Raw genomic sequence first — 71,159 nt, 5'->3', positions numbered from 1 at the left:
GCACTAAAGTTTTTGAATGTCGATATGGACACCAATGGTTTGGAACACGGTCCAAAGTTGGACAATTTTCATGCCTGGAAAATGGCTTAAAATCATGCAAGATGTTTGTTCTATAGCAATTTCCATTAATTGTTTTTGTTCATTCATGGGGAATCTGACAAAGATGTCTGACTACATTTGGTTCAGAATAAGGTTCTGCCTTACTTCCTGATGAATAGAAACTGTATAATCAACTGCATCAGATTAGTATTATCAACTACATCAGATCCAGAAATCAGATGCAGATACCAGTGTATAATGTGTTCTATGTGAAACTTGGTCATGTGTTAGTCTGTATATACAGTTTACTTACATGGGGCAGCAGTGGCCTAAAGGTTAGGCCACTAGAATAAGTCTGGGTTGGGAGGTGAAAGAGGATCATTTGCCCCTACCTCATTGCTACTGCTAAGGTGCCCTTGAGCAAGGCCCTTAAACCCTAACAGCATAAAACAAAACCACAGACTGACATTTTAGTCAAGGATTATCTAACATGCAAGAGAGCATGATCACAGAAAGGCAGAAGGACAAAAATAGAGCGAGGAGAGGAGGGTAATAGGGGACTATATCTATGAGAGGACCTTCATCAGAGACCCTGGCGGTGCTGTCATTCCTGCAGCGTTGAGTCATGTGGGATGTTTCTGGGTAGTCTCTGGGCCCAGCAGCCCTTTTTTGGGAATGTCATGTTTTAACAACTCCAATGCCTTTTAATTCCCGCTTCTGAATGTCTGTCTGGAAGTATTGGAATGTGTGTGAGGCAGCAGGCCAGACGCTAGTGTTTGGAAATAAACTGTCTATCCAATCTGATTGGCCTCATTCTCAGGGACGTGGGAGCAGCAAGTTTTTGAATACACAACACACTCACACATGCATGCACAAACATGGACGGGCACCATTTCAAACACACGTTACAAAACATGCTGTTTATTTTCACTGCATGCCCAGTTGCTTTTACACTCCACAACATGCACATGCATGCACACATTCTGTACAAAAAACAAACCCACACATGGCTCCAGGCGACACACAACACATGTACAGTACAGATGCAAGCAAACACTCTGCATGTCCCACATCAAGCAGAGATCTGGTGTGTGTGTGTGTGAGAGAGAGAGAGAGAGAGAGAGAGGGGAGAAAAAGGCCAATAGAAACAATAGAAAGGCTAATTCTTTATTGTTGATATTATTCCCACAGCAGTGCTGATGAGACTAATGGAATGGCTGCGATTCAACTGCAGAGCCTCCCGGGAAACTGGTGGAATTAATGGACCATGTGTGTTCATATTATCATCTATTTGCAAGTGTGGAAGTACGGTGGTTAGCACTGTTGCCTCAAAGCAAGAAGATTCCAGGTTCGAATCCACTGGCAGGCTTGTGGTTTATGGTTTCAGCCTTGAACCTTTCTATGTGGAGTTTGCATGTTCTTCCTGTGTTGCGTGGGTTTTCTCCTGGTACTCTGGCTCCTTCCCACAGTCCAAAGACATGCAGCTTAATCGGTGGCTCTAAATTGACCATATGTGTGAATGTGAGCGTGAGTGGTTGTCTGTCTGTATGTGTAAGCCCTGTGATTGAGGGTGTACTCCACCTCTTGCTCAATGTCAGCTGGGATTGGCTCCAGCCCCCCCCCCCCCCGGACACTTAAGGATAAGCAGTACAGACAATGGGTGGGTGTATGTGTGTGTATATGTGGGTGTGTATATTTCAGTCGAAAAAGGAGGAATCAGTGGAGGAGTATGATGAAATAAGCTACAAGAACATAAAAGGAACTTAATTGTTCCCTAAAGGCACAGTGGTAGGAAAGTGACAAGAATAATTCAAACCTGCCTCATCCAAGAAAAATACTGACAACAACTTGGCTTGAGATTAAAGATGATTTTTTTTTAGTAGGTTTTCAATAAAACAACACAAAATGCAGAAAACTGGGATGGTGAAAAACATTTTTTGGGAGACGTACATGTATGTACTTTAAACTAGAATCATCTATGAGCTTGAAAATCATGGTTTATGAATTGTAATATTTGAATTTAAAATTAAAAAATAAAACCACAACTTGCACCTGTTATTTCAGAATCCAACAAGAAGTGAGAGATATTTCTGACACATTGTATGTCAAGAATACAATAATCACAGTAAATATTCCCAAATATCCTTTGGGATCCTTTTCATTTGAACACCTCGAATAAGCAACAATTTGCCAGAAACCTGTGTTTTATTCTACTCTGATTTATTAGCTTTGATATCCTAGTGTAATGCAACATCTTCCCAAATTGTCCGTTACCATTTGCAGGTTACAGCGCCACCTGTGTGGCCCCTATAGGGTTAATAGAAAAATTGCATAGTACCTCTGGGAATTATTATTAGTAGCATGTGAGGACTGGTTTATAAATCACTTAATGGAATTCAATGGACAATGGACTGCTAACATGGGAATAGACCCCCAACACTTTGCATGCCATTTGACTTCAGGAGTGCTCCTTCCACGTTCTATCAACATCCCGATGCAAGGCCGGTGTTTTCCTTCCACAACAGCTTGGGTGCTTCCATATTGGGTACCCACCAGTTGGGTATCCTGAAGTTTAGCAATTCATAAGAATAACTTTACCAAATAACTGTCTGGAGTTGTACGAGTTACCACTACTTTCATCAGCTCGACTACCAGCCATCACCTTCTGACTCCATGTCCCCAACTTCTGTTCATGTATAAGCCCAAAGTTAAGAGGTGAAGTCTTGCAGCTGTTTCCAGCAAAGCCCCAACACATGTTCTGGGTGCGCTAAGCCTGTCGTACAGCCTCCCCTTTAATCTCACCACCAGATGGAGATAAGCTGACACCCAAGCCCCTGGTCTTCAGTTGTGTGCCCATAAGAAAGGGCCCCAGGTCTTTGTGTGTCTTTGTGTCTCACTGTATTTGAATTTGAAGTTTTGATGGACAGGCTAGAGTAGGTTATCTCATACCCATTCAAATATCCAGATATTATTACAGATGTCAGCAAGATGTTTCTGAATGGGAGACCATAACTCAAGCTATGGTTCTCTTTGTTTATTTTTTATCTAAAGGTTCAATTTTCAAACATGTGTGTCTGAAATTTATGTGATCAAAATTATTATATACCTATTATGATTTTTAAAAGAGTTTGATATGTATATATCTGTCTAATCCTATTTTAAAGTGCCAATTGTTTTTGCTGCCAAGCCTTTGTAAGGCCCATCAAAGCTTATATATACACATCAAGCACATAACAATACCCTGGCACTGAAAACACAGAGAAACAGCTGTGTAAGTGTGTATGTCCCTGAGTTAATGTGTGCTGAATTCCTAATTTACTCACATGTGGGCACCATACCTATTCAGGCCTTTTGGCAAATACTATGTTGGCGTGAAAGCTGTGAAAGCAGGACCTGTACGATTACTGAGACCAGAGAGAAGAATGAGCTTTTCACCAACATACTAGTTCACAAGATAAACAGAATGATGAGAGAGGAGGATTAGAGGATGGAAAATAAGGGGGAAAATAAGTATGAACTCTAGAACAACCTGCCTGAGGAGGTTGGACTTGCACAATCAGTACCATTTCTTCAATCACTGCTCAAAATGAAGCTTCATGATCTTGCTTTTGATTTGTTTTACTCAATAATTGATTTGGCCAAAACAGCGGCAGCCAGAGCTGCCCAAGGGGTCGGTGTGTCCCTGATGTTAAACAAGTCTGGTAATAGTATACATGCTGGACAGACAGTTAAGGTCCCTCTGAACCACACTGCAATTAAGTTCAACCAAGGATAGTGACGTCCAAACTGCTCAGTATCCAAGGAAGGTATCCATCTGCATGGAAGAAATGCTGTGTATACTCAAGTGACAGTAAATCTAAAGTGAGAAGCTAATCAAACTTATTATGCATCATGCACTCGTGGTTTCTTGGCCCAATTCACTATTCTGTCTTGCTTTTATGTGAAGCTAGTTCAACGTAAGTGCTCATCTTTAGGAGTTGTCTTTACAAATGTGTACATTTGTTGTTTTTGTACTTTGTGTGGTATTTGACAAGCTGAAAAGTAGAAGTTTCAAGATATAAGCCTATAAAGTGGTTAGCCGGATGATTTGTTTGACAGTAATTGAATAGAGTATATCTAATCCTGAGTCAGGTTTGGAATCTCCCCTTGCCTTGCCTTGATGTCGGTATTCAACATACTGACTGATGTTTTACTGTTAATACCACTCTTTTCCTAACGGTGCTACCACCATGAAAACAAAAGTCTCATACCATGGACTTGTGTGCTTTGAATTTTGCACTGTGTACTGTATGTACCCGTTTGTCCTGATTTAGGAAAGAGACAGAGATGGAGAGAGAAAGAGGGGGGAATGACGTGCAACGAAGGTCACTGGCCGGAACCGAACTGGTGACAGTTGCGACCATATGGCCATGTGGCATGCACTGCAACCACTTGACAACTCTGTGCTGTAAACCCTCTGCCTTTATCTTGTTCTATCATGTTTTATATTGTTAGATGTTAAGTTCTTTAATATAAGTTCACATCAAATCAAATCAACTTCATGCTAGCCAGCTACTTGAGATTGTTTAAAAATCGTGGCAGCCAAAGTGATCCACTTGTGGAAAAATATGTAACAGAGGATCCATTCTCCTCCAGAGCTCATTTGCATTTTCCTTGGTGTTAGCGACTCTGCTTGACAAACTCTTTCCCTCACTTACACACACAGAGACACACACATAGTGAGAGGTGTGCGTAGGCAGATAGAAAGGAGAGGAATCCCTGATAAGCCAGTGGCCTGGCGGAGGGCATAGAGAGAGGAATGGCAGCTATGCCGGGCATTCACAACACTGTGTGGTGTCACCAAACAAAGCCTTCCCTTCTCCCGCCTGTCAAAGACACCATTGTGGCGTGGGGAGAGAGCCTTTATATCACACACACATTCCACGCATGCTCCCCCCAACCACACGCACACAAACACATGCACAACCACATGCACACACACACACACACGGACACTCATAAACACACTCATAAATAAAAACCTACCATGTAAACCTACATACATACAGATCAAGCTGAAAACAGCAAAACATTAAATCTACTTTTTACTTATACATACTTACATATACAGTATGCAAATGCACAAATACAACATTCCAATCAATAGTTACAGGCAAAAACTATATTTGTGAGTACAAACACACAAAGATGCACGAGTACACCACAAACAGGCATAAACATTATTTTACCATGTGTAACAGACATACAAACATACATATAAAGAAATTCTCTCTCTTTTTCACTTTCTCTGGCCTTCTGTGTTGACAAGATGGAGACATCCAGCAGAGGGGTTGGGCATTCTCAGTATGGGGCCCCCAGTGAGAGTCACCTGTGAGGGGGTGGGAGCAAAGGGAAGCTCCCCTGCTCACTGGAAGTCTGGGAAGTTAATGACAGCTGACACACTCACTGGGGGGTTGACAGCAAGAGTGTATGAGGGTTGTTCCTGTAAGAGAGAGGGAAGCTGTCTGTGTGTGTGTGAGTGTGAGAGAGAGTGAGTGTGTTAGCCTCTTCCTGTTGCTCTGACAAGCTCCTGACTGCTCCTGCCACCTCCACCTCAGCCACAAAGGACTCATGGGAAGGCGGACATGACAGGAGGGCGGGACTCACATATGTCTCGTGTCTGACTTTGCAGAGTGACTCTGCAAACACCTGTCAATCACTGTCAGGGCTGGACGAGAGCTACAGTACAGCTGGAATGTATGTGTATGCATGTTCGAGATTCAAGAGAAGAAAAAAGGATGAGAGCAAGCTTTGAATGTCGGAGATTTGGGGTGTGAGTGCATCAAAGAGTGTAATGTGGCAGTGGGGAAGAAAAGCCTGTGTATGTTTTAACGTTGAAAAGAAAAGGCCATTTGGTTTTTGGTACTTAACAGATGCTCATCGCTTTATCTTCAGATTTTGTCTGAAGTTTGTGCCAACATTTATTAGTTTTTCAGTATGCTATTGACAAATTCACTTAATCTTTCCACTGAAAGCCACACTGACATTATTTTAGTTGCTCTTTAGTCAAGGCAAGGCATGGAGGAAGGATCAGAGGTGGACAACACTAGCAGTCTCCTTAAAATAGTTTGGGAAAGTATTCTGCCAGGATGTAATTGTGATATCCACATTGCGAAGTTTGGGAGATGCGTGTGTCGAAAGGGGTGGATGGGCAGCAGATGCTGACAGGTTGAGATTATTGGAGGCCGGCTCTCCTGTCAGCCTCGAAGAGAGCCTCCCAGCATGGGGGGCACCAACACAGAGGAAGCTCCCAACTTCACTTCCCCAGGTTACAGTGACAGGGCCTACCAGGACTCTGGGCCTGTACAAGACGTCCTGCTGAGGGGCTTACTGGCTGCAGGGTGCCTGGTTAGATTGGTGGATAAAGACCCGGACTGTAGGGGCCGAGTACAAGGACAATGGAGAGACAGTAGAGGGACAGTAGGGGAGAGGGAATTACCTGCCAATTAGGCAAAGTTAATGTGAAGAATGATGGATGTCAACCTGTCAGAACCCGGGGAGGTGGGGGGATCAGCTGGATAAGCACCATGTTATCCCTCAGATTACACTCTCCACTGGGATGATCACACACACTCGCACACACACAAACAGGCACACTTTCAGTTTGTACACTGATGAATTGCAATGCTATAGCTAATCTTAATTACATTAGTAATTTCAGCAATTTAATCTTGTATTTTAAACTATTTAAGTGGAACAATCTTATTTGATTAACTTAGAATTGGCAAATATGAAAATAGTTGAGTGAACATTATTTGTCACAGTCACCTCTTTTAAAGTTGACATTTTTCAGTCATGAATAATTGCACAAATACATCGAATGTCATTGGGTTTCTCTTTGCGGGTATGTTTAATATAGAATGATCATCAAAGAAGAGGAAGCCCTCAATGAACTGCCTCGAATCCAAGTTGACTTTGTCACCACTCCCCTTGCGCTGATGTATGCACTGAGTTTTACAGTACCCAAAAGAGTTCAACTCACATTTGTCCAGAAGTCCAGATACAGTGTGGCACAAACAGTCTGGCTTCAAAGGTGGTGAATCTGAATTGTACATACAGGCAGTGAAGTAAAAATATTGGCTTGATTGGTTAATTTTCTCATTTTCTTACTGGTTGGCAAATTCAATGGTGAAATAAATTGGAAGTGTATCACTGAGGGACATTGTGGACCTCCTAATGACAGCATCTGTATTTTCAGCAAATTCTAGATTTTTTTTTTCTATTATGCATTTATTGGCATGTTCAGTTGTAACACAAGTTACCCTGCAGTTTTAGTAGGATTTTCTCAGCATAAATCAAACTGTTTATCCAATTTACCCAGTGAATGCTGTTACGACAACACGGTAACTTCAGTAAGTAAGTCAAATTTGCATTTGCACACTGATGTCAAAACTAAAATTTTGAAAATAAGAGTGATGAAATAACATTTCCTAAAGAGTTTTAATAAATTATCATTAAATTAAATTAAATTAAATTAAATTATTTCATCTGTATATTTTCGACATAATGAATAAATATATAAATTCTCTGATATTAAACACACGGCAATTTAAACAGCAGTATTGTAGAAGTAGTATCACACTTTTTCAACAAGAATGGTAGTGAATAATATTTAAATTCAACAGGGGGCCGATGAAGAACAGATTGTTTACATCTATGCATATACAGTACAGATCATTACAGACAGGGAAAATATTGGTGAGTGTTTCGATTATTTGATGTCAGAATAACACTGGTGTGACTTTAAAAAAAAAAAAAAGGTTCCACCTAAAATGACTTGCTAATCAGAGTCAGTATTTGGGATCTTTAAGCACAAGTATAACTGTTTTATTTTTGTGTGTATAGACAGATAATGAGCTGTTGATTTCAAAAGGGATTTAAGAGTTATTGATACAAAATAGTAATAGAGATTAGCCATCATTTGTGGAATATTACTGCCCTCAGGAAACCATCCTTTAGTTGTTTAAACCCTCAGTGGAAACCTGTTCTCAGTGACAGCTTTAAAGTAAAACAACGATCTGGGTCAGTGGTCCAGGAATGCCCCTCTGTGGCTCTGGTATGTCTGGTATGGTCCTTATGAGCAGCATGGGACAGTAGCAGCAGGTAGGGTCACATAACACAGTCCGGGATGATTGACAAGCAGGTGGCAGAGCAAGGGAATCCCCACTGCTGAGTAACTGTGTGTTTTCAGCTCCTTTTCAACTGATTTGGCACTAAACTAATAGTGAGTTGTATTCTATTAATTGGATATTATTATTGAGTAGTCTTCTAAATTAACAATAAAAGTCCCTCAGTTCTTCTTCCTCAATTTCATAGATGTTTTCCATTAATATAGGCAGTAATTGTTGAGTGTTTTTTCTTAATATACTTGACGTGTTTTATTTTCACATCATTCTAAGAACGTCACAGTAAAGTTAGTTCAGCACCCTCTTCATAGCGTCCCTTAAAACAGATAGTTACACATTTTTCTCTGGCAGCTGAATTAAAGGAGATGATAATTATGGCCACAAATGGGAGCGAGTTCCAAATTGCAACAGGACATTACAGCACAGTGATCGTTTTCTCTATGAACACTCAGCTCTGATTCAGCCCAGTTACTCGAGACAGCAAGAGAGTTGGTTAAGGGTAACCCATAAGTTTGCTGATGAAAATGAGTGACAGGATGAGTAGTTGAAGTTACACTAGTCGTCATGTTGGTTAGTCTCTGCCGTGCTTCAGTGTCCTTGAGAAATCCCATCATCTCAAGGTGCACTGCTCCATAGCTAACCCTGACCTCTGACCTCTGACCTCCCCGACTTCATATGACAGTCAGCAAAATACTGTTGTGCCAGACCAGGTCAATATCATAATATACATATATACTTATATATATATGTGTGTGTGTGTGTGTGTAAATTGCAATGTGTCAATACTTCATTGTTAATTAATTAGACCAGCCAACCAATGAGAAGTTTTATTGAACATTTTCCTGCTGTTGAGTTGCTACTGATCTACCACCAACTAAGACTTACTTTTTCCCTCTTAATTATACCTTTAAACCCCATGCAAAGAAATGTAAGGCTATAATACACTGAACTGTCCCTTTAAAGAGCCACTAATCCTCATACAGCTTCAATGGGAAAGTTTTAACATCCCATTCCATTCAAATGGTGTTTTTTTTTTGTTGTTGTCGCAACTTGGAGTGACTAACTGTATCTGTTAATAAAAATAGTCTATTAGCTTCATTCCAGAAATAGCACTATTGGCGAATATAAAAAACCGTTAGAGTTGAATCATTGCTCCTCAAGATGCAGCCAGAGCTTTGGTGGAGCTGCCTATAGTGGAGAGCGAGCAGAGGAAACAGGTGTTGGTTGCTAAATGTGCTTTCAGTGAACAGAGGAATGACAGCTATGTACTGGCCTCTGTGGTTACTGGCACATTACCCAGAGTGGAGCTGAAAGAAACAACCTACTGCTGCTGCTGCTGCTGCTGCTGCTGCTGCTTCTCCGGCCTTTATGAATGGAGTGCCTTTCCTTATGATGGAAGGAGGATTTTGGTTTAGTAAATGGACTTGGCAACAAAAAAGAGCAAAGAGAAAGTATGAAGTCATTAAATGTTGTGTATTGATCTTTATTTCCTCTCCCCAACTGAGCTCCATGATCTTTTGTTGTTGAAGTTGTAATTTTACAAGTGAAGTGCCCAGTGCTCACTATCTCACTATGTGGTGCTCTGTTTGTGGTGACGTTTGGCATCAGACGTTCTCCTGACTCCATTCTTCCAAAGCGTTAACTTCTTCCAGTGGGTTTGTGCTCTACTTCTCATTTGAAAGAATAGTTAATTAAGTGAAGATTTAAAAAAAAGAAAAAAGGATCCTCTGAAATCTTGCGAGCAGAGACATCTTCAAGTATCCTGGCCGCTCTGTGTGTGGGCAGGCGGAGGAATGTGGCTAGCCTGTGTTTTGGGTGGATGTTCTTGCTGTACATTGTAAACAGGCGTAAATGTTGATCTTTTCCTGTGGTGTAAGTGTGTATTGAATTTTGATTTAACAGTCTGGCCTCGGCTGCTGGAGCTCCAACAGACCTCATGCTTGCCACGCTCAGGATCACGGACCTGTGCAAATATTCCCTCCCTTGTGCCATATGGAACTACACATATAAACACCAGCCCCGTTGAAACTGTTACAAATGCCCATTTTGTAGCCTCCAGTTCTAATTAAACATCCTGAAGCGATAAAAGCGAAGCCATACTCAAGGAATTGTTTCAGTGCATTCCTTTTCTTGTGAGAGATCACAGAAAGCAGCGCTGATGTCTCTCTTTTTCGCTGTCTAATCCAAACCAGTACCATCTAATACTTATTAAGTTCAGTACGTATTCAAGTAAACTGCTAACACCTAAAGGGAACCAACAAGTAACAAGCAAGTAAGAAATAAAGGCAAGAAAGATGCGATTAAACAGAACAAATAGACAGTGATATGAAAACAAATCTGTCAAAGCTGCTCCAATCGATATTCTTATATTCACAGTTGATACTATAATGATACCCCTTTGGTAGCTCATAGCTACAAACACACAGAAATTGATTTCTTGACTCTTCAGTTCCCCTCAGCTCTACAAAGCACTTTACCACCTTTCAGCAAGTTGTTTTGATTTTCGGGCCGGTAGCTTTACTGTTGTGGTTCAGTCTCATCCGCCGTGATTCCAGCAGCAGCAGGCAGCAAAACTCTACACGACCTGAAGTATAAACCATGATTAAACATTTAGTGTTTCCATCATTTTGTTTACTACAGGGCTCACTTTCTTCTTCCGATTGTACTGATGGCAGAGTTTCTGATGGCCAGTGGATGGAAAGACGCACTAGTTTATCACCGTCTGTCCAGAATAACTCCAAATGAATGCCAATGTTGCTCTGTGTCATTTATAATACGGCTTTAACCAAACAATTTAGTAGCCTAAATTAGTGACTACTTCTTAGCGGTAAGTTAATGTTAATAAAAAATAAAAAATAAAAATTCTTGTCTCATCTGGACATTTACCTCCATCTACCATTTCTGATTGTATGAACACCTTCACCACAGCTGGTCCAAATATTGCTGTATTAAAGGCAGTTTTTTTGCCTCCTCTCTTGTGCTCTGACCCCTCATTCTCTATTTTTTTTTTAAATTATCATTGCTTCATCCAGACTAAATTAAATTAGATGAAACTACAATCATTTAATCTAATCTAAATTTGATTAGAAAGCTTACAGAGATTTAATGTCAGTCCCATTTGAACCCCCATTACATCATGTGTTCATTGGACCTGCGGTATATAATTGGTAGTTAAGATAGAAAAACTATTTTTTTTTTGCTGCAATAAAGCAAAATGCTTTTGTCCTGATGCTAATGATAGCTCTAATAATACTTGCTTGGAGAAGCTGAACAAGAGGAAAATCTGCTGTTCCTCTGGTTTCTCTTCTCCTTGGGTGTTCCTGGTTGTTTGGTAATGAGCAGTCAGGTATCATTTAAAACAAAGAGGACCCGGCGAATCAAGCGTAATCAGCAGGACAAGTGTTCTGTGACACTCCCAGCATGCCTCATTAGGCCGTCCTGTTGACACAAACAGAGTGGTGAAAGCCGAGCCTTTCACTAATACCCTTAATACCCCTAATTCTCGCACGAGGAGGGGAAATTAGCTCTAATTACCCCAGTGATTTGTAGGCGTGGAGCTGGTTCATGGGAGTGAGAAAAAGATGTTTGAAGGGAAAAAGGAGTGAGGAGGGATTATGACTGCCATATGCCTCTTTGACACGCAGTTATTGTTTTTTTGTATCTCCTCTGCACTGCTCTCCTCTGCTCCGCTCGCCGTCCTGGTCTCTGTATTTATATAGTCTTGTATTCAGACAGCTGGTGTTGTGTTGCTGATTGTGAGACTAATCATCCGCTCAATTGCTCTGGAATGTGTAGCTGGGCTGTGTTATGACTGATCAGCTTTCCCTCTCTCTCTCTCTCTCTCTCTCTCTCTCTCTCGCTCTTTCTTTTCATCTCTTTTTGTGCACTCTGACTCTCCCCAGTCTGCTACACTCTGTCAGCATCTGTTGCCTGTGTCCCATTCTCTTGCTGTGTCTTCACCACTCAGTTCAGTTCAGTTCAATTCAGTTCAGTTCAGTTCAATTCAATTCAATTGCATGTTCAGTAAATGAAATCCTGGAAAACACGCGACTTTCCTCCCATCCAGCCTCTGCACGACTTCTGAATAAAGAAAATGCACATTTTGAAATAACAGTAAATGAAATGGATAAGAACCTGACAGGCCTCAGACTAAATCTATTAAGGATTCTCTGAAAATATCCACCAGCTTCTCTTCATTATTTTTGCCACTTATTAGTTTCCTATATAATATCTAGTGGTGGCAACTTCTTCCATCCTCTTTCCTCTTTCCTCTTTTAGGAAAAATAAAATCCTCTTTTAACTCGTAGGGACCTCTGCTGACAAACCTTACCTGACAGGGCTGGCCGATCAGAGTCAGTAAGTGCTGCCTTATTGAACTCACTCGTTGCAGGCTGTAGTCTAACACACTTTTGGTATTAAGTACCAATAAGTATGTGACTGCCAATAATAATCACTCAGCTCAATTTCACAATAAACCAACCAACTTCACTTAACTCACCTGCTACAGTCAGTGATGGAGAAGCAAATGATGAAGGGTCTATTATTTGACTCGCCCTACCTAGTAGCACTTGCCGTGTTGTGCAGTGTTGTGCTGTGGCTCTGCCAAGTATTTCCGAAGCACTTCTGGAAAATTATGTAATAGATAGATGTTAGCCAAAATAAGCATAAAATGCACGCATATAGACTAGATTTGTGTAAAACCCATCTGCATTTTATCAATTTAATCACTGGTCTACACCAGTCCAACAAACAAAGCTTGAATGTCTGTCAGTTCCAAATAAAATGAATACACACACACATAAATTGTACTTCTGTGTTATGTTTCTTCTTCTTCTTCTTCTGCACTACATGACTTGGATCATGCCCATTCCCAACACTACAATCTCTCTTCCCCCGTTGGATGCTGCTGCAGCTGCTGAGGATATTTCAAAGTCTTGCACACTAAAATTATATTTCTATTTAAATATGTTGCAAACATATGGCCCATATCTGGATTTTTTTTCTTGGCACCACGTACACCCCTACACACGGAGGCTCCCTAAGCGACCTCTTAGACGGTCAATGCTCAGAGCCGACACTGGAACCAGGTTGCTCATGAAAGGATCATGAAAGGTTCAAACAGGGCTGACCAGGTCACAAGAAACTGCAATTTCCAACAAATAATGGAGGAAATACAGCAATTTCCTCTCATTTCTAAAATTGATGCAATGCTCTGTTACAGAGAGGAAAATGAAATTGTGGTTACAAAAGAAGCAATCATGGCAATGAGGAGATGAAAATCCAAGCTCCTAACTAGCTATGAGTACATCCTTTTCTCATTTGATATCTTTTGTGCATATTATAAAAGAATAAATTGTATCCACATGAAAAGATATACACAACCAGACAACACATATAAATCATCACGAAATGAACATTGCCTGAATCACTGTCTCATGATGTCTATTAGTAATAGCTAAGAATAGCTAAATATGCATCTATACTGTGCGGCATTGTCATCAGATATTGCTTTGAAGAACTTAAATATCAGTGCAAAGAATTGGCTATTTAAACTTTAATTAAAAGCGGATACTACACATGCAACATTTCCTAAATCTGCCCCATTTTAAGAAATAATCGACATAATAATTACTACTATAATTACTCTATATAGCCTCCTGCTCCGTAGTACTGTATCTTAGGGTTCTTCCTGCAGTGGAAGTGCCTGTGGTGATTCTCCAAGGCTGCCAGTGGGATGCCTGTTAGCATATAAGTACACTACATGCTGATGCAGAAGCTACATGCTAATGCTAATTAGGAGCTTTGGAGGAGAGGAGAGGAGAGGATGCACTTTGGTGGAAAACCTTAAATCTCTCCATCTTTTTACTTCTCGCCTGGTTTGTCTTCCTTCATGATGTATTAAATACCCTGATAGATTGAACAGAGAATTTCATACAGCAAATTATTCGCGACTAACAACTACTAAAATGTGTCTTAGCTGATACATTTCATGAATTGATAAATTACATTTACATGTAAATTGCAGCTTGTTATTTTGCTGCAGAAATGAACCCTAACATGGCTGTATTGTCACACATGCAGTGCTTGGTAGCATTGTTGTGTTCTGTCTGGCCTCAGCCTAAGACAGTTCCATGTAACAGAAAAATTAAAAGAATAAACAAAACTCATGTCAACTAGTTTGTTTTTTTTACTCTGATTTTTCTTCGATAAAGATGATCACATTAGCTACATTTCTTTTCTTGTCACATTTCAGTAAAAGCTTAAATTCAAATGCAACGCGGCGCTCAGTAGATGCACAACTGATAATGAACAAATATCATCAACTTTCAGTGTTTAATTCGCTTTTTCCTCTCAGTTTTTCACTTCATCATGGCTTGTAGATTCTTTGGAGGGAAATGCAGCTGCTGATGTCCAGATTTGAAGTCCTGCTGTTTAGTGGAGACGGACAACGAGAAACGTGGGAGAGGAGGCTGGAATGTTAGTGGGCTGCTACTGCTGATCATACCACCTGGTCAGACCACTCACTACACACACACACACACACACACACACACACACTACACACACACACACACACAGCCAGGCTTGCACAGATTCAGCCAGCTGTTGATGATGTCAGGATGGGTACAAATAATGCTGGTCCTGGCATTAGACCAAGCCTGAAATATATATTTAAAGCAGCAACTTTTCTTCAGAATTCATACCAACTCACATTGTGAACGCCTCTTGAATTTTTCAGAGTGTAGATCAGTCCAGATCTACATTCAAACACAATTCTTCTGAAACTTTCTGCATGAGATAAATTGAATTTTATCACAGTCACAAAACAACGTTCACTTTAGTACCCGAAATGTGTCTTTTAGCATGTGTCTGAGCAGTCTGCCTCTCTCTGACAAACTTCCTGTCCAGACAGGAAATGCATTCTTTGGTGTGTGTTTGTCCATCTGGGAGTGTGTGTGCGTGTGTGTGTGTGTGTGTGTATGTGTGTGTGTGTGTGTGTTCCTGTGGAGACAGACAACAGACATGTCATGGTATCTTACAATAACTGTCTCTGGAATGCAACCCACTTCCCCTGGTACTACAACTCACCTCCAGTCCAGTCTATTATGTACATAATATTGAGCAGTGTTTCTATCTGAAACATTAAAGCTAATTATTCCTGCTGCAACCATTCATGCCTGTATTCTAATTTAGAGAAAAAGTCCAGGTCAGGTGATTTAGTGTTTGTGAAGATATAATAATGAAAAAAAAGAACACCAGCTATACTATATATTGTAAAGGATTGGAACTTCTGGTGATGGTGATAGCCTCGATTTTTGACTGTCTGAAATATTCCATCGTTTTGATTTTAGGTGATCAATGATAAAAGTTCTTGGAGCCTGATTTCACAAGAGAGAAGAAGCCCGTCATTTATTAGGACACAATAGGAAAGTTATGCTCAGTGCCTCTTGGGAGAGAGAACATGTGTGCTATCAGTAGGAAACAGATTTTCACTAAGATTTTGAGCGATGTACTCAATTCCCTCTAAAATATAGAAGAAGTAGTTGGGAGTGAATACTTTACTTGATTTTTGCACATTTTGGGGGGAGATTGGTAGATTTATATCTAAAAAATAACATTCAGTACTTTTGCAAATATAGTTCATAAATTTATTACTTAAACATACAGTACCAATATTTACACTACACAATCCTCAAAGGTAAAATAGTAAAGTAGCATTCAGGCAAACATTTTAGCAGAAGTCGTCCAGCAAACAACAACTTAGCATGATAAAACTGTACACGAAAAAGAAAAAAAATTAAAGTCATTAACAAACATTTACTGTACAAAACAAAATGTGGATCAAAGTCAAGCTCTTGAAACAGAACCGACTGGTCTCACATTGCGTGAATCAGAGAAATGGTGTTTTGTGCCGACAGAGAAGAAGTGGCCTCCCATTCTTAAAGCTAGTAGTCTGTATTCATCGTTCTTCAAGGGCTTTGACCTGCAGCCAAAGCAGTAGATCACTATCATTGAAGTCCAAAGCCTGAGTTTATATCCATAATAAGTTGTGTGGACAGTGCAGAACTCATAGTCTGAGCTACAGTGAGCTTTCGATCTACATTGAACATTACAGTGCTGGTGTTGCAGCCATATATTGATAGAGCCACATAGTAGGTCCTTTTTGGTGTGAATTGATATTCCCTCTTAGTCTCAGTGCATCAGTTAGAACCAAACTGACGTCTTTGCTTTGGTCTGATCAAGAGCTGCAGGAGAGAGAGAAACAAGGCCAAATTACTATTGTGCTCATTATTACTTACTGCACAGGTTCAAATACATGAGAAGAGATGCTTGCAAGTCAGTGCATATTGTTCTCTAGTATCTACCTGTGTCATACACCTCCAAAGATCCATGAAGGGCTGAAGGGGTCCAGGTGACAGAGGTAGCCGTGACGGGGCTGCTGCTGCTGGGGTCCATCTCTGTCTTCACCCCCTCGCTGTGCGGGGAGCTCCCTGTGCTGGCGGCCGGCTGGCTCTGGTTCCTAACACCAGGCAGCAGGAGAGGATTAAACCTGGGATCCAGTGCTGGGCTGTGGGCTGGGTATGAATGGAGCATGGGGTGGTGGTGGCGGGTGTGGATGTGGGGGTGGGAGTGAGGATGGTAGACGTTGTGAACGCTGGGGTAGCCACTTGCACCCTGGGGGTTCAGGCTGTAGGTCCAGCTATCGGGAAGGGTGGTCGGTGGCGGGAGGCCGGCCTGGGAGAGCACGTGGTCGGCCCACAGAGCTCCATCCGGGTGGTTGAAGGGAACGGGGCTGGAGGAAAAGTCTGGCTGGACTGAGACAGAGACTGATGGGAGGCAGGAACTGGCCTGGGGTGGGAAGGTGCTGTTCCACACTGAGCTGCTCTGACCCTCCGAGAGAGACCCAGCATCTGAAACAAAGACATCAAGACTTCATCCCTCAACACACTCCACAAAAACAGTGTTCAGCCAGTGTTTTTAAGGACTTTATTAATTAGCTAAGGATACAAATAATCTCGTATTAACTTCAACTAAGCAGACAGATTCACCAACGCAAATCAATGAGTTGAATCTATCATTCAACCAGAATTTTGCTCTCTTTTGCGCTCCTCACCTTTCCATAATCCAGCATTGGCTGAGGCAGACGGCTGAGTCACTCTGATGGGCTTGCTCTCGCTGTTGAAGGTGCCGGACTGACTGAGAGCCCGGGAGAAGTGCTCATCTACCACGTCACCAATGTCACCTTGGAAGTAGGTGAACAAAACACACCGGGAGCTCAAATACTCTGCCTCTGCTGGCTGAGCACCATCCTTCAGCTCCGAATCGGACGTGGATCTACGGCTTGATTCGGTTCCTGGTGGCGCAGGACCCTGCCGGAGGCCCTGATCCCTGGAAAGCATCCCTCTTCCTCCTCCTTGCTGCTGCTGCTGCTGCTGTTCCATACACTCCTGCATCTTACTGTAAACACTCAGCCTTCTCTGGAACAAGAGACAGAGAGGGATTAACTGACAGATCCAACCAAGGAAAAAATAGAAGTAGAATAGTGCGAATTTACATTCTAGTAGGGCCTAATTGCTGTTTTAGAGGAATTGGTGTTGTTTTCCACATAATGAAATAATAAATATAGAATTTCTGAGAAATATTTGCACTCTCATGAGTCATTTTCCGGGGAGCAGCTTGGGAGTTGTGTGAAAATGAGTTTCTTTTCTCCCATCCTGCATTCCAGCTATTTGTAAAGCCCAATGTGTTTCATCCACATTCCTGAGTGACTGACTGGCTGTCATTACATCACCATTTGACCACAGGATTAATAGTTCTGTGTCATTACGCCTGACCTGAGGTGAATGCTGAGCCTCGGACTGGAATTTAATCATTCAAAACTGAAATTGAAGTTAAGAGGTGTGTGTGTGTGTGTGTGTGTGTGTGTGTGTGTGTGTGTGTGTGTGTGTGTGTGTGTGAGGAGTAAAGAGAGTTTTAGGTGGTGTCCTGAACACGAGTCACGCAATGTAAAAAAAAAAAAGAAAAAAAAACCCCAGAAAATAATCTACAAGTAGTTAAAAAGTCTGTAAATAGCCAAACTTACTTTGATTTGGGGTATTTGAAGATGTCATGTTATACTTTATCCCCATAGTGGCACTTTCTCTTTAACATAAACTACATTTTTATAACAAACTCACTAATAACGATTATTCTTTAAATATATATATATATATTAGTGGAAGCAAAATGTCTCTGTTCAGCTTTGTTGTTCTTGTATGTATGTAAGTATGTAAGTAACACAAAGCTGGGTCTAATTTATGCTGTTCCAAGTTTAGGACACAAGAACTCATGTTTCCTCCAAGTTGACATGAACTCTTGAGGAAACCTCCTCTACTCAAATGGCTAAAAAAAAAACAAACGCTCACGCTACAAAAAGTTGGATGATGAATATCTCACCTGTTGTTGCTGGTGATGGGGGTTGTAGTAGGTCGCCTTGTACGCCGCTGCAGGGAGATAGTGCGCTCCATAGCTTTGGTGGTACATCACATCCAGGCAACTCATCGCGGCGGACCAGGGCGTTTAAAGAGAGGAGAAAGGCGGAGGAGGGAAGCGCGCACTACACAGCCAAGGACGACTCTCCACTCCTGAGACCTCAGACGGGCTGTATCCTCGGAGCCATCGGTGCCTCCATATATGCCCAAACGCATACAATGGCCATGTCGTCCAGTTTGCATACGGACAATGCGCCTCCTGCTGAGCACTCCACCAGCACCACCCGGGGCCACAAAATGGATCAAAACGGTATGTGACAAACACACTGTATCCTAAAAAAAAAAAAAAAACTCCTCTCTGACAAGTTTTCGGATCGCTTCTGATTGGGTCAGTTTTCCCTTCCCTCCTTCTCTCTCTTTCTGTTTTGGAGGGGAGTTATATTTAGAGAAGGCTGGGGCCATTTACTCACGCCCACCGGGGATGGGCCTGCATGGAGCAGTGGAGTTAAGCATGGCACTGACACAGCAATGAGTCCAAGGGTGCAATTCTGTTTGTGCTCATATGTTTCTGTGGGTGATATAAAGATCTCATAACTTAGAGACCCCTGACCTCTGGACAGCCTGTCAGAGCTTATAGAGCAGCGGTCAGGGTTTTGGAAATCCTTTGGTCCCACCACAGTAGGCTACACGGTAAACTTTAACCAGACTCCTAAAAGTGTATTCTAAAAGTACGTTAGTTTATTAATTAAACATTGTATTTATTCTGAAGGTCTAGATACTAATTCAAAGCTTTCTCCAGACTGTCAGGAGCAATATGAATCACTCAACTGAAATACTGAGTCATAAATGTGAAGTGAATCCAGTCTATGAATCTGTTAGATTACAAACTGTTAGGAACCTGAGTTACCATAACCATAGCCTCTGCTTAAAGTCCATCATAGAGCATGTGATCTTCCAGCTTTTGATAAAGCCCTCTGTCCCCCACTGCTTACAGCAGGAGTAGACTTGCTGTGAGGGGCAGTGAATCTGGAAAGGTTTGGGAAAAGGTGGTGGTTTGGCTTAGAATAAGTATGTCAGTTACAGGAGTGAAGTTACATGAAAAACGTTGCATATGTGTCATAAATTACATCACGTACATCGACTTTCTCGCTAATTGTTATTACATGTTGGACCATCATACGAATGGTGTATCTACTATGCTCTTTAGTGTGAGACTGCTGCATTCCAAATTGATAGAATATGGAAATGACCAATGTTTAACTGTCCTCCATGTTGCCTGCCTCAGTGTCTGCTGGCTGTAAATTGAATTGCTGACCTGCCAATAAAATGTTTACGGACACTGAGAGTGGGGAGCCTCAGGGAGCTCTTGGTGCTATTGAAAATTAAAAACAAAATATCCCTTAATTAATATACACTGTTGGTTCTGCCTCCAGGAAATAGCTAATTAAGTAAATGTCCTTAGAGTTCAGAGATTTTTAGCAATGCCACTGGTGCTGATGGCAATACCAGTCTGTTTGTGGAACTGTCCAGCAGTTTGGTCCAAATTGATATTTCTCAAAATTCATTGAATTGCCAGGATATTTTGCACAGACATTGGTCCCCAGATGGTGAATCCTATGAATAAACATTTGCCTCTGTACAGTGGACCAGGATGACCAGACCTGGATGTAAAGGTCATTCATTATAAGCCCCTAGATCAGAAACACCGTCATAATGGACTGTAGTCACATGAGTGGAAAAAATACTGGAATCAGACTTTATGCACTGAATGTGTAATTTTAGAATGCAACCTTGAGTTGCCATCAGGGTTGGTATAGTTACACATAACCATAACCATCCCAGATCACACTGAAAACATTGCGAGAAAATTATAGGACAACTTCCGTAAAATATGGCAATTTTTAAATTCTGAAACTTTTTTTTCATGATAACCAATTAACTCGTGAAAAGCACATCTGACCTACAGGGTTTCTTGGACAAGTGCTCCACTTTGTGGTCGTGGAAAAGAGGAAAGGTGGTGAGTCAAGATGGAGGGTTCAAGCAGCAGCTGTCCCTCCAAAGCAGCCTCCCATTCCAGGCAATATCACTAACACAAACTCAGTGACACTTACTCGGACAAAAGAAACAGCACCCCACATGTTGCAGAATATACACAGTACAACATTTTCATTGAAAAATCTGAAAAAACATATTTGTGGAACTGAAATTTTCATGGCCTAATGCATTTTTTTACTCTAATGAGCAATATTTTCATTGTTTGATTTTTAAACAATCCCAAAGCATTCAGATTAGATGACGTTTTTTCGTAATCCATTGCAATACAACATCATTAATTACAAAAAAGTTAAATCTTTTTCAGTAACTGACAGCACCTCAAAGTAAACCTATAAACCCTGGTTGCCCCATTGATAAGATCGGCTGCTTTGAAATGACCAATGGAGACAAAGCAGACTTTAATGAACAGAAAAATCAATTGATGCAGAATATCTTTTGCATCAAAAAACGTATGTGTTGTTTGTATGTGTATAACATTGTTGGCCTATGGATTCTGTGTCTGTGTCATTTTTTAACATGTTCACATCAAAATGAATGCTTGTATGACATACAGTATGGAGGAAACCGCACACGGGAGAAGTTTGTCTTCAGGGCTCTTTGCTGGAATGCGGTAGGGTAACCCCAAACCCCTCCTCCTAGGTCTAAAACTGGAGGTAAAGAAAACCTTTAAGGCAAACTTTTGTTTGTGTGTGAGGAAAACAGGAAAAAGAGGGAGAGGTATGACATGGAACAAAGGTCCTCAGTTGAAACCAAATTAGGGATATTGCAGTGGTATGACTCTTAACCATTCAGCTACCAGGACACTGCATCTGCTGCCATCTAGGCTTGATACTGGGACTGTTAGTTGGCAGTTGTGTCCCCTGATTGACTGAGTTGAGCTGCTTGCTGCCACCTGTTGGTAAGGCCAATGACATGACATTAACCATTAAGGAGACCCTCTATACACACACACACACACACACACACACACACACACACACACACACACTACTATGTGTGAGATGTTAATGTTAATTAAGTGAATAGATAACATGACGTGTTTGTTTGAAGTGTATAAAGAATAATGAATTACCATTTGAGGCTAATTTCTCAATTGCACAAAATTAATAAAGATCATCGGCATGCAAGTACATTTATTTTAACAAATACTTGGTCTAGATTAACTTTGTTCACCATTGTTAAACCTATAGGATGGGCGTTCGATTGCACAAATCCCAGAGGTGTTGCTGTTAGTGGATTTGGATTTACACGTAAACAATCTAATTTATGAATTCTTCATTATTTCAGAAGATATTTTCCATCAGACCATTCACTACTGATTTTAAGTTTCTTCCAGTCCATTTGAGTCATAAATGTGAAGTGAATTCAATCTGTAAATCTATTAGATTATGAAGTATCTTGATTTGAGTCACTGTAACCTTAGTTGTGCCTCTACATAAAGTAAAGTCAATAAAATAGCTTTTTGTCATATTTGCTGAAGCAGTAGTGCATGAGGTAATCTGTGAGAAAATCAGGTTAGTGCTCCTAGCTATGCTCCTAGTGCTCCACCTAGTGCTCCTAACAGCACTTGGAAGAATCCCCCACGCCTGAACGAAAAGTTGCCACCAGGACTTGGTGGTCCGCCACGGATATAAAGCTAACGTTATTGTACGTGTGTGTGTGTGGGCCGCGATTTTGAAGCCTAGAGTTTCGCTTTAGGGGCCTCGCCATCTTGGTTTCATGGTTGTTGCCATCTTGGTTTTAAGGAGCCAGACCACCTCTGATTGGTTAATCACAACGTAGTCCTGCTTCAAAGCATACTGTGCTTTATTGTTTATTTTTAGCTAAATGGGACCAAAATTTATCGAAAGAACATCATGCTGTGTTGAAGAATTTTTTTAAACTACTGACTGAGACCATAAACTCATTAGGAAGTGGGGTCATTTACTCATAGTGTTCAATCTGACGTCTTTTTGCCGCCAGCAGAGTCGCCCCCTGCTGGACACTAGAAAGAATCTAGGTTCTTCTGCATTGACTTCACTTTTCAGACTTGGAAGCTATGTCCACTTCTTTTATACAGTCATTTCACGCTATGCGGAGTATAGTTTCTGTTCAATTTGTACCATTGTGCATGCTATTTGTGTGCTATTTTGTAGCCTGCAGAGTCTCCTCTGTCAAAATTTGACTGGCAAAAATGTGTTCAGTTCCTGCATCGGACACACTTTTCTCTCACTTTGCCATCCATTTTTGTCTTTTCATTCTTACCTTTCATCAGCATGCATTTTCCCCACTGGGGGATCTGGTGAAAGGTAAATATTTATGGCAGACAACAGGAAGATTCATTATTTATTTCCTGGACCAGTCCTGAATGCTGGTTGCCAGGTTTGATACTTGAATTGCCAGGTCTGATGAAGCCCCAGAGACTATTACGAGTGAGTAACAGTCTCACAGTTTTTCTTCATGTTCCGCTTTGATTTCACAAAGGGAGCTTGAATTATTCATTTGCAAGCTGATGAAGCAATTATGGAAGTGGGGCATTTTGAAAGAAAATAACTTATGCAGGAATTAAGAAAAAAAAACTAAAATTGGAATTTTGAGTATTTCAGAGGTGCTCATTTGTGCCCATCAAGGTCAATGATAAAAAAAAACTTTTCAATTAATATTGCTAAGATCTCATCACATAACATGGGTGGAAAGATGAACTAGCAGGGAGAGTATTTCTAATTGCAAAATATGTGCTTTCCTGAATGAATGAAATGGTATTTAAAGTACAGTAATAGTAACAGTTGGTGTGATCAGTGATTACTGTTCAGTGCTACGATAATAGGTTATCAAAATAAAATTCATATCTATTACAGCAAAGTTGGAAAATAGGTGCAGATTTTAATAAACGGACCCCATCATTGGTCATTCTACTGCTGCCTGTGTGTCTTAACCTGACAGATCACTCAACACACACAACAGACAAAGAGACAGATTATCAAATCATGCGGCATCTCCTTCTACACTGTAAAACATCACAGCCCTTTTTAGTCATGTCAATTTACATTTTCTCTTCAACTCAAAGTGCTCTGATAAGTTTTAGATTTTGAACTCAGCTATTCTAGTTTTTGTAGGTTTATTCATTGTCTTGACTAATTGAACATTTTGTCAAATTGACTGAACTTGCTATATCAAGTTATCAGATAAAAAAACAAAGGGGAGGATTCTGTTAATGATCCTGAGGCATCACCTTCATATTGTGGCATCGGCAGGGCAGCGCCGCAAGGACTTATGGGTAGGGTTAATGTGTTTTGGGGAGAACCATAAATTAGGTGGGTATTGGGTTCAATAACATGCTGTGATTTGTTCTGTTATGTGTGTTCATTAATAAATGATTTTCTGAAGCAATACTTGTTGTGATTACCTAAGAGGTCAGCAACTTCTGCCATCTGTGACCCTGATGGTTGCTGCAACATGATTCTGGTGCTGAACTTCCTCTTGGAAATGGAGAGGTGATTAAAAACCAGCTGGCATCTTTATTTCTCTGCATGCAAACCATTTTACATGTTTCTAACTCAGCAATACAGGAATGAGTTACTTGACATTGGAGAACTTGCTGGTCAAAATATTAAGGAAATTATACAGAAAGTCTTGGAGGAAAGCAACTGTTAATTGTGATTAATAAATCAAGCAAACTTGCACTATCCTCTTAACTTGAAATGGCAAGTTATACAAATACTGAACTTGAAAGTGTGAGTTATAACAATATCAAAATGTGAGTTTGTTTGACTCTGTAAATGAGGTTTTCTTGCACTGATAATATAAGGTTAGTTGTTGTTTTAACTCTGAGTCCAAAGTTAAATCAATTTAGACAACTTAAAAAACATTGTTGAGACGACTAGAACATTGTAGTCATATCAACTAGATGGACTTTAATTCACGAGTTGAAACAAAGGTTGTCTTCAAGTTGTCTTCAAAGGTTGTGTTTTCAAGGCAGCAGGTGAACTTTCATTTGCAAGTTGAAATAACATGAAATGTCTTACAGTGTAGTGTTCTCGTGGAGGAAGTCTTGTCTCTCACTGCTGTTGCTGTCTTTGGAAGTGGGGCAGTGGAACACTCAGAGTGATGCCCAGAGACAGTACAGGAAGTATCAAACGCACAGATTTATAGCGGTGTCTCACACACACACACACACACACACACACACACACACACACACACACACACACACACACACACACACACACACACACACACACACACACACACACACACACACACACACACACAAGCAATAATGCACACTTGATAGTGCATATTACAACAGACAGATACACACACAGGTTCTCTGACACAGACGCTAGACCTCAGGGACTTTCCACCAAACATCTGGAGCAGCCTGTGCCTCTACTCCTCTGCTCCTTAATGAGGCACAGAGATGATTATTAGTGGAGGCTTTAGAGGGGAAAACAGAGGGAGGAGAAGGGAAGGGACAGAAATTAAAGTGCAGTTGAAGAAATTGTTTGCTTTTCCTGCTGCGAAGCCCTCAAAGAATGAGAGGAACCTCCAGTGTTTCAGATCTAAAGAAATTCCACATGCCTAATAAACTTCCACTGCTTTAGATCACAAGCACATTTCAGAGGAACCGTGTTCTCTGGGAGGAAGGAGGTTTGGGGGATACATCCCAAGAAACCAAAAAAAAAAACAGGTCACAAGTGTGTCCCAGATCTGAGTCTCAGTGGTAAAAGGAAAAAAAAAATCACAGAAAGTTCGACCCCTGCAAGTTTTGAGACACTGACAATTAAAAAATTCAGTACCTTGCCTAATTAAAAGATCTATCTTTTTCAGCCTTACATTGCTCTCCTGATGAGGCAGGTGTGAGATAACGCTGAGTGCTGTTGATGATGGCTCACATTAAGCAGAGTGCAGAATCATGAGTTTTGCAGCGCGGTTGCTGTTGCCCCTTTGCCCCAGAGAGGACTTATAGAAACACACACCTGCCTGAACTGCCTCTCTAGACGACCTGAAGACGGTGGTGATGATGATGACAATGATGATGATGATGATGATGCACAAGGCCCCTGTACATAGGCAGGCAAACAAATGAACACAACAACATGCAGGTTTTCTCAAGTACATTTGGATATTTGAAGGCCACTAGCAACATATATGTCACTGAGCTGCAAGAATGTAAGCAACTTTTTATTCTTGGCAAATTGTAGAAAATCCAACAAGAAAACATCTCAGTCTACAGTGTTTTAGAATTTTATTACAGTTCATTTTGTATGTCAATGTCATAAACCTCATTCCCCTTTATCATTTCACACATACACACATGCTGTCTGTCTGTCTGTGTGTCTGTGTGTCTGCCTGTACATTCAGTGGTAAATGTCATGCAGTTGCTACATTAATATAGTCTGTGTGTGTGTGTGTGTGTGTGTGTGTGTGTGTGTGTGTGTGTGTGTGAGAGAGAGAGGGGGGTGGGTGGGTGGGGGAGGAGTACAAGCATTAAAAGCCTAATTAAATGATCATTAGTGCATCTTCAACTACATAGAGTGATGCAATATGAATGGATTTCTATTCACTGATTCACAATTTCAGAAAAAAAAACTCTACTTACCATATATACAACAAGATTTGCCTCTAATCTAAAACTAGAGCATGAGCGTTGATGTATAATTCAGCTTAACTGAGACACAACACTACGTGGTGGGAACATTAGCGCTGTAGCACCACTGCGTTTTCTAATGAACAAAACACAGCCATTTGTAAGCTAATGGATAAAGAATTTCCATGTTAATTTAAAAGTTTTGGAAAAAAAAACTCTTGCAAGGGTTTTTTTGCAGACAAAAGCGCCGCGCTTTCGCTTTTTTATTATCTCAGTGATCTCACATACTCATTTTTAATTGTCTTAGCAATGTCAATGTTTTTATAAATGGAAATGAGAGTTTTAATTGCAACGGCTAGACAAAGAAAAGTACTTCCTTCACAGTGTGTGTGCCTGCTTGTCTGGTGGCCTGCACCCACACTGTCTGTCTTTTAAAACAGTGACCACTGGATATTGGATTCCCTCAGAGTCACCATGCTGACCTTTCTTAAAAAGCAGATAATTACTTAGTCCACCCTCCAGTTTTCACTCAAATTCTGCATGTAGAAAGATAAAGGAAACTGCTCAGGCTGCCCGGCAGAAGTTAATGAGATGACGGAGACTCAAAGGCTGGCTCGTGTTGATGGAGGGGAGTCCACTTAACAGATGTGTGTCCCTCTTGGAGGGTCAATCTGGGAGGAAGTTTCTTTTAGAACAAAAGCTGGACATGGATTTGGACATGGATGGAAGCAAATTGGAAAAATATACTGTTAATGCACATTTGGGTGAATACTTGGATGTGTGTGAAATTAAGTATGCAGGTTCCTTACCATATCATTTTGCTTCATTACGTTTGGGTGCTGAATTTTCGTGTTTAAACAATGACACGGGACTGAATACGTACAATGCTCTCCAGTAGAGGTAAAAAATGTTTTTAAGCAACAACTATTGTGTCTTTTTATTAATTAGAAGAGATAAAATAAAATATAATAAAAGATACAGTATAACGCCTTCTGTTTCAGTCTCTCTCGCTCAGCCTTATCTACTGTGTTGTGTTGAGAAAGTTGTGAAAAATGAATTCCAAGTAATATGTGTCCTACAGAATGAGAAAACTCTTCATTTTTCAGCATCAAAACCAAAATTGAAATCGTAAAACTTCCAGCTCAAGGTGATTCTCTGCTCCTCCATCTAATGATTCTTCCTGCTGCCCTACATCTATTACTCAGACTTCAAATGCAATGCCAAGAGTATAGCATACTCATTTCAACTCATTCTGGCTTTTCATAATATGGATACAGGCTCAGGACCATCCAGAACACCTACTGCATGTTCAAATATGTATTTTATTGTAGAAATCTATCCGTGTGCTACAATTTGGACACATTTTTGTCAGCAATTAAGCTTCCCTTTTTGTCTGTTTCCTCCCTCACACAACTTCCCAAACCTCCTCCCTCCCCTGCAGAGCGAAGGACTCGTCCTCCCTCGCCCTTCCAGTTGTAATGACTCTAATTCCCTCATGCTAATGGTGTGCCCGAGCCTCGGCCCCTGCTGGGACCACCAGCCTACTTCTTGTGGTTGCAGCGAGGCTCGAGGGCGAGGAAGACGATGGACTGGAGAGACAGAGGAGGGAGAAAAAAAGGGAGAGAAAGGGTAAAAGAGGGTCCTGGTTTGATGTATGTAGAATCTACCCTCAGACAGATTGGCCTCCTCAGGCAAAAAGGACCTGTGGATAAAAGAGGGTGTCATTGAACCGTGTGCGTGTGCGCCTCACTGAGTGCGACATCCAAAATTGGCGCCAGCAGCAGATTTAAACAATATTACCTCGCTGTTTGACCTTACTCACAAAACCTACAGCACTAATGTGTGTATCACTGTCTGCCTGTGTGTGTCCGTACATGTTCATATATATATAAAACAGCGCACCTGCATCTAAATGGTAAATCTGCTGGCTCGTGCGAGGGGGGTGTGCGTGCTTCATGCGAGGCTGGGGAGGTTGTGAGTGGCAATGATGATGAGCAAACACTACAGGGGAGAATAATCTCTCATTACCCACAATTCCCTGATGTTGCACTGCACCGCTGAGCCCGACTAGATTCGTCCCACGGGCAGAAATGAGTGGAGTCACTCACTCGATTTATTAGACCATCCCAAACTCCCTGCCCCCTGCCTCCCCTGCTGCTATCGCCGTGTCTTCCTGCTCCCTAGCACCCCTGCGTCTCTTCCTGCTCCCTCAGCCACCTGCTGTCTTCCATATGTCCTAAATTCTCTCCACCACTTTGTTTGGAGGCTGATCAAAATGTCAACTACGAAATAACTCCTCTTAAAAGTTTCCCATAGATACAACTGGTCCTCTCTACTGTACTATAACTAAAACAAACAAAAAAAAGTGTTAAAAGTGGAGGAATCTCTTAAGCTTGTATTTTATTTTTAAAGGAATAGTTTGACATTTTAGGTTTTAGATTTGTACTGTTCATGAGTCTATCCCACAAAATGTAATAAAGGGACAATGCACAGCATGTATCTGTATGGGCCTACAGAGTCTAAGGGGTGTGTTTAAATCATTTTTGAAGGATTCCAGGCCCTTTGACCACCCTACCAAATTGAAACCTCTCCCCCTGTCCCTGCTCTGCTCTATCTTTGATTCTTCCATCAGTTCATCCCTCTCCTCCTCTCTGTGACTTTGCCCTCTGTTCCCCTCCTTTTATTCCCATAGTGCTCCCCGATTCCTCCCTGCCTCCTTCTAACTATCTATCTATCTATCTATCTCCATCTGGGCAGCAGTGAAGTCTCCATCCATCAGGGAGAAGAAGTACTGCTGAAATCCCGTGCCTCCCATCACAGCCCCTTATCTCTCTGTGTTTGCATACAAACATATTTCAGCCTGCTTACATGTCAGGGGCACGAGGAAGAACGCAGCATATAGTCATGTCTTATCCTGATATGATTCAGGATTTATGCTTGATAAATATGGGGGTGAGATATACATCCCAATGAGGCCTGAGGGAGCTTTGCTGAAATTTTACTGCAAATGAGAAGAAAGAAAAAAATGATAGACTCGTGGTTCAGCTGATACGGGGCAGATATTGGCTGTTTATTACTGCTCGAATGAGACATGATTGAAAGAGGATTGTCTGTGATGGATATTAAGTTGTCGAATCTGATTTCTAATGAGGCATTCCGCAATTTTGCATGCCAGTCTTTTTTTCCCAGGGTTACAAGTTTTTTTTTATGTAACTGTTTGTGTCTAGATTATATTGCTTTATATTTGCAAGAATAAAAGAGTGGCTGTAAATTCAATATTTGCATTTATTGAGCATGTTGTTCATTGTTATTCTTTACAAAATATTAGTTATTCTCCTTTTAAGTCAAAAAGGAGCTCTCTGTGCCAGACCAAACACTTGGTTTCATCATCGGATGTCCATGAACGGGCTCATCTGTGAAGAGGAGAACAAACATAGTTGTTACAAGAATAACTCCACAGTCACCAGATGAAAGGATCTGTGCGATTTGTTCGATGATACCTTAAAGCTGAAAAGCTTGATGTGCTTTATGGCTGCAACTCCCACTGATTGTGCAGAGATCTCATTTCACACATGAACGTCTCTCTCTGCTCTGTGTGTGTGTGTGCGTCCACACACTCTGTAGTTAGTGCCTTAACATTACATGTCTGCTTGCCCCGGGCTAGATCACAGAGAGGAGGAGGAGGAGGAGGAGGAGGAGGGTCGGAATGGGGGAGATAGATAGTTGAAGAAAGTGGAGGAAAAAGGAGACAGTGATGCTGAAAGACGGTGAAAATGAAAAAGAGAAGTATTTCTTCACGTTTTATCTATTTGGTGTTTAATTCAATTTAAATTCAAGCATTTTTCTTGAATGCACTTTCTAACACAACATATGTTCAACCAATATGTTTCGCCATATATACTACGAATGAATACCACTAAAAATGAGTATTTGGTGTTTCCTTAAGCTTTATGTGGGGTTGGAGAAGCCTCTGAAACATTAACACTGAACAACCTTCACCTTAAAAGAGTATTTTAACATTGACAATACAGTTATTTAGAGAGCACTTTTCAGGAAACTCAAAGACACCTCTAAAAAACATAGAACATTCTGAAAAAGTGAGTTTTGATTAGAGAAGTTTAAAAGCAATAATAGAAATAAGGCATATTTATGTGGAATACAATCAAAGTAAATCCAGGTTAAAGCCTTCCCACGGTGTAATGTTAATCAGTTCTACTGTACACTGTATATTTAATCAAACTTTATATCCATCACAGTAGAAAAGGGCTGAAATTTGATCCTAAATATTTACATGATCCTACTTCGTAGAAGCAAAGTCAGACATGGATACAGGCTTAGTACCTGCAGGTCCTCTGGGTGCTTGGGGCTAGATTTATCACCAGTGGGGCCCTGTGATGATGAGGCCGTTTAGTGGGGGTCCCTGCAGTCCTCCACTGATTAGCGCCAAACATCTTCCCTAATAACCTTAACAAGAACAACGCCTCAGGACGACATGCTGATGCACACAGGCAAGTGTGCGCGCACACACCCATCCTTGGAGATAGAGAAAAGTGCTAAGGGCTACCCATCCTCCTCTCCTTCTCCTCAAAGTCACCCCTCTCTCCTCTGCTCCAGAGGAGGACAGAGGATCTAACTTGGCATCTCTCACTATTTCTAGGCTGATACCCCCCCACCTTACATCTTCTGTGCTACCTCCCACCACAGCCACCTCCGACACAGACACACCAAATTGAGTTGGTTATGGTTCAAGAGTTCCGCCACCGCACATAAAGTTGCTCTCAGCATCTATATGAAATGAGACAATACGAATATATGAATACACACTGGCGTGTATGGAAACCCTCTCCTCTTGGGATAAGGAGCCGGGAAAGGAAATTGATAATAACAAAATTTATGATGCTGTGAGAAGCTGTGGGAGTCATTTCAAAGACAGTAACTCTCTCTGTGGATTGTTTCCGTACAACAGTTTACATGTTGTATGGGTGTTTAATAAGATGCCCAGATGCATACACTGCTTGCACTACTACTTGAAAGACTGAAAAGGAGGAAGAGCCAATTAAAACATCAGTTGGATTAAATATGCTGTAAATGTAGAAAGCAAAATCCATGAAAACTGTAATGATAGGCTACCCACACAAGTCAGTTTGACTTCATTTGCTTGCTTTGCCTGAGCATTAAGCAGTAATAAGATATTTCTTTGTTGCCAAACATCAATTTATTATCAGGTCCTCTGCTAATGCTGCCTTCAGGTACTGCATGGAATATTGCAAGATCACATATATTGGGCATGAATACACCAAAAGAGTGCTAAAAAATACCTGATGTCTTTGCTTGACATTTTAAGCATATTGAATAGGATTTCTTTCCCATACAGTGGCCACTTTTCAAGGTGCTACTACGATGACAACAGGGGTGCCATTATTTTACGTATTCCCGTTCAGACCCTGTACATGTACACACGCATGTCTGGGTCCAAACATACACGTTAGTACTCAGGTGACGTACCTCCGTAGTCAAGACATGTACACGACTAATAGTTTAACATAAAATAGACGGGTGACACCATCCTGATGTGGTTTCTGTAATGATGGGACATTTTACGAGGTACACGCGAAGGCAGCGTGAGAGTTCCGCCGTGACGTCACGTGCAGCCGTTGAGTCAGTCAGCTGAGGAGGAAGTCCGAGAGCAGAAACTCAAGCAGGAAGCCGGAGCCGCTAAACTGACCCACCGCCCCGCTGTGACGAACACACGGCGGTACTAACACTAGGACCCGCCTGGCATATCACTACAGGAGCTACATCAGGTATTAAAGTTAAAACAAAGCAGCGACATGGCTCACCTCTTCAAAAAGAAGACTGTCGATGGTAAGTTTGCTCCGTGTGAAAAGCTAGCTAACTTGTTTTTAGCCCGGTGTAACTCACCGCTGTGTTGTTCCCTTCTTAAATTAGCTATCCCCATTAAACGCCAACTTGTTAAGCCGGTTTCTGGGTGTCGTCGAGTCAACAGTCACGTTGCTGACTGAAGTCTAAAACCAGCGCTGCCAAACTCAATGTAGCTTAGGTGTGCATGCTATTTGTAAAGCTAGCTGCACTCCAGTGTCTAAACAACAATAAGCGCTGTCGTTAGAAACCTGAACCTCTCATCGGTAGCTACATGAGAAGAAGGTGCTTTTGTATCGCTACACCAGAGCTAAGGTTAAGTAATTGTTTCCAATGGCAGAAACCGGAAAAATGAGCTCCAATCATCATGAAAAATGTCAAAACTTTAGAGATGTCATGTCAAATGGACATATATTTGTCTTAAGGTTTGTGTTCTGTGATTTGTTTTTTATTTATTTATCTTAATCTAAGGGCTCATTTCCATCCAAAACTCACATTTTCTGTCTTGTAAACGCATCAATTGAGCTTATTGTACATTTATGTTTGACACCTGCTGTGATAAAATACCTTCACTTTACCTGTGTGATACAGTTTTGTAATGCTGAGGGCTGAAGGCTGCTAAAATATGAAATCATGTCATGCTGTCCTTTGGTAATTAGTGGGTCATTTTGAACTGTAATATACAGTAGTGCCAAAATTGTGGAAAGCCTTTCAATCTAAATGTTTAAGTATTTTTCCCCAGGCTAGGTAATCAGCCTCACAAGGTCAGAAAAGGAAACGCTTTCCTTTGGATCCATTCTTCTATTTCTAACACTGATTAGATTGACTCACAGGGCTGGATTTCAGATTAAGCTTCACCCCTTCAGCACCCCAAATTTATTTGTGTGAAGGAATTCACAGAAATATTTAGATATATTATCTACAGATTTAAAAATTGGCTCCCTTGGTTTAGGCAAATCTTTTCACAGCACTGCCTACCTACATTACTCCTCCCATCGTTGTCATTCCAGTTTCACCCATCCCGATCATCTGCACACTCTACTTACTGGGCTGTGTTGCCTCCACGCCACGGGTCCTCTCATCAGTGACATTTCGCAGTCTCCATCCCATGTTCTTAATTTCTCTCATCTCTCACACGCTGGGCGCAGTATTTTTCGTTGTTGCCCTGGGTAGGGTGGCTGAAGTGGTTTCTGGTTATTTGGCGAATGGAGGAGTGGAGGGGGGGTTAGATCACACGTATTTGTAGGACGACATCCCTCCCACTTCGAGACGTTGGCGCCACGTCACCTTACACGTATACATGCGTCGTACCCACAAGTGGTCCAACGCACTGACGTGTCTTGACTGAGGTCATGACTGCTGAACTTTTTAGAAATAATAAGCATTTTTGGCAGTGGTTTGCTTTTTCTTATAATATTATAGCATAAGAGTTGGAAATGTATTGTTCAGTTCTTCATGATTTTTCTCCAATATTATTTCTAAACTTGACAAATCTTCTCAGAGAACCTTTTATTCGGTGTCTGGTTGTGTACTCGTCTATTGTGCCCATCTATCCTGGAAGAGGATCCCTCCTCTGTTGCTTTTGCTGAGGTTCATTTTTCTTTTTTTAAATGCCCCTTATTAAATGGTTTTTGAGGTGTTAATCTTCAAATTTGAATTTTTTATTTTGGGCTATATGATAAGATTGATTTCATATTTACTCACTAATTTATCAACTTATTCATCATGAATCTATATTGTATATTTATTATTGCAGCATCCAAAAGCACCTCTGAATTTAGACTGAATCTGAATTGCGCTATACAGCAGCTGATTCCAGAGAATTTCTTTTTTTTTTTTCTTTCTTTGTAGTTGGTGCCCAGTCTATAATGTAAAGAGTCTTTACTGAAAGTGCCACAAGTGCAACTGTATTTCTTTTCTCTTCGGAGGTCCTAAATGTGTGTGTGAGAGTGTGTGTGACACTGATTGCTTTGGTTATTCCTCACTCAGAAGTCATGGATGAATGTGTGACTTCAGGGTCATACATTATCTCACATGATGCCACTTTGTGTTTGTGGGTGTGGGTGTGTAGAGCTGACTCAAAATTGGTGTGAGCTCTCCAACCACTTCCCCAGTTGGCAGTGTCAGTAAGCATTCCCAATTCCCTGCTTATTATCTGTGGTATTTCGCGTGCATGTGGCCGCTCGCCATTAAGCCACTGAATAGATGTTTTAGATTTCTTCCAAAGCCGTGCAGCTGACATAGACCCTGCCCTTTCTGACTGCTTTGAACAATACATGCAATGATGTCTCAATTGAGAACATAATCATCTGTACAGAATTTCCAGGCATTTTTTTTTCACCATTTCACCTGTACTGCTCTGAGGATACCTAAAGGGGAAAAAAGATGAAATGGTAGAAAGTAAGCAAACAGAAGGAGAAAACAGATAGCAGTCCACATTCTTGCTGCTGGTCTTTCTGTTCAGCTGTCAGCTTCTGATTATGCAGACTATGCAAGTCATGACTGATGCCAGATTTTGAGACTGGAGTTATCTTACCACCACTACACATAGCACATAGCTGTGTATTTTTTTTTTCTTTTGGGAGAGTCATCACAAAGTGAGGGTCAAAAAAAAAAAGGAAGACTTTTGTCCGAGCCAAAGTGTTGTCTCTTGACTTCCTGGTCGAAATGCAGCTGATGTGAAATTATACATATTTGATAAGCTGAAAAGTAGAATTTCACCTATATAATCACATGAGCAGATGTATTTGCATTTTGCTATCTAAAGGAAGTACTTGGGTGTTTTAATAGATGTTCAGCAACGTTGAAGTATGATCTGATCTTTCTCCCCTTCTGTCGATCTCCAAAGACATAATCAAGGAACAGTCGAAGGAGCTGCGTGGCACCCAGAGACAGATCGCCAGGGACAGAGCAGCGCTGGAGAAACAGGAGAAACAAATGGTGGGAACACACACACACACACACACACACACAGAGTCTGAGGAACAGAAGTATATCTACACTAGGCATTTTCCATAGATTTCTACATATTGCATCAATGCTTCATTAAGACCCCCTTGTTTTCCCAACACACACACACACACACACACACACACACACACACACACACACACACACACACTAGAGATGCATATTACATCCACTTTATAAGATATGGAATTGAGCCTTATTGGCTAATAGGTGTAAATGAATGGACAAGAATTATCTGATGTAGTGACTTTGCTTCAGGCTCTCTCTCTCTCTCTCACACACACACACATTCACACAGAGTTGCATGGCAAGGCTATATTCACAAGCGCGCAGAACATTTCCTCTCTCTGAAAGATGAAAGAAGACGGCTGTGTCCTCTCCCCTCTGCTGTATTAAGTAAATATCATACAGGACATAATTGCCTCCCCGGGGAACCATAGTTTTATTCCTCATTAATGGTTTCCGCTAATTAGTCTTGTATTTTCTGGAGCTTTGTCGCACGTTCTGAATAAAAGATACTTTCGCTAAGAAATGGAAATGACCTATATTTACAATTTAGCACAATCATGACTGTCTGTTGCTCCTCACCATATATGCTTTAAATGTGATGCTGTACACACACATGAATTCACATGCACATGCAGCATAAAAATGGTGCAGGGCATTTTCCATGTAGTTTAATAGGACTTAATAAATTAGAAAGACAATGGAAACATGTCAAGAAGGTCCACATTCAGGAAACCAGGGCATGCTTAAGTCCATGACATATTAAATTGTATGAAATTTGGCTGGAAATCCTTAAATACTTGTATTGTGGTCTTTTTGAGGTTTGAAAAGTCGCCTGGATTTTGAATAAATTGCTTGAAATAGCTTGAAATTAATATAATACATCACTATCTGACTGAATCTGTTGTTTATTAGATAAATAATTAAATAAGTCGGGAATAGCCTGATTGATTTGAGTATATTTAATTGTCCACAGACTGACTTATGCATTATGATTATGATTTCCTGGGCATGCATAAGTCCTTGATATATTAAATTGTGTGAAATTTAGCTTCCTGAAACAAAAATGCTGGAAAACCTTGAAAATACACATTGAAAATGCTTGAAAAGTGCTTGAGTTTGACAGCCTCACATGTATGTGCTGTTTTCTGTCATGTCTTGGAGAGCACTGCTGTATCCATCCATCATAGCCCTTCACCACCTTCCTCCTTTTCTGCCAGGGCATTAAATAAGACATTATGGGCTTCACATCTGTAGCAGCAGGCCCACTGCTCTCATCTGTCTTTTCTCTGTGAAAGCATTCATAGTTTTTTATTCCCCACATAATAGTTTGACATTTGACATTATAATTGTCACTGTGCCTTTTTTCCTTTCTCAGACAGTTTTTTTTTCTCCATTACATTGACATGCTTTTTTCTGCTCACAAGCAGGCAAATACAGACCGAGGTCATTATAGTAAACGAAACTGAACTAAAAACATTTTTATAACTGAAAAAAATAAAATTGTATGAATATTGTGTGCTGAAAAAAATAAGAATATATAAGGGATGTCTTTAGTTTTAGTCTTTGTCAGTTTGGTCAAATTTGTCAACACAACCAACCTGAGGAGACGCTGGTGAATCTGTTACTCAAGACTTGGACGTCTGCGTGACCGGGAAAACTGGAAAATACAAAACTATAATAACTTTGATACAGATTGAACCTAAATCACATCTCTGGTGTGTGTGAGAGAGAGAGAGAGAGAGAGAGAGTGAAACAGAGAGACACTGAGCTGAGTGGGGGATGTCTGTTGCTTTGTCAAACGTTAATAATTGATTGTTATTTCCTGAAGATGCTTTTAGCTCGCACACAAGAAATAAACAGCATATGCTGGGGCCGTCCTACGTAGCGCTGCTGAGAGGCCTTGCTAGCTTACCGTAACCTGCAGCTCCACTCTTGTCTCCTGGGATGCTCACTCACACTCGTGCCCACACACAGGATCCCTGTGGGCATCAGTGTGTTTTCTGATGTTTACGAAAGCTAAAAGCGTGTATTTACTTGCCAGTGTGTTAGGCCTGATCCACGTGACTTTATTTACTTTGTCTATATTTGCCAACACGTTGGTCTCTAGGGAGCTTTGTGGATACATTTGTTTATCAATACATAGTGTGCCTATACATGCATTAGCACTTGTTTGTTTGTGTGTGTGTGTTAGTAAGAGGAAATCATAGTAGCACTTTACAGGTCACATTATCAGTTGCAGCACAGATAAGTTACATAATAATGAGTACACAGTATACTCTACTAAAGCCCTCAGAGTCGTAAATGTCACTCAAGATGGTGGAAACAAGAGATGGATGTTTAAAATGTAAAAATTCAAATATGGCATCGGTGCCCATTCAGACTCTGTTCTTCTGGGTTACCAATGATCTCCTTGCAGCTAAATAAGGCTGCGAATTATTCCATCCTGCTTCTCCAAGACTTTAATGAGGCTTTTGACATGGTGAAGCATGTCGTATTGTCGAAACAGATTGAACATCGGCGGTACTCACTGACACCAACGGGTTCACAAAATATTACTGTGAAAATAAATGTATGTGTTGTCTTAGGTATCTGCTCCACTACAGCTGATCTGTAAAGGCCGTTAGTAGCCGCAGTGGATTTGTTCCAGTTATTGACACTGTAACTGAACTACAATTTAGAGCTGCTACTGGTTTCTTTTCTGTCAGACACTAGCATTTTGTAATTTTGATCACAGACTCCATTCTTACAATTTTCATTCGTATTTTGTGCACACGGACAGTAATTGTACGTTTTAACATTTTTTATTGTTTTAGTTAACCAGGAAGGGTTTAGGGTTAAAATATCTACAATATTAGGGTACAATATCTCTTCTGCCAGGGAGTTCTGGTCAAGACGATAATAGAAAAAAAAAGTGTACATAAAAGTACTACATTGTACTCTAAGAAGTAACATTGATATGTGAAAACTGCTTTTTTTTAAAAAAAACATGCCAAGAGGAGGTAAAGATGGGATACGTATGTCTTGGAGTTGATTCCAAGCTTGCATGCTGACATTGCTCAAGCTAAAATTCACATTCAGTTAATGTTTATGCTCTCAAGTTGAGAGTCTTGTTAGTGTTCTATCCCAAACTCTCCGCTTCACCTTCCAGGAGGCAGAAATCAAGAAAATGGCAAAGAGCGGTAACAGGGAGGCGTGTAAGATTCTCGCCAAACAGTTGGTCCAGCTGAGGAAGCAGATGAACCGCACGTACGCTGTCAGCTCCAAAGTCACGTCCATGTCCACGCAGACAAAGGTCATGAACTCCCAAATGAAGATGGCCGGTGCCATGTCCACCACGGCCAAGGTAAGATCCTGGACCCTGGACCACTTCAGCTGGTCTGTGGTCAGGTTTTAAAATACTCAGACTAATGCTTTGATTAATAGACATTTGATATCCACTATATTCAGCTCACTGTTAGACAGGTTGGGTGTGCGTCTGTTTGCATGTGAATTAGTTTCAGTGTTTATTCTATCAATATTTTAGTGTTGTAATTAAAGCGTTGATGTGGGATCTGTGCATATTTAAAGCTGAGTCTTGTGGCGTCGTCGTTAATGAAGTGTGAGAGGTAGTAATTGGCCAGGAGCGATGTACTGTACAGAATCAGACCTAGCAAACATAGATGGGTCAAATATAATTAGGCTTCAGATTAATGGAGTGTGATGAGGTCGGTGTGTGGCTGTTTCAGAGACGATGTGCTAATTGTTTTATGTCAGACTTGCACAAAGTTTGTTTATACACAGATTCTCCCAGAAAAAAGTTACAATCAGTCTATTTTAATAAGTAGTGCAGCACCATGGTCATAACCAGGGCTTAGTACGGTTTAGAGTAGCACGTCAGTGACAGTAAAGCGGAGACGGGGATAGCTCTTATCGGTTGTGTTAGGCTCAGCGTTTGTGCTGATCTTTCACAGGAAGGAAAGAGATGCATAATTTGTGATTTAGTCTTTGTTTTATTTTTTAATACTTTCCTACGTGCTAATGAATGCAGAGGAAGTCTTTTAAAGCTCTATTGCAACCTAATATATAATATATAACATGTCCTTGGGACACATGCTAATTTGTAATAAGTGGAGGGATCATCTGAAATTTGCTCCAACTTCCTTGCCTGAAATATCAAAGGTAAATTGCCAAGAGCGTTTTCTCTGAGAATAAAGGTCCTCTGTGTGACAACAATGTGAGACAAACTTAACAACCAGCTTAAATTAGTTGAAAAAGCAGCCCGTGTAAGAAGTAATACAGGAAGTTGCTATAAAAGTCCAGCATGAAGGTCTCACTCATTTGCTGCATCCATTTGTTTCATGTTACAGGTCGGTATGTTGCTTCTCTTTGCTTAAAACCTCAACATTAATCCTCTAACCTTCTCTTGATAATGTGTGCAGACAATGCAAGCAGTGAATAAAAAGATGGATCCACAGAAGACCCTGAAGACGATGCAGGACTTCCAGAAGGAGAACATGAAGATGGGCATGACGGAGGACATGAGTACGGACGCATGAAACACACACACACACACACACACACACACACACACACACACACACACACACACACACACACACACACACACACACACAGACACACATACAGCTAACCACATTGTCAGGATACGTCATATTAACGAATGACGTTCTGTTTTGTTAATGCAAAGAGCGATATGAAAGTATGATTGTGACATGTACGTTACATAGAGAGGCTACTTAAACACAATACTGCACACACATTTACTAGTGTGAATGCAACAGTTTATCTATCTCACTCCAAACTGTCAGGGAAGATCAATGTCTCTGACTTGTACTTAATTGAGCTGTCTGTCCTGTCTCACTATCTGTCCAGTCAACGACACTTTGGATGACATCTTTGATGAGTCTGGGGATGAAGAGGAGTCCCAGGACATTGTCAACCAGGTTCTGGATGAGATCGGCATTGAGATCTCAGGAAAGGTAAGAAATTCAAACTTTAAGTTTTTACTACCTACTGTTGGAAAACACTTTAAAGCCTGTGGGCAAAACCTATTGTATTTATTCTAAAGTGAAATAAAATGAGAAAACATACGTTTTACAGCACATTTTAACACATGTAACTAGTCTTAATGGAGTACACATCCCCCAGCAACACGTACTGAACCAAAAGTGTTCCACATGGCTTTTACTCCACAGATAAAATGTGTTCCAGCTGCCACATGGTGGGGCTCGCCCTCAGCTCTTCTAACTCTGCATGCTGTAGTCTGTGTAACTGCCAGGCTGCCCATCTGCTGCATGTCTGGCTCCCCCTGGGGGGCTGCATGAGTTATTACCTCTCATAACACAAGGCACAAACCCACAATTTGTTCCATAAACAAGCCCACAGCTGGAGAGAACAAAGACGCAAGCTTCATTAAAAACCTGCAAAGCTGCTCGATCACAATAAAAGGCCGAGCAGATCATCCTCTGAATGCTCTCGTGTGAGGCACTTTTCTTGGAAAAGCAAAACAGTAAAAGTGTTTTCAGTCAACCCTTAAGCTGGATGGAAATTACAAGACTAGTAAAACTATGGTGGTTTGGGAGAATCTCATGTAAGTTAGTGAGTAGTCATATGTGTAATTGTCATATTCAGTGGAAAGTATGGAAAATAACAAATCCAGGAAATGGCTTGACAAAGGTCATTTAATATAAAGTTTAAATTGAGATTCACATAATTTAACAGTGGGTTTCTAATAGTGGGTACCAGATTGTTGTAACACTTTAATAATATCAGTTAGAAAGCCTTGAAAATGTTGCAGCACAGAAAACATTTGACTGTAAACTGACAAACCTGGAAAGTTGTACTTTCAAAGAAGACATTAAAGAAACCTGAAAAGCCATTTCTTACAAATTCTCTTACAAATGAAGGAAGATTGATGCAGTAAAAAAAAAAGTAATGCTTGTGTAACTGATTCCCACTTGCAGTACAGCTGAGGTGGGTTTTAGTCATTTAAAGGGACATGACAAAGTCTTTATGCAATACGAATCCTAATGTGGAGTTAATAGTTTTCCAGTATAATTAACACGAATTGGGATCCAATCTGAATAGTGACAGTAGGCAGCTGTACATTGCAGCCAATCTTACAAGTGCTGTGTGTGTGTGTGTGTGTGTGTGTGTGTGTGTGAGAACTGCTGATGGAATATTTCTGCCCATGTGTGTTCCCAGATGGTGAAAGCTCCAGCTGCAGGATCGAGTCTCCCCGGCGCTGCCGCCTCCTCCAAACAAGCCACCATCTCTGACGACGACATCGAGAGACAGCTCCGAGCTCTGGGAGTGGATTAAATGTCCTCTATGCATTAACGTTCACATGTTCGTGACCTAAACATGTGCAGCATTACAACTGATTGATACGGACTCTTTCAAACACACAGGTGTAGCAAAGGTTGCACACGGACACACACTCACATTAAGACATTCAAAGGCATGCAAACTTTATATTAACACAAACATATGTAAATGTTGTTCGGCGGGTTGCCTTACAGATCAGTAGGGCAGAACATCTGATCTATTTATGCGAAGATAATATTTATTGTAACACTGAAGTGGCCGCAGCCTGAAGGTGGACCAATAATAGAAGCTTGACCTAAAGAGCTCTGAACCACCCACACTGTTGTTTACCACCCATCTCTGTGTTTATAAGGGCTACAGTAACGTGACCTTGGAAAAGTGGCTTTTCCCATCTGATGTTTTCGGATGAGTCAGTCATATAATCCGTCAGTTTTCAAGATGGATGCTCTTTCTCCAGCAACTTTAATGAGTAAAATGTAAGATGGTAGTCAAAAACGGCTCAGTGGTTGGCAGTATTTGCTGCCGTGCTAATTTACAACCCATCTGATTCCAGTCCTCTGGGGCAAGCTATCCTCTGTTCTGCATACACGCTTTTCATTGTTATGTGGGTAACACATCGTGGGGAGTCAGAGATGGGACACTCAGTGAAATGGAGGAAACTCAACTGGTCACACGACCGGTGAATTAGCTAAATGATGATGATGTTTTTAAAACCCTTGGGTTCGTTGCCATATAACGTATGCATGTGAAATATGTAACTGACAGCGATGTCTTCAGGTCAGGGGAAGGCCTTCACTTCACTTTGAATAAAGCATGAGACGCCGAGAGGGATTGATCAGAAGGAAGGCGTGTAATTGGCACCGCTGATGTTGTCATGCTGTTCAGACTGTGAGAAAAATTAATCAAACAAAAATTAGGATTAATGAAAGCCTGGCGTATCAAAGAGTTTTGAATCGATAGTTTGATACTACTGAGTAATCAAATTGGTTTTTCTTTTTGCCTCTTGGTTGATGATTGCTATCTGATCATGTATCTTATACTGGACGTGGGATTTACTCAGTGATTGTAGGATGCCACTGGTCCTGCAGTCCCTCTTCTCTTTCAGCTGCTGTGCAGTTACTGTCGCCTGTTATTTTAAGCTGCCTCACTCACAAACATACACACACACACAGCAACAAAGTGATGGAAGGGTTTCCAAAAATGACACTGTGATCCAATAGATGTTTTCTCTCCTCCAGAGCTGAATCTGACTCCTCTATACAGTGATTTGTTAACGTCAGCCACCTTCATGAGAGCGTCAGACGTCCTCTAATATTGCGTCTTTGTCTTTTTCTGGCCTTTTGTTCCCACGCGGATTCCCATTGCCAAAACAACTCGAAAATGTTTTCATTCTAGCATGTTATCCGACATGTTCAACACATAATTCATCGAGTTTCTTTCATTTGTTCCTCTACCTTTTAACAGTCTGTTGTGATTGTGAGCGGAAACAATGTTTTAACAGATTTTGACATTGCTTGAGTGCAGTTCCATGGTTAGGACATTTTCACACTTTTTAAAAGGTGTATCTGTACTCCTCTTTGTTTCTTTAGTCATTATAAAGTGACTCTGTAAAGGATTTATGGCTTTTATAAGAAATAAAGTTTCTTCAGGTACCGTTTGGTGAGCCTCTATTATGTGTTCGCCTTTAAAGCGCCATGCCAGCTAAGAACCTCAACCACAAATGAAAATACATTCATGCAGACCAATTCACGCTGTATATTTTTAGATATTCAGACTGGTAATTTGAATTTCTACTCTCATTGCAGGCAGTCAGTGGTTCCCAATCATTTCCATATGAATGGCAGACTCAAGTTCCATCGCAATGAGCGTCAAGTCTGCATTCATCTTCGTGTTGAAAGTGGCATCACAGTAAAGCAGTGCAGACTTCTAAAATCGATTAGCAGTGAAAATGCATTTTAGGCTTCTGATTGATTGTCATACATGGAAATAGTCAATAGTAAACGCTCAATAGATTTCTGATATATGTTATTTGTAGTTAATTGTAAAAAACGTGCGCAGTCATCAGTAAAACTAATTAGTTATTGGCACTGAATTAAGTTGGATGGCCACTGTGGTCTAGATTCATTGAAAGTGAAGATCCGAGATACCGGCGCCTAGAAGCTTCTTTGTAGCCTTCTCTTATTATGCGTACCCCGCCTATAACTTTTCACCGTACGTCCTCAGAAATGCGTCGGCACTCAGTGAGCCTGATGCATTTATTTCCCCTGACAACACTCCAGCTGCACATGAATCACAGCGGGAACTGCTTTTTCCTGAATTAAGATGTCTTCTAGCTCCTGTTATGGATCCCCAGTGACACACCCATGAATTGTACAGTTCATGCTGTACTCCCGACCAAACTCCCTCTCCTAATATGTGTATTCATAGGGAAGTATAATGACACTAGTAAAAATGAGAGATGGTGCACGCAGCTTTCCATGAAACACAATTCTCCTTTATTGTCAGAAATGAATTAAACTGGTTTACCTTTCAGTGCCTGGGAACCGAAAGACACTCCTACAATATGTTTCTCATATTTGCTGGATATTCTCAGTCAAAAAGTTGAGTGAAGGCACTGCAATACATTTTTACACGGCATCAGTTTCTGCACTGATGCTATTAACCTGACATTCTTATTTTTGTCTCCTCCACGCACCAATTAATGGTGCCTGATATAAGACGAATAAAGAGGCCTAGAGGGGGGAGTTGTGCTAGCTTGTTTCTTCACTTTACACGTTCCACATCAGTCATCCCAACCAGGTCAGAGTTGTGACTGGCTGATGTTCTTCTTCCTCTTCTTCTTTTGACACTTTGTCAAGGCAGCAACATCAAAATCATCACATCAACAAACATGACAAAACAGCAGACCTCATTTGTTGTGAAAAATGTCAAAGTTTCACATAGCCCTGACTTCGCACCATAAATCAAAGAGGTTGGACTCGGCAAAGTAGATCAACATTATATATTAGATCTCAAATAAATAGATTGTTGTGAAACTTTAAATATATTACCGTTTTGACCACGGTTATATTAACTTCAATGAAACAAATATTTTTCACAAGACAGGTAATCGATGAGAGGACACAAACACAAGCACGGGTACACAAAGAGTCCGACTGTTAAATGTAGATGAAAATGTAGAACACACCTTCTCAAAGTCGAGCTCAGACAGAGGTCAGGCTGATCTACATGACTACTCATCTGCACTCTGGTGCTGCTGGATTCAATTATATTTGGTACTTGGCAGAGCCAAGATTTAAATGCTACGTCCAGCAGATGATGGGTTGTTAATATTAAAAGCTTCCACCTGACATCTATATTCAGTTTTTAGTGGAATTTCTGTTAAACTCAGGGAGATTAAAATAATGTAAAGAATCACTTCTATTCAAGTAAATAAGGGAAAAAACCAACAACACAAAATGGCACCAAGACAGCCGTCGCACATGGCAACAAGGGATGTCCCTTGAAATGAAATGAACATTTGCTTGCTGCTTTGGATTCAAATTACAAATCGACAGTGATCCATGATTGAGTAGCAAATTGTGTTTTTTGAGTTTTGTCACCACTGCAGGGAATAAATTCTCATCTTAATGTGAAATTGATAAAAATGCATCAGAAGCCGCTTAATGCAGGGTGAGGGCACTTTGTATTATTAGGGTTTCTGTAAAACTCGATTTCTGTCAGATACTTGAACTTTAAGTCATGCCATCGGTCTTTGTGATTTGCTCATCTCTGCGATGCAGTTTGGACTGATTTTGGCCAAGCAGGAGCTGAGGTTGAGGCTGGTTTTGACCCGTTTCTCTCTTTGGCGCCTGTTGCAGAACCAGACTCTGACCACCTCCTTCTCCAGATGGAGGCCTTTGGCTATCTGGGCTATTTCCTGAGAAGATGGCTTGCTTTTTTCCATAAAGCTGCGCTCCAGAGCCTCTTTAGCTCCCAGGCTGCAGTGGGGAACACATGATAGAGAAGAGAAGATGAACTCCGTGAAACATAATTGTATGTTGTGTTGTATCTTTGCTTTGGGCAGTTCATACCTGATGGTCGTTCTCCTTTTCCTTTTCCGCTCATTCATTCCTATTTTATCACTGTACAGGGCTGCAGGAAGGAAAACGAATATGTTGTCACTTTAGTGTGCTTGTGGTTTTCAGTAAGAATAGAATTTTAATTACTACAAAATAAAATAGTGGTCAGCTGACTATTCATTAGAGTTACTGGTTGATTGAGTGACTGCTAGCTTAGTTTAATAGGATAGGTTGGGGAAAATGAAAGAAGATGTCTTGACCTCTGCAGGTCTCTAAAGAATATTCAAATGAAACAATCTGACAAGAGAAAAGTCTCTCTGCTCACGGCTCACTGATGAATGCACCATGTGATGAGGGGTCATGAGGTTAATTCTTCAAGGGTTGGGAACCACTGTCCAAGATGATATACAAGCCAGTGGTAGAACTTCATAATCATGCAAAAAGCATGGCAATAATACAGTAATTTGTGGCCCATCTTATCACACTGAATCACAAATTTCACCTTGTCGAGATGAGATATCCATATTAGGTTTAAACAAATGCTCTGCATGGGGCTGATGGAGTGGAGTGGATGTGTGTGACTCACCTCCAGCCAGCTCAGCTTCATCCAGCCATTTAGCCAGAATGGCCTTGAGTTTGCAGGCGTTTTTGAAGCTCAGCTGCAAATTTTCAAAGCGGCAGATCGTGGTCTGACTGAACTCTGAGCCGTGCACTGCAGCAAGAGCCTCGCCTACGTTGGTCTGCGTGTAGCCTGAAGGCCAGAATGAAACAGAAGTAGAAATACTTCTGTGTACACACAAGCAGAGGAGCAGCAAATCGAGTGCAAACACAACAGAAACATTTGTGGTAAGGTATCTAATGCAGTGGAGGTGGATAGTGGAGAATCTTTTTAAGCTGTTATCATTATCTTTTCAGTAACGCTCACCAAGTTTGATCCTCCGTATTTTGAAGTCGTTGGCAAACATCTCCAGCTCTCGTATCTGTGAGGAGTCCATGGCAGGGGCATCCTCTGGATCCCGCATGCTCTTCCTTTGGGCGTCGGTTTTCATCTCGCCAACAGCGGGGCCCCCGGGGGCCTCATCAGTCGACAGGAAGGCCGAGGGTAGCGAGGAGAAACCGTGGCTTAATGCACAGGAACCACTATTTAAACCATGATCCGGAAACTTGTACAAGCAAGGAGTAAGAGACCCTGGGGAGAGGGGGGGGGGGGATTAGTTTGTGGGAGTCAGAAAAGGTGTCAAACTGTCAGAAGGGTAGTGGAAGCTGCATGGCCGCTATTCCCACGTGCATCCCGAGAGCCTTTATTTTGACAGCACAGAAAAGCTTTGACGTGCCCCTGTGAGACACACTCACCTACTAAGAATAAGAACTGTGGGAACCTGCAAACAAAACTGCTTGTCTTTGTGTTTACTCATCACTTTGCTATAATAGCCAATATAGAGTGTTTTTTTAAGAAGAAATGTGACGGCTCATTAATTCTCCAAACCCTTTTGTAGACGATGCAGCTCACACCTGACCGATAAAGACTGTGCGGTGGACTTTGAAAGGTCAGAATGTGTTTAGATGAATAGTCTTTCCTCTGTCCCTTAACATAATATATTCCAGATATTTATCCCCGCAGTTTACCCATAATTTAACAAACTCATTCACGTTTCTTGCCAGAACACTCTTTTCCTCGACTGGCTCTCTGTTCAGTAGAATTAGATCATACTTGTGTAACCTGCCACAGATTAGAACCTTGATAATAACATCGTTCAATAATGCATTATTTCTACAGTTGGATGTTAGATGCAGTCGAGCTGGTGGCTGTTGCTGCCAATCACTAGTTTCTTTTCTCCTTTTGTAAGTATTAATGACCCATTACAGCCAGAGTACCGGATGGGTAAATGATGCTTGTCATTGATTCAACACTCTTCACACAGCTGCAGTGGGGAAAAAAAAAAACACAACTGCATTGATCAATTTTGCTAAAAAGTTCAATCAATCAAACTGGGTCATATTCATCACTCTGAAGGAGCAGACAACAGGCAAAACCCAGTTTGTGATTAAAGTCCAAATGTTGGCCTCCGTTCATTCTGAACTACGCCATGAAGGTTTTGACACGATCAAGATCACTCAAACTGTGTCTGTAATGCGCAATGCAACACTCCCCTCTTGTGTTAGAGGGATTGTAGTGCAGTGAAAACTACTATTACACAACTGCAGTACCTGAATGTACAGATCCGGTGATAAAGGAGTTCTTCAGCTGTGTGAAGGCTGCAGTTTGAGGTGCTCTTACAATGTATTCTGCTCTTGTGCTTCCAATATTTTGTCTACCCCGTTTTACCAGTGAGGGTAATCTGAGTGGAACGGTCACTTGCACAGAAGCTCAACTAATTAATATTCACATAGTTTTCATCTTTTAACAAGACTCTGTTGGCTTAAGCACTCATCGGTTTTTCTCGGGGTGATGATGTTTACATCGATCTACTCAGCTTACGAGGCTGAACCTATGCAATCCTGCGGCTGTATTGACATGTGTAGCATATTCAGCAAACAGCAGCATATTTTCAAAAGAACCCAAGATAACCTTCATTTCAAACTCTGCTATAGCTAAATATCGCCTGATCACAGCAGTGCTTGAGCCATCTCGGGCTCTCCCTGGAGGACTGCAGTGCCAGAAATATTAAACAGCCAGCAAATCCTCCATGTGCAAAATGGGTGAACTTCTGCAAATGTGAGTGGAGAAAATGATGCTGTCATTGACTCACTGAATTGTTCAGTCGGATCCATACACCAGCTGGAGAGCAATAAGGCAGATTCTGCACTAAAACTGTATGCACCAGTGATTTTCTCTTGTGCTGAGTGTGCCAGGCAGTGATTGGACTCTGGAGTCTAGCAGGTCATATGTGTGCCTGCAGTCTGCTGTAGTTCTCGGGTCCCTCTCCACAGAGCTTAATTTGCGAATGCCTCTTAAATTCCTGTCAGTTAAGATACTACTGTTAACATCATCATCAGAAAAGGGTACACTGTAAAAAGTATCTCTGGACCTTATTTATTTAATATTGCTGAGGAGGGATTTGGGGCAAAACTCTTTACCCCTGAGAACATCTACAGTTCTTTTAGGGCCTGGATGATTCAGCGAGAGGCCCCCTGTTCTCCTCAGTCTGCTGGAGAAAGAGAGAAGAGCTGATTTGAGCCTGATGCCTGCACTGGTGCTCCCTGAGGAACGCACATATCGCTATACTGCGGCACACCCAGCAGTTGTTTGTTTGTTATGGAGATAGACTGGGCAGCAAGCCCCTTAACAAATCCTATGTGTACATGGACATAGACCCTCCAGCTGCTACACATCCGAAGAGTGTGGCAGCATATGATAGAAAACAAACTAACTAACATCATGCTGTTAGTATTCGTTTGCCCACCGAACAAGCTAAAACCACAGCACTGATTTTATTATTATTTAATTGTTATGGTTAATGTCTTAGCAAACAGTTATTTAGTTACGTCCAGCAAATATTTGCATTTGTTTCCGTTCATCTGATGAATGTAATTCCATATTCATTTTAATTTTTGCTCCGTTTTAGTCTCCACCAACTACTGAGGAAAATATCTGGCCTCTAGCTAACTCTATCGGTGTGTTTTGGCCGGAAGCAGTTGACTGCTACGTCTGTAAACAAGCATGAAAAGGAAAAGGTGGCTGTAGCTGAGGAGAACTGCAGAGCTGATAAGCGACACCTTTGACATTACACTTACAATTATCTGTTGTTAATATAAAAAATATATTTGTATAGCTTTTAAAATGAAGGGGCAAATTTCTTCTTTGACCTTGTCTGGTCCAGTTCACATAATTACAGAGTTCTGTTTAATGCTATTAACCATAGTACAGCCTTTTCCTCTCATATAACCTTGTGCTGAGTGCTATTGTTGATGGCTTTGAGCGAGGTTCATTTTGCAACTCATCTCAGGCAATTTCTCATATGGATTCTAGCACATGCCTCCTACTAAATTTCTTAAGGTGTTTTTTTTATAGAGTTGGTAGTCCTCCAACTGTTACATAATATTTGACCTGTTTCAAGCTAAGAAACACCTTTTTCCTCAGTAATTATCTTCCCATATTCTGTTTACCTGTTTTTTTTAAAAAGGACATTTATGAAAGCTGCAAACTTGATCTCAAACAAGTTGATTGTCACATTTGTGGCACCTTCAATTTGTCACTTGCGAGCGCAGACACTGAGTTCATAAAGGTGACAAATGACCTCCTGGTAATAAATGTGTCCAGTTGTTTTAGCTTTAACACTAATGTATGTCAGCACAGCCTCTGACACCATGGACTGTACCGTTTTATTTGACCATTTACAGAACTCATCTTACTTCCTCTCAAATGTTAATTGTTATTTGCCACCAGAATCATATTGTTTTTGCACTGTATTTGTCTCCTGTTGGTAATATCATTATGAAATTGAAATAGTTCAATTATACTTTAACAAGGACACACATCATTATCTTCTTCACTCTTTCTTTCTTGTCTTTACTTTTTAAAGCACCCACTGGCATCAGTATGTGGGGCACCTGTACAGTGACATCCTGTCTAATAGACTCTACTTGTTTGATATGTCTGCATATTCTTACGGCCTGTGTTCATGTCTCAGACATAGAAACTACAATGGTGTCATATGGTGGTTTGACACTACAAGATGTCATCACTGATCCTCAGTAGCTAAACACGGGAACAGGGAGAAGTTAAAATGTAAATGAGTGACTTGAAGCCTCTTAAAACTTGGTCACGGTAACATGAATCATTTATAAGTAAAAAGGCAACCTTTAAATTACAGCTAACCTGCTATATCAGAATTGTGTGCATGTGATTTGATCAGATTAGACAGTCAGTGGCTTGTCAATGTGAGAAAACAACCCAACAACTGTCATCACAATTGATTCAAATGGAGCGAATCCTTGATGGGTGCTTTGAGGTACGTGACATCACATGTTAACAACGGAGCCCCGTCACCTCCAAAGCTGTCATGTGAAATAAAAGTTCCAACTCTGCCAGACTATGTTGTGTAATATAGGACCACATTGTTCATAGTGGGAATCTGATTGAGAAAACAGATATTTTGGCTCTTTGAAAATCAACGCAGCCTAGATAAGTTGGCAATATCAATATCATCACTCTGGTTTGTTAGCTTTAATATGAAATGTTGCAAACTTAGAAAGGTTATAAATAGGGGGAGCTCCCTTTTGTTTAAATTAGAAAACTTTCAAATAAAAAAAAAAAAATTTTAATTAAAAAAATATATATATTAAAAATAAAAAGATTAAAAGATTGATTGAAAAGCTGCTTTTTGGAGCTAAATGTATGTCAAATATATGTTAAGATATGTCAGGTATAAAATGACCAATAACTGACTTGAATTTGTGTCCATAACTTATTCTTATCCTGTGCCATGAAAAAAACAGAAGATCTCTTAACACCAGTAGTTTCTCCTGATGGTTCCCACATAAGCACTTCTACATTCATGTTGCCGCTCTCTCTGCAGGACGGAGAGGGAAGTGGCAAGTCGTCTTTGACAGTTATGTTTAACAAGTGCACTCAAGAGCTCAAGTGTTAGATGAACTTATCAAAGTCTGAAATAGATTTTAACTGGTCGCAGATGTTAAATTAAATGGTAATACACAATCCGCTCAATTTATTGGGTTTAACTGTACGCCTCGAGAGGTGTGTGTGTGTGTGTGTGTTTGATAGACTGACAGTGAGAGTGTGTATCTTGATCATTACCTTGTAATGGGTTTGGACCGCTCACCATGTTAGGATGAGGGACACCACATGTCTGCAGGATACGAGTCTGGGAAATACTGGCAGAGAGCATCTCCTGAGCTACAGAGAGACAGAGAGGTACAATCATTTGTTTATTCTTCATTACATACACGGTATATCACAGATCTATTGTAATTGTCATTGTCTGCATGGTAATCATCATATATGTTATGTTACATGTTGAATAAATAATAAAAGACATAACTTCATAATTTAGTGACAGGCCACCTCAGTCTGTGGATTCTGAGACTTGATTTCAAAGCGTCCAAAAACCAACTTTGACAGATAAATATGTACTGATGTAATCGGATTACAGAAAACTCTTAATCCTCATCTTTGTCAGTATAATTTATATCAGTGAAGTCATCATCCATGCCATTGTCTGATCCAGGGGTGTCCAAACTAATTTTCATTGGCCATTGGAAATTTTAAAAATGTATTGTACTATGGCCCACACATGGAACCTGCGCTGGACTGTATTGTACTTCTTAGTCTCACCACTAGGTGGAGTAACTGTCTTGAACGAGGCAGCTTCTCTATAAAATGAGTAACCGAAGAAGAAATGTGCTACAGGTGACCCAAAATGGCAGCATTAAGGAAACTTAAGAGAGCGAGTGTAGAAAGTTTCAGACGCGGTGTGCGATGAGAGCACAGCTAATAACTAATGACGATCACTTTTGCATTACGGAGAACATCTGCTTGATGTTAGCAGTCTAAAGAGCACCACGACGGGTGAGGATGTTTTTGAAGCTGTGCCAGATGCAGTTGGCATGATCGGAGTTAAATGGGACAAGCTGTGTGGAGGTATGACGGATGGGGCTCCAGCTGGGACAGGTGAGCGCAAAGGAATCTACGGTGTCCACTGAGGGGCAAGAAAGTGGAGTTAAGGCTGTTAATTCGAGCACCAAGGCTCTAGCACAGACTATGTCAAGCTTCGGGGGGGGGGGGGGGGGGGGAGAAGGACAAACCTCTTCATGAGCTCAGTGTCCCTCTCTGGTTGGCATTTTTAGTCTCACTGATCACCTGAACAAGAGCCCACAAGGCAAAGACTAGTGGATAGACTCTAGACTCTAGTGGATTAAAGTTAGCAATATAGCTCCCTTCTAGTGAGTGGCCCAGCCCTTTGTATGTTTTTCTGTATGTGGCCCTCAGTGAAAAACGTTTGGACACCCCTGGTCTGATCAATACCACCCTCACCATTACTTTACAGTACATTTACTGTCAGACAGTAGTGAAAAATTACAAATTTCTCAAACCTCTTAATGACATCTTCAGATTGTTTGTTTTGTCTGACAAACAGTCTAAAATGGCATTCAGTAAAAATGTTTACGAAAAATTAAAAAAGAGGAGCATCTTTACAGCTGGAGCTAAAGAATATGTGACATTTTTGCTTGATAAATGATTGTTTGAGTATCTGACTTGTTGATCATTAATTGCCAGCTGATTCGCAAACAAGAGCAGCACGGTGGTTTGCGTGCTTTGCATGTTCTCCGGGTACTCCGGCTTCCTCCCACGGTCCAAAGACATGCAAGTTAGGTTAATTGGAGACTCTAAATTGCCCGTAGGTGTGAGTGTGTGTGTGAATGGTTTTCTGTCTCTATGTGTCAACCCTGTGATTGACTGGCGACCAGTCCAGGGTGTGCAGGCTCTCGACCAATGGCAGCTGGGATTGGCTGTACAGAGAACGGCTGGATGGAGGATTCACTAACAATTTACAGCCTTGCAATAGCCGTCACAATTACCATCACCACCACTCACCTGCCATCATGCCATAGGTGGCTTGCTGGTTGCTGTAGTGACAGGGGGTGACTGGGTAATGTAGGCTCGGGGGGCCGTTGCCAAAAGCATTGCTGAGAGATGAGGTGGACAGGTGCATGTGGGAGCGCTTGGAGGACTGACCCAGTGACAGCCCAGATGACACTGATGGAAACAAATGTGGTTATAAGTTGACCGGAGAACAAAAGATTAGCAAACCAAAACCTGGAGAAACTGATCTGAGAACAGTTCGGCTACAAATACAGTTCAGACCACAGTGACTAATTTGAGGTTTTCAGAATAGGATAATGACATCTTAGTGTGATTCTATAATATTGGGGGTCTTAAAGAAATGTGGAAGTGGCCCTAACCTAGAATTAACACCACTGACCTGCAGTTTCTCTGACACTAAAACTTTACACTTAAAGCACAATCAAGATATTCTTTGACTTTTCTGATCAGAAAGATAATGTAAATTATTTTGGTCAGCTTTGCTCAGAGAGCTCGTTCTTATCAGACAGAAAGAGAGAGAAAGATGATGATATCTGAGTTTCACCCTCATGCCAGCGCTGATGTGGTTACAATCTGAAATTAGCACATTTTTATGTACACTGGAGAAACAAATGCACCATAGAATTGCTGCTGGTACAGATTTAAATGCTGTATGAAGCCACTCAAACATGTGACAGATATCAAACCGTACACAACCTTCTGAAAAGATGTCTGAAATCAACCTATGAAAAGCACAGAAGAGGCAGCAAACCAAACGAAAAGCTTCTACAAACAGGGAAATGAATCTTGGGATGGCAAATGAGAGCCGTTGTTAATTGCTAACATCGATCGTGATACAGATTCTCAGCTCGATTAAGGCCTCTCTTAAAAACCTCTGCTTTTGTGGATGCACTCCTTGGCTAAGTGTATTTAAATGGAGTTGAACATTGCTGCGGTCATGTCCTCTGGTAATTACATAATTATTCATGTATTCATCTTTTTATGCAGCTTAGTTCAATTTAAGAACTACTACACGTGTCCTGGCATTGTTATGGTGTGGCTCAGTACCACCAGCACTCGTGTACAGGCAGCTTTTGTGTTCTCTCGTGTCGTGTGTGATGATCCGACAAAGGACCGTGAGTCTGTCTTCTTAAACATCAGTAAAAACACTGTGCCACCATCCTGCCATAACTGCAAATTTCACTTCTTTCATTATTTCACATTTTACTCATTTTTCCATTCATTTTAGATGGCTGCATTTCACGTTTCATCAACAGACTCACTGGAAAATCGAAAAAAAAAAAAAAACAGACCAAGCCAACATGTTGTTGCAGCAAAATTCCACAAGTGCAGTGTTGTCTGAGTAGAAAAATCAGGATATGTAAATCTTACAAGATATGTTTAACTGCTATATAAATGTATTGTATGAATAATGTTCTGCGTGATCTAACCCCGTCTCCTCTCAGCTATCACAATCAGCAGGCATTAAAACCCCCAGGAAGTTTTCTCCACAATGCTCCATCATGAAAAAAGATCTCTGGGAGTTTGTCATACTGATAACGTATCCTCAAAGCAATTATCCACTGAGTAGAGACAGCTGGGCGAAGCCAGCTGATTAGATACATTTACATAATTTGGATTGCCTTTGAATAAATGTATTTTTCAATTCAATTCATCCTCCCTATTGCCTGAGAACACAACGGTGCCTTGATAAGGAGGCATCAGCAAGGGGAGGCCCGAGCGTGGCTGGGTCAATTAGAAATCTATAGGAGCAACTTGTAGCCTCACAGGAGAGTCCAGCCCTAATGAGAGTTTCTATATAATCAATAGTGTAGCTGCTATCAAAGCAATAACCTGCAAAATGCTCTCATCTGCGCTCTGTCGTAGTAAGAAATGGCACAATTCCAATTCCCTCTCTGCATATAGATTCTGAAGTGGAAGAGTGAAGAAGTTGTTTGACGCCTGCCTTCCTGCAGCTGGGCTTTAACGTCAGGACAACACTACATGGGCTACGGTCCATCTCATTCACGCACTATAAACTTCTGCTCCCCTCTCACTTTGCAAATGTGCTAAAAAGCAAGATTTTTGCAGAACAAATTTGAGGCATAAAAGTGAAGCATAAAAACGCCTTTAGCACACAATGACACACTGTTAAACAGTACAGGACGAAAGGCCGTTTGAACCCTGTTTACCTGCAGAAACCATGTTGTGAGCATGGGAGGTGGCTGGCAGGCAGTCACTGGTAGAGGCGTGGTGCATGAGGATTGGCAAGGGTGAATCTCCTGCGAGCGAGGCGAAAGAGTCGGCACTGAATGCCTGGCATGCCATTCTTCTCTGGCTTCTCTCGATTGCCCCTAATGGTATGCTCAATTTTGATGGGATCTCTTAATTAGTTTCTTGGCTTTGTGCTCTTTCGCTTTATTTAGTCTTGTCTCCCATCGTTGCTTTGTCTTGTCTCGTGCTCTTGAAATCTGTCTCCTTGACAGCCGCGTCTTGTTAAGTCTCGTCTTCCCGCGTCTTGCCTTTTGCCTTCGTCTCGTCTAGTTTGGCCTTCTCTTGCTCTGCCTTGTCTTTTTCTCGCTGCGTCTTGTCTTCCTTCACCTCTTGTATCGTCTTCTTTTTTTTGTCCTTTTCGCCCTGGTTCAGTCAAGCATAGTTCTCTCGTAGGTCACATGGGAATACGCAGGTAGAAAACTGTGAGAGGTTACCTTCTCTTTCAAAGAGAAACGGATGTCAGCACTTCAGCCAGAACTCTTCGCAGTTTTAGGCACATCTGTACCCTCAGTCAAGACTCTCAAAGATTTATAGTGATCAAGATAAAGTTACTATAATTGGTACATCTGCTCAAACGTGTTTCTCAGCTATTGAGATTTCTCTCATTAGGGCCTCTCCCTGTCTAGTGTTCTCTATAATAGATGCAGGTAAGCCAGTGTCTGTCATACCCTCAGCATTTTGCCGCCCTTGTCTACTGCAGGTATTTATATCCCACCCACCTACAACTAACCACCCCTCTCTCAACCTATGAGGCCCCCTATTTCCTATCAAGCTGCTCACCCCCACCTACCAATCCCATGTCAGTGCTGTTATTACCTGTGTTTGTCCTTACCTACCTTCTCCTCATCCCGTTTCCAAATCCAGGATTAGGGTACAGAGCGGCTGAGAAATCCGATCCCCTCCTCTCCTCTCCCCCTCTCGCTATCTCTCTATCCCTCTCCCTGATTACAGGGTTGTGCTGTAGTTGCAATGGCCAAGGAAAGGGAACACTTAAAAAATTGTCCCTTAAAAATAACGAAGACTTCGTTCAGATTCAGTTCAGTCTTATTTTATCATAAACAGTGTGGTTCTCCTGCAGCCAAAAAACTCATGTGGCATCGTCTCAGAGTGAGTTGAAGAAAAGGTTAGTGTTGTTTGGTTATGGTGTCTATATTGTGTTGAATGCAGAACGCTCCAGGTAAAGACAACGGGTCTCATCAGGGAGGATAAAGGTTAATCTGAGGAGCGTGGCCACCATGTGCACTCTGTTGTGTCTGTTTGTGTTTGTGTTTATCCTGGACTCTGCTTCACTATTGTTGATGTAGGTGGGCAGCAGGTGGAAAATAGCTTGTGGGTGGCAGGCACGATTCGACTTGCTTAAGCATGCCGTATAAATCTGGACCGGGCGCACTCGGCCCTTTTGACAGCGTCTCTCCTAAAAATGGATTTTCAACAACAAGAAAAGAAAAATTCAGTCGGGAGTTTTGTGCTTTCGCTGAATTTCACGGCAAAGAAAATCACACATAATTGTTTTATAAGCCCAAAAGTTGATGATTCTTTTTGATTTTCTATGGTCGTTAGACAGTTAGACTCATTTACACTTTTAAAGACTCTGTTAATTACGGCCAATATGTGCAACATTTGTAAGCACAAAAATCCAAATAGTCAAAGAGTCACTTCTGGCTCTTTTCCACTTCAACATGCAAACTTGATAGATACGAATCTTAAGTCAGTGGCATGATTTAACAAAAAACAATGAGACTAAGTGCTGATAAAGAAAGACTTTGTGACAAACAGCCAAGGAAATCAAAATGAACTTAGACTAATCTACCCCCACCTGAGCAGGAAATAAACAGATTTATAAACAAAAACCGAATCCCCAATAATAAGAGCACAACTGAGTGTAATAGTGTGTAATGTAAAAAAAAAAAAAAAAAGGAATCTCACCAACACAGTATCATCCTTAAAATACTTGTCTCTTTTCTTTCATTTCAACCAGCAACTCCCACACAGGCTAAAGACCATCTTCCATGCTCGCAAATGCAGGCTTATTGTTTGTGCGCATACACACTAAACCTCCTCTGTTTTATACCAATCTGTATCCTAGTGTAAACCTCCCAAATTGAGCACCGGATAATTAAAATAAACTTTCAGCAAATTAGACTTTACATGAAAAAACATCAGACTAATAATTCTCCATAGTTGCCAAATAAGAAGAACAGTGGTGAACAATGATGATGTTGCTACTCAACATGTGAGTTGTGTCTGTCCATCCATGTTCTCACAGCTGTTGGAGTAACAGTGAATGTAGCCAAAATAGAAAAAGTAGAGGAAATCATTTACAATGTCACCTTTAGTGTCTATATTTGACTTATTGATCAGACGGGGTCCAGTCAGTGTTGTCTCCCTCTGATATGATGAATATTGTTTGTCTATTGCACTGATTGGCTAAATACAAGCAATGGTACCCTGAATTAGTTCCACTGTCATACTTCATTTTGCTGCAGACAAAACATAAACATTGTCATCAATGCAAATATTATCCTTACTTTTGTTTGTCCTATTGTATTTGTCCTGTTGTCCCAAGAAGTTCTAAACTATTTGAGTGAGTTCATTAAAAAACGCAGAATGTCACAGTATATTGAATTTTCATATTTTAAAGCTTCAAGGGGCTTTAGGTCAAACCTGAGTGGACTGAATGTGCTTTGATACTGGTTAAAAAAAGATAACCCAAAGGGTGAGGGAGTGGAAAAGGCAACCTTTCCCATGGATAGATACGTAGACACACACACACACACATGCATGTGCACATAAAGAGCCTAAATTTAATTAGTGAAGAGACCATGAGTCAAAGGGGTTCTCTTAAAGCACCTGTCCTGGATCCCCCCCCCCCCCCCCCCCCTTCCTCCCATTCACAAACACACACACACACGAACGCACACTTGTAAATACAATGTTCCAATGTTGACAAATGGACTGTTACTCTAATGTCTTACACAGACAATAAAAACATGTTGTAACAAGCACAAAAACAGAGGTAGGCGAACACAGATTTATTCCCCTCCCAACCACACAGACACACACACACACACACACACACACACTCACACACACACACACCAAAAACCACTGACCCATCCACCGATGCAGTGGGAACAGAGCACGGTGATACATTCTCACAGGTATCACATCCGTACATACAGTGTACCAGGTGGACTGTGTGTGTTTGCGTGTGGCTGTGTGCATGTGTGAAGCGAGAGAGTGGGTTGAAAAAGAGATGGCACATTTGAGAGGGTTTATCCTGATGTGCAATAAACCTGCTAATGTGTGCACGTATATCTGTGTGTGTGTGTGTGTGTGTGTGTGTGCTTTTCTGCATGGGGACAATGTCATGACCCTTTACTTAATTGCCTGCTCATTAGCAGTTCAGCAGCCTTTAATGGAAAGACACAGTGTGTGTGTGTGTGTGTGTGTGTTTCTATGCATCTTTGTACAGTAGCACCCAGAGAAGAATGTGAGGCAAGCGAAAGAACAAACTTAGAGTCACCTTAAGTGCTCATGTTTACCAGCCGTTAAACTAATATGATTGATTACTTGATCATTAAGAGTCTATTAAAAATGTTAGTATATAATTTCATGAATCTTAGAACCTGCCGATGCTCATAAATCACAATAACTAATTATGCAGTCAGTTTTCAAATCAGCCTTCATATCCACTGGATTCATGTAGAAATACATAAAAGGTTTGGACCATTGAGTGGATTGCACTACAACTATTTTGAGTATTAAAACTTTAAACAGCTAATGCTGTGTGAAGCAAAATGTGGTTAATTCCAGGTGTCAAAGATCTCTCACCTAACAAAACTGAATGACTGCCGCAGTGTGCTGCTACCCATTTTCTGAGGTTTTAGCTTGAGAAAGAATTTCATGGCTGAGTGTGGGTGTGTGCATTTTCTTTTAATAATACACCGGGAACTTTGTTGATTGACCCTGTACTACTCCAGCAAATTTCTCAAATAACTGTCCTTGAATAAGAGAATCAGAAACACCGTTAGTTCTCCAAAGTTACATCAACATTTTAACTGAATTTTGTCAGAATACCCCACTTTAAAGGCAGCCAAACAGTGAAAGAGGGGAAGTGGGAGTGAAATTTAAAGCTGAAAATGGCTTTGTTCTTATTTTTGAATGTCTGCATCCATTCATTATGCAGGGGTGAGCTCTGAGTGAGGTTTGCTGGATGCGTGAATACATCATGGCACAGGTCAGCTCTCCTGATGAATATCAAGCGTTCCCTATGCACCACTGTGACCACCATCTGCCCAGCGCTGCGCCTGACTCACCAACCACAGCACAAACACCGCTCGAACCGCATCTAGGAGGGCTAATTTCATCAACATATTCAACAAACCCTGTTCGAACAGCAAAGGTTAACAGTCCACAGGAGGTAACAAGAGCGGGGTTTGAATCTGCTCTCCCCGTCTCTCGCAGATTACTATCTCCCCTCATTGAGTAAATGTCACCGTCAAAAATTTGCTGGTTAAATGACATTATCGCCATGTTGATTTGCAGCCCTCCGTTTATTGTATTAGGAACACTTAACTTTGTTAAGTGTTTTTGGTAACACGTCTGAGATCCTCTTTCTCCGCAAATGTTTTCGATTTATTTCCAGCATTTTTCTCACATGAGAGCAAAAAAATCAAGTGATCTCCGTCTGTCAGTCAGTGAAGATGAGAGGAAGAGCAGAGAAACTCCGTGGCTCTGATCAGGAAGTTCTCATTTCCTTCGACAGTACAAGAAGAAATAAGGTGTGAAGGGCTCTCAGTCACATCAGGTCCTCATTAACTTAACCCTTAGCCCTATCTAAATGAGGTAAATGGCAAACATTTGAAATTGCCGACCAACCTTTGATTCCCAATGAGTATTTCAAGTCTTATCTGTTCATTGCACCGCCACACTGTTTGGGTCAAAAATTCCAAGCAAGGTAATAAGAGTGAACACACCATCCAATTTGCAATCAAAAGTTTTCAAATATCTTTGCAAACAGCATCATACTAGATCAAAATTAAATATATGCATCACCTACAGTAACACCTTCAATAATTATAATTCACTGTAGAGAGGGAGCTACTGTAAAAAAAATAAATAAGAGGATAAACCTACTGTGAAATTTCAGCTGGAAACTCAGTTTCTTCCATTTCTCTTCAACTCAACCGGTACATTTCAGCCACTGAGCCTCAGCCGTGAGCACGCACTCTCCCTTTGTTCCCTCTGAAAGACACAGACATTATTGGACTTACTAAATATATTTATTGCACAGCATGCTGAATGTTTAAAGAGACTTTTATTTTACAATCCATATACAACTCTGGCACTGGCCGAGTATCACCCTCCGTCTTTACATAGTCAACATTGCTGCTGGCATACTGCTCTTTGTAGCTCTGTTCTTGTCATTTTTTTTCCCTCTGCTCTTCGCAGCACTCACAGTTTGAAGGATAAGTCAGCTGAATAGCAAAATGCTGCAGAAGGATAGGCCTAAATAAATCTAACAGATAGATGACTTTGTTTAAAACTACTGACCGGTAAAAAAGTGACAGTGACGTATGCGTCTACCGTGGATCAGATATGATAAAGTAATGGAAATAAAAAGAAATAACACTGAAAGTGCTGGCTGTGTGACAGTAACACTGCCTTAGATTCAGAACATATTTGGAAGGAGCACTTGTTGGCGTCGACTCTGAAGTGGCATTTGAATCCTTATGAAACCTGTCTTCTCAGGCTGCTGTGTGCTTGCGTTAATTTTTTCCACTGAGAGAAAACTATCTCAGTGCATAAAGTTCAACATCATTAGCTCGGCAGTAGTCCTTTTAAAAACTAGCGTGGAACTGAGACTTGAGAGGGAAAACCTATAAAAGGAGGGATGGAATAAAACAATGAGACATAAAGACGTGTCCAGTACATGGTGTACCCTTACACACATGTATGTGATGTAATCAGCTTCATTCAAGTCTTCTTTCTACTCAGACAAAAAAAAAAAGAGATAAAAGAAATGAAATAGAATAAAAATCATACAGGATGGATGTAGGCGGTAGCTAGGCAACAGGCACCAAGGCAGGGCTGTTTACTCGTGTGCCCCATAAGTCTACAAGCTTTATGAGTTTCCATCTATCCCTTTATTTGCTGACAAGGGATGTGCCCTACGGCACATAGCTCACATAGCTCTGGGATATTGAAAAAAATTGCATTTGTGTTTAAGTGTAACAATGGTTTCTGGTTAACTACTGACACACTGCAAAAATGCCCTATCAAATTGAATTGAAAATATCACAGAGGTGAGCTTTCTTTTGCTCGAAACATTTAGTGGCCAGTGCAGTAAGAGTTTTTTTTTTAAAGATTAATTCAAATAAGTCAAGATGTCCAGCTACCAGAGGTCTTAAAGGTTCTTTATGAGATTCAGAACCACAAGTATTCACAGCAGAGCTCCAGCATCTCAGACCAAAATAAATATGCTTGAGACAAACAACTACTGATGAGATAAGCAACACAATAACGTTACCCTTTTGTGAACAATGTTAAGTACACTAGGCAAGCAAGAGGATGTACATCTTGGCTATTATTTTGTTGGTTGGAATATTGATTTTTGCAATTCTGATCTTGCCACTGAGGCCAGCTACAGTCTAATCTGGGGAGAGAGCAGGGACGAGGCGGCAGGAGCAGGAGAGCCTGAGACAGAGCAGTGAGAGGCACACGGCACACGGATGGGTTTGCTCAAGTGAAGGCAGAAGACTGTTATTTCCCTGTTTGGGGGAACTCTGGGACGCTTCGAGCTCTCGCTTGCACTAAAATGCACGCATGGCCATCCTGAGTCTGACATCGTTCCCTGGTCATGATGCCATTACTCCACTGTATCTTTAAACAGCAGGAAGTTGTTTGCTGCTATATTTATGTTGTGAATGTCATATATAGAATATAAAACAAATTCAGAAAAAATATGATGTGTGCTCTTCTTGTTTCTAATTTCCAACAGGCTTGCAGACTTGTTTAAAACATACAAACCATACTTAAGCAGGTTTTGACAACAACTGGATGTTTTGCAATGACATTCTCTACAGATGTTCATGTTCCCCAGATGATGTCTCCAAATGACTTTGGTGATCCCCTGGCTTTTCCTCTAACATCAGGTTGACCTGTTTTAAGATAATCATGGTCCCCAGAGGATCTCAACCTCCATGGCTTTGGTGACCCTCTGACTTTTCTTCCAGCACTTTTTCTTTCTCTGGTAAAAATTCACTTGTTTATCAACAATGAACATTAAGAAAAATATCCCCATTGATGGCAGATTTGACCAATAACCCTCATCAACTGGAATATTTTTTGTCATATTGTCTGTCAATCTGTCTGTCTGTTCTTAAAGACTTTACATCATTGTTTTCTATGGATGGATTATAATGTAGAAATAGATTTTGGGGGCATTATAGGCAATTTGATCACAAAACCACCTCGCTGCATATGTAGAGACCTGCAGCAGCATCTTATGTACTTTTCTTTCTTTATTATTATTATATACTGACAAATATTAGTATGTGGACCTAATTTTCCTCAAGGACATACTTTCTTCTTGTGTACAGTGTGCTTTTGCTGCACCCAACCACCAGGAGGCTACAGGTCAACAAGCACTGAGAGAATCACAAAACGAGAGAAAAGAGAAATATTCTGACCCAACAAACACACATCGTACCGCTGAGTCCTTTAACCTCATCCTCATGCTTGTCTATTTGTTCATGGACACAGCTGCAAATTCAGCTGGGACACCGTTCTCACTACTGTCACTGCTGTCGACAAGCTTGTCTGTGTACAGTTCATTACACAGAGAAATTAGAATAGGTGTCAGAGGGAAAAAAAAAAACAAACATTACATGGCATTAGGGTATTTGTTGTTTGGCAGACTCGAGTGAAATGTATTTCAGATGATAGCAGGCTCCTGGTGGTCTGGCTGATAAGCTGGTTAACCTCATGTTGGGTTATTTATTTATCTGGATTCATTCGTCCTTGAAACGTACTGACAGCTGTTCACATACAATAAAAGACAATGTAATATGTACAGGTACCAGCATTAAAGTTAAACTGTAGAATAAGGCTCAACCACCTGCCAGGCATGCTTACCCCCCCCCAGACAACAGTTGATTCTATAGTGTTTGATGCAGTTGTAAAAAACTTTTAGCTGCTCCTTTCTGCTGAGCTACAAAGCAGTGAGTAAACGTGAGAGTGCTGTGGTGCAGAGGGCGTCTCTACACTTTCATATAGAATTCTTTAGCAAGATGCCATTTTGATTGATTTGAACACTTTTGCTTTCTGAGTGCAAAGTCTACACATCAGGCAAAGCAGAAGACTTAGCTGGCAACATCAACGCCATTGATTCATCCTATTTTCACGGTATTCAAAATTTTATGTGATACTACGGAGCCCCTTAGGGGCCCCATGGGGGAGAACAAAAACATGAAGGAAAACACTGGTGGGAAAAAATGGTTGCAATACTTTTACATTGCCACAAATTGGCAATACATCCATTAATACACCCACGCCTGGGGTATAATCACATTACGCTTTGGGGGGTTAATTAGAAAGTATTAAATTACCAGAAGACGGTGATCTGAAAAAGTGAAAATTAGTAGCAGGCACTGTATTTCTATGGAAATTGTTTTCATTAAACATCCTCAAACCTGATATCCTGGATGTTCACCAGAGTTTGTGGAGTTTGTAGGTGGTAACAAATAGCTGAAATGGTTCGACCGTATACTCCCATACCAATTATCAGACCGTTCATTGCCATGTCAGAATTGGACCCAAGTAACATTAAGATATGGAAACTTTATTTTCCACTGTTAGAGCCTTATTAGTCTTTCTTAGAGGGAAATTTGTGACACATTATAACAGAACTGTACTGTAAAATAAAGTGAAACCCATCTTTATAGACCCTGATCCAGGGGTGTTGTGGGGTGGATGGAGGGCTCTTCCCTTACAAAAGATGTAAAATGGTTTGGTCCGTCCCTTCACTAGGTTTTGTCTCTTAAGCACAGCTAATCAGCCAAATGACTGTAGATGGGGGAGTGCTAATGCGCACTGTAATAGAGCCATGTCTTTCCCCAAAAAATGAAAAAGAACAAAGCAAACTGAGGGAAAACAACTCATTGTTTCTTTCTTTCAAAAGAAAGATGTGCACAACTAACACAGTTTAAGAATAGTTTAAGCTTATATCAGCAGTTTACACTGACGGCAGCCAGCCAGGAGTCTAGCTTGGAGCACTTTTGCATTCCAATTTGTTTTCACCAACAAGCAGCAGTTTGCAACACTAAAGCTTTCAAAACTGAATGCACTATCTGTCCAGCACCGTCAAATCTAGCAACTAGCTAGTGCACAAAAAGAGGAGGAGGAGGTGTAGTTAATACATTACATCAGTATTACTATCATACATCAATAATTGATACAAAAGCTTTTAAATTTCTACGTTTAATGTTTAAAAGGTTTAATGTGCATTTCTACCTTTAAACCCCTTCTGATTCTCTAATTCAAAAGTTAATCCTCACCAAGCTATAAACCAATTTCTTGGTACTTCTAAGATGTTTTATGATTCAAGCTTGCTGAGGGTGTTATTAAAAGAACCAGCTAAGGATTGTAGAAAAGATGATCGCTTAACCAAGGCTCAGTCTGGCCACATGGCATTAAATGAACCAGTCGACCTATGGGCCATTTAAGGCCACGACTGTCTTTGATGGTGCCATGGAGGTGGATTAAACATGAAAGGATGACACTGACAGGCACAGGGTCTGCCACTGGTACATTGATAAGCACCAGACAAGGCACTGTAGTACGACAGCTCTAGTTTTAATATGCAGGCCAGGTCTTGTCTGTAGTGACAGGAAGGAAGGAAGCATGAGAAAGCATTACATTTCAGTGTGCCTGTGCTGTTTTTCTCCTAAATTCAAAGAGGTGGTTTGATAAAAGCAACATAGAAAGTAAATTAAAAGGGGTGATAATTACACAGACGATAACACAAATATCAGTAGAAAATGGGCAGCACAATACAATTTGAAAACAATGAGTCTTCTCACACGCTTTTTATCAGTCCCTGTCTGTGTGGTAAAGACCAGAGCTCAGAGGCTCAGATCAAACGGTCGTCGTGATGAAAAGAGCAGGTCTCCGAGAGCTGATAGAGAAAGGAGGGGACGAGACACAGAGATCAGAGAGAGGGACCAAATGAAGGCTAATTTGCCCTGATGATCTATGCTGTAACTAAAAAGCTTCAAAGAGTAGCAGCACGAACTCGAGATCATTGGTCAGATTGTGTGATTGTACACAAATCATCTGAACGCGGCACAGACGGACTTGTACAGTGAAATACGTCTTTCTCTCCTAATCGGCTTACCTTTGAAGACGTTTTCATATAAGTCACGGTCTTACATATTCCAGCTCAGCTACTTTCTTTGGCTGTTGTCGCCTTGAAGGCCACCTCCGCAAAACTGCAGTTGAAAGGAACTGAGCTGACTGGTTGCTACACACTCAAGCTGCTGACAGCAAACTGTTTGATGTTTATGAGGACCCTTCAAAACTTTAAGAAAATTAATATGCAGTTATGGAAATGTTATGATTAACTCCACAATTACTACACATAATATTAATGATCTATTTACAGTCATGCCTATTTACTTCCACTTTTTCTTTTTCTTATTAAGCTTCATGCCAAACTGCTGACATGAATGGGAACAAGTTGTGACATGTAATGTTTAAGTGTGTACAGGCTAAACATTGCTGTATATCTGTGACAGCTAAGGGCTAAACACTAAGAATAGCACATATTAACATATTGAGTGACATGTGGGTGACAGGGTTTGTGGTTTTGAGGGTTTGTTCAGGCATGCTCTATCTAGTTATGATATTTCCATTAGCATTTGCTTCTGCAGTAACTGCTTGTATAGTGAAGACCATACAGAGACCGTAAGGTAAATGTTAGACTTGTTATAAATGGTTGCGATCATATGGATATTTTTTTTTTTAGAAATATGTCAGCATGGGAATAAACAATATACTGTATGGCTCAGTGAAAAAATGCAAGTGGTTGTAAAAATCATACAAGAGTTTTTGTCACAACAACCAACAGCAAACACAAGGGAGCCCCTCCTACACACAGATTTATACACGCCATGCCAGTAAATACATAATTATCCAGGCAAATGGTGGAGAAAACGTTGGCTGACACAGCATAAGAAACAATGTAAGAGTTTTGTTTGCTTAAAATGAATGTTCTCTTAAGTGCCAACTCTATAGTTAAAGCTGCACTACCTGATATTTTTTCATTAACAATGGATGAAATGAAATGTATCACTGGTGGTGATGAACCCATAGAGAATTATTACTAAACTCTACATTTTCCCTCAACTCCTCTGCGCTTTTTAGCGTCTTTAAACAAAGAAAAATTGATTTGGTTTTTTATGGCCCTCAACTTTGGTCACAGTTTTGGTTCACTCTCACTGCTCTCATCGGCACTTGCAGCTGCAGTAGACGTTATCAACAACACCAAACAGCAGACAAAGTTAGCCACTAGTCAGCACAGTTGAGAATTTAACTGCTAAAGAGCCAGATATTTCCCTGAACAGTTGGAGAATTGCAACAATGAGTGAATATTGGACTACAAATGAATAACATGAAGCAGCTAATGCTGCTAATGCTGCTTCATGTCTGCTGGATGTATGAATACGCGAATGTTTGCTCTGAGATTTGCCTTATCGACCTTATGAGGTAATAATATGTCAGCGGTGTGTTTACAGCTTTCTCCTCTGCCCCAAGTTGCCAGAAAATCAATGAATGCAGGTTTAAAGCAACTAAAACAGTTTGGCTAAGGTTATCGACAAGTTGTGGTCATGATCAAACATGTGACAAGTTGTATGTGGCATGCGCAGCAGTGACATGTTGCATGTCACGTGCCATAGTCACATTCCCAACATCCTACCATCTACCATGACCTTCTCCTTAAAAAGGTTTTTCAGTAAAAGGTCACTTGTCAAGGAAACATTATCGTACAGTTCATCATTTTAAGCCTTTGAACCAAGACCACTGCTGCACGTTTTCTGGTAAGGCCAGTTCTTTATGTTTTTGTCTGTGAGTTGCAGTCACCTTTGACACACATTATTATGTTTGTAAAGCATGTACACAGTACAGTTCAGCTGAATGGCTTTGAACTGCAGCTTCACACCTCTACGCAGGAACTTCCCTGATGTCTCATAGCATTTGTGACAACGACTAATAAAATGCTTCACTGGGATGAAATACGACTTGCTTGACTTGAGAGAAAAGGAAACACAAACAAAAACACACTCATTTGATAGAGTATGCCAAAAGTCACTGAGTCACCATGGCAACAACAGATAGCACAGCAGCAGATCACTTGTCAATCAAAACATCTCACGTAGAGAAGGGCTTGTGGATCTGAAGAAAAGCTCCCAGAGCCTCTTTATGATAAAAAGGTGGCTAAATGGAGTGATAAAAAAAACTGATGAATATACACGGTATTCCTCTGCTGAAACACATGGATGTGAATGTACTCTAACTGTAGTACTGTGGTGTTCATCCGCATGGCAACAAGACCCATTGAATTTGCAGAAACTAGGCACTAAACAGGCATGCCATGACCCAAACCACAACCCTGAGGTTGTATACACATGAAAAATGAACTGAGCTGCACTTTCCATCGTGTCAGTGGCAAGGCCTGGTGGAGCAGATATTATGTGGAGGGTACCTTTAAACTTTCTCAAGTGTTTCTAAAAACCACTAAGTTTATTTTCAGACATGGAGGCATTTCAGGTTTTAACTCTGAGAATAGGCAGCGGGTAAGCAAATTTTGAGCATGTGTTTTCACAGGCACAAAGACTGTATACATCAGTTGTTTTATTTTCATTGCAGAGAGCTGCTGGAAACTTCAGTTTGTCCACAGCGGTGTACTAAAACATTGCTGTGGACATTGGCCTGATTGGTGGCTCCCTTAATGTGATGCTCTAGAGCAGCCTTCGTAGGAGGGATGTTAGTAGGTGGGCCTATCTGGTCGGGTCAGGATCTTGTGCTACAGCCACAGAAACTGAGAGGAATTCTAACTTTATGGTTCAATCAAGGCTACATGTGTTCATAAGAACACATAATTGGATGCAGAGTAGTTGTGCAGGCTTTAGAGTTGAGGTGGGTGCTTTTTTGTGCAGTTTCTATATGCCTGTGCCTACAGCATTGCTTACAAGCTAGCCCCTACACTCGTTTGATAAAACATTTCAAACAAGTAAGGAAGTTCGTAAAATAGTCATAAATCTACGAATTGACGAATCTTTAATCTATGAATACAAATTTCAATTTTTTTTCGAGTCCCTGAGCACGAATTATCTTCTATCTCACGTCTTTTTTCCTGTCAGAGGGGCTTTTACTGTTAATGCCATGACCATCCATTTTAATTAATTTCCTTCCACCCTGAATAATCATGTTTTGTGTCTGTTTTTAATAGCAGAAGTGGCTCGACTGGAGGTGAAGACGCTTCGCATTTCCTCACTATTTCATTTCAACATAAAAACACGATAGCGTCCTTAACAGCTCAATAATACTACCAACTAAAAAATGACATTAGATCACATAAGAGGCAAATGCATTAACAAGAGTGTGGTCCTGCCGCAAATTGCATAAAAATAATTTAACATTTTTAAGCATGTAAATATAGTCAGCGCAAGGCAAAGAAAAAAGCTGCTCCTTTCAAGAGAACTGACTTAGGACTGCATCTGTGTCCAAGCATCATTGTTTCTAGCTCATCTGTGGCTCTGACAAGGACCATAAAGACATGAGAGCACTTGATTTAGAAAATGAGAGTAAGCTCATGACTATGAGTGCAAGAGACTTTGAAGTGTAAACGAAGAGTGGGAGAGGAAGAGGAAAGATATTGTGAAGCTGGACAAAATTGGAAGAGAAAGGGAATAAGGGTTGAGGTGAGCTGATGTAATGTTGAGAGGAAGTGAGCCAGCAAAAGAAGCAGATAATGAGAACAAGAACTGATGAAAGAGGGGGAAGGAATGTCACAAGCAGATTGCAAGTCAGACCCATGCTGATGTTTTTTTTAGATAAAAAAAAAAAATACCTTCTAATTTCTTCTCCCATTTTCATGCCTAAAAGTGTCTCCTCTGAAAAGTCGCCACTGGAACCAAGGATGACAGTTACAATAGTGTTATGTTTAATTATCCACTCCAATAAGTATCATATTGAGTTGAAGTAAACTGCACCATAGCTGAAAATTGAAGATGCTGACTTAAGAGGCAGCTTCTGTATTTCAAAATATGTTTAGACTTCAGTTTTATAGCTAATTTAAGTTTTCCATGTGGTGGCAAAAAGAAGGAATAAACTTGATGTCTATATTTGGAGTTGTGAATGGTTTGTAAGTTGACAGCTGTGATCTCACCTCAGGGCTTTCAGGGTTTATTCCCACCATTTGGTTTTCTGGATCCAAGAAGGCAACAAGTCCATAAGGTGCTCCCTTACTCCCCAGGTGCCATATGTGGTAAAAGACCATATGTGGTCAAAAACCACCAAAACCACAATGTCGGTTTGGTCATTTCTACCTCCTCAAACAATAAGTTGTTCCCTCAAAACAACTTATGTTTACGTTGAACTGACAAAGCCCTCTAGTGGCCTTAGCGATTCTGACGGCAGCAGAGAAGAGAGTTCCGCTTTATGTTGTGACACTTTCACATCTGGCTAAAACTAAAAACCACAAAGTGTTCGTCCTTAGTAACTTCACACACTCTGGTCAAGAAGCTACAACAGTAAAGTCCTTGTATATTGGCACCTCAATATATCGGAGAAAAGAATGCTGAAAAAAGTGTTGTTTTTACATAAATCTGCAATAACATTTTTTTTTTTTTACTGCCTTTGACGAACTGCAAACACATCACTGACATAGTGTCACCTTTAAAAGTTGATATGATATGTGTTTCTGGCCAACTGTTAGTTCAATATTGACTTTACCTTTAGCTCCGTTTTGGGCTCCACCAATTCCCAAGGAACATATCTTATCAGCTGCTAAATGCTCCACTATGTTCATCAGCTAGTTGCTGATTGTGTCTGTGTACCATTTGGTGCTAGACTGTGGGTTTATGAGTTTTTTTTTGCAAGAAACAGCCAAGATTAATGAGAGCACTGACGCATAAATAAATATTACAAATTATACATTATTATAAATTACAAGTTTATGAAACAGAAGTTAGCATAACATTTAAATATTCAAGTTAATTACCTCAGAATTGTTGAGTACTTAAGTAGTTTACATGAGTTAACACGTTACTCATGTGATGTAATTCTATGTGGACTATCACTGCCCCTGTAGCAGACACTACAGTATGTGGATCACAACTGCTGTATTTCGTGAGGTGCTGCTGGTATTATGATAAAATGAGTCAGGAGAGGAGGAAAGGAAATGAGAAGCCAGCTGTCATTCTCAGCAACACTTGCACATGTTGATGTGGAGATGTGGTTTGCCTGCTGCTGTGCTGTGGAAGAATGTCAGTCATCCACCTGGTTGTCATATTTTAAGTAAGAAAGTCTCAGGGGTGTAAAGACAGGGATCAAGATTAATCAACACTTTATCTGGTGAAGTGCCTGGAGTTAAAAAAAACAAACAAACAAACAAAAAAAAAGATGTTGTCTTATCTTGTCTATCTCTTGTCAGAGTGAGAATGAATACACAGGTTCCTGCTGAGCACTGTGTGGATTTGGGGGATTTGTGAGAAAATCACAAATCTTGTG

At 40.8% G+C, this 71,159-nt stretch overlaps 3 protein-coding genes across 3 annotated transcripts; 1 reads left to right on the top strand and 2 right to left on the bottom strand.

Annotated features, from left to right (window-relative positions):
• Positions 1-15,880: 15,880 nt before the first annotated feature.
• On the bottom strand, positions 15,881-18,820 carry vgll3 (vestigial-like family member 3). Its single transcript, XM_070838449.1, has 4 exons — positions 18,642-18,820; positions 17,320-17,683; positions 16,571-17,116; positions 15,881-16,450 (listed from the first exon to the last, which is right to left on the bottom strand). The coding sequence occupies exons 1-4, from the start codon at positions 18,744-18,746 to the stop codon at positions 16,410-16,412; spliced, it is 1,056 nt and encodes a 351-aa protein (XP_070694550.1). The 5' UTR covers positions 18,747-18,820; the 3' UTR covers positions 15,881-16,409.
• Positions 18,821-31,980: 13,160 nt separating this feature from the next.
• On the top strand, positions 31,981-42,414 carry chmp2ba (charged multivesicular body protein 2Ba). Its single transcript, XM_070838629.1, has 6 exons — positions 31,981-32,165; positions 35,029-35,120; positions 38,308-38,502; positions 39,578-39,680; positions 40,032-40,138; positions 41,364-42,414. Exons 1-6 carry the CDS (start codon positions 32,132-32,134, stop codon positions 41,478-41,480), a joined length of 648 nt encoding a protein of 215 aa, XP_070694730.1. The 5' UTR covers positions 31,981-32,131; the 3' UTR covers positions 41,481-42,414.
• A 2,811-nt stretch (positions 42,415-45,225) lies between these two features.
• pou1f1 (POU class 1 homeobox 1) lies at positions 45,226-55,418 on the bottom strand. Its single transcript, XM_070838356.1, has 7 exons — positions 55,283-55,418; positions 53,103-53,264; positions 51,306-51,404; positions 46,473-46,736; positions 46,134-46,298; positions 45,560-45,620; positions 45,226-45,466 (listed from the first exon to the last, which is right to left on the bottom strand). Exons 1-7 carry the CDS (start codon positions 55,416-55,418, stop codon positions 45,226-45,228), a joined length of 1,128 nt encoding a protein of 375 aa, XP_070694457.1.
• Positions 55,419-71,159: the final 15,741 nt, after the last annotated feature.

Source organism: Pempheris klunzingeri, chromosome 10 (assembly GCF_042242105.1).
Source record: "Pempheris klunzingeri isolate RE-2024b chromosome 10, fPemKlu1.hap1, whole genome shotgun sequence".
Lineage (NCBI taxonomy): Eukaryota > Metazoa > Chordata > Actinopteri > Acropomatiformes > Pempheridae > Pempheris > Pempheris klunzingeri.
The sequence above is the reverse complement of the archived record's forward strand: the minus strand, read 5'-3'. Positions and strand labels throughout refer to the sequence as shown.

Bases quoted from the DNA above. Each gene is read 5' to 3' on its own strand.
- vgll3 (XM_070838449.1), bottom strand. From the start codon at position 18,746: ATGAGTTGCCTGGATGTGATGTACCACCAAAGCTATGGAGCGCACTAT. The intron at 17,684-18,641 runs GTGAGATATTCA...CTCTTGTTCCAG, and splicing joins CCCATCACCAGCAACAACAG to AGAAGGCTGAGTGTTTACAG. The intron at 16,451-16,570 runs GTAGATACTAGA...TCTCTCCTGCAG, and splicing joins TTTGGAGGTGTATGACACAG to CTCTTGATCAGACCAAAGCA.
- chmp2ba (XM_070838629.1), top strand. From the start codon at position 32,132: ATGGCTCACCTCTTCAAAAAGAAGACTGTCGATG. The intron at 35,121-38,307 runs GTGGGAACACAC...TTCACCTTCCAG, and splicing joins AGAAACAGGAGAAACAAATG to GAGGCAGAAATCAAGAAAAT. The intron at 38,503-39,577 runs GTAAGATCCTGG...TAATGTGTGCAG, and splicing joins CCATGTCCACCACGGCCAAG to ACAATGCAAGCAGTGAATAA.
- pou1f1 (XM_070838356.1), bottom strand. From the start codon at position 55,418: ATGGCATGCCAGGCATTCAGTGCCGACTCTTTCGCCTCGCTCGCAGGA. The intron at 53,265-55,282 runs GTAAACAGGGTT...TGTTTCCATCAG, and splicing joins TCACAACATGGTTTCTGCAG to TGTCATCTGGGCTGTCACTG. The intron at 46,299-46,472 runs GTGAGCGTTACT...TCTGGCCTTCAG, and splicing joins AATACGGAGGATCAAACTTG to GCTACACGCAGACCAACGTA.